This window comes from Perognathus longimembris, chromosome 21 (assembly GCF_023159225.1).
Source record: "Perognathus longimembris pacificus isolate PPM17 chromosome 21, ASM2315922v1, whole genome shotgun sequence".
In the NCBI taxonomy this organism is placed as follows: Eukaryota; Metazoa; Chordata; class Mammalia; order Rodentia; family Heteromyidae; genus Perognathus; species Perognathus longimembris.
Window position 1 is genome coordinate 40214984 of NC_063181.1, and position 71152 is coordinate 40286135.

Below are 71152 nucleotides of genomic sequence, written 5' to 3' on the forward strand. Positions count from 1 at the left end.
TTTGCCAGTCCTGGGGCTTGAACTCAGGGCCTGTGCACTGTCTCTGGCTTCTTTTTGCACAAGGCTAGCACTCTACCACTTGAGCCACAGCACCACTTCCGGCTTTTTTTTTTTTTAATGTGGTGCTGTGGAATGGTACCCAGGGCTTCATGCCTGCTAGGCAAGCACTCTACAGCTAAGCCACATTCCCAGCCCCTTAAACAGCAATATTCTTAACAAACACGATAATACTCAAGAACTTAAAATATTTTATTGACGAATGGTTTCTAGGGTTGCAGTCAGCAGCAAAGCTTCTCTTACATTAGTCATTCTACCAACTCCTGGGAAAAATTGTCTTGGGATCCCCAGAAATTATAGTTATAATTTAAAAGGGAATGTTTTGTGGATATGATCTCTCTCATGTAGTTTGGGGCTTTCTCTCTCCACTCCCTCCCCACCCCTCCCCCCGCCCACCAACTGTAATTTAGAAGTTCAACCGTTTTGTGATTATGGTATGTGGTTCTAAACCCAACTGGAACTGAATTTATCTTCGAGAGTCTGGAAGCAAAACACAAGAGCACAAAGTTTTGTACAAAACAGGTTTCTCTATAGAAACAAACCTCATTCCTAGACATTTTATACTTAAATGGTGAAGAGATACATGACAGCCAGAGAAGAGATAAAGGTCTAGAAATACCTTAAGCTCACAATAATTGCTACATTCAAGTGCTCCCACACAGCACAAAAGCGTTTCCCCCCTACACAACCTTGGGTTACCTGGCAGGGAGCTAAGAAGTCAATTTTCTTTAAAAAGCCTTTTCAGCAGTAAGAATACCCTTCACAAACCACTTCCTTCGATAAGCGGTGGAGACACCTGAACGACACTTGTGGTGACTGTACTGACTACAAAAATATTAAGTAATGGACTCAGTGACTTTGATTTTGGCTTTCTATCCTCTTACTATTCTGTAAATTCACAAAGTAGAAACAAGGAAGCTGAGATAAGAGGACTACAATTTGAAATCAGCCCAGGCAGAAAAGCCTGTGATATTCCTTCTTCAAAAACAAAAACAAGCAGCAAAATGCAGGGTAGGAGGTGTGGCTCCAGTGGTCGAATGCCAGCTGAATAAGCAAGCTGAAGAAGAGAAAGGCCTTGAGTTTAACTACCAGGTCAGATCAGACCAAAAAACCAAAAAAAGGTAAGTGGCGCCAGGACCAAATATTTGAAAGAAAATATACACATTTGTGATCACCTAAAAATGGGGGACGGTTGGATAATGTAAGTTTGACAGTTTTATAGCTATAATCCCAGCAAATGATTCTCCAAGGAGGAACCTCTGGAGGATCTCTAATCCTCTCGGGAGGCAGAGACTGGGAGGATCGAAGTTCAAGGCCAGCCCAGGCTAAAAGTTAATGACAACAAATCAGCCGGGGATGATGAGGTACAGGTTATCCCAATTTCATGGGATGCTATAGGTAGGATTAGTCAGAGGCCAGTGCTGGGCAAAAACACTAAGGCTGTATTTAGTAATTAAATTAAAACCACTACGACCGTATTTAATAACTAAAATTAAAAAGGAAGTGGGTTGTGGCACAAGTGGCTGAGCAGGTGCCAAGACCCCAAGGTTAAATCTCATTACTATCACACACACAAAGGAAGAAACTGCAGTTCTCAGTTACTAAGGAGAAATGAAAGTATTTTAAATGCATGATTAAAAGGCACAATTGTGTGATCCATTTTAATACTTTGGTCAAATGGTTAAAACTAAGTCAATGCTAGTTCTTAATAAGTTAAATAAACAACCTTCAGTCATCTGGAGTGTTTACAACACATTTTCTCTCAGAAAGCCATCTTTGGTTAAGAATCCCCATCTTAGTGGGCAAATGTGCACATATACGAAATAGGAATTTGAATTTCTCACCAACAGTACCTAGTGAGAAACATTCTTGGGTCTAAAACACACGGGCTCTCTGACAGTAAGGGCCCTTATTAAGTTTGATGCACAGTAACGGGCACTCAAGTTTCACTGGAAGTTACCTGACATTCGTGAATCATCACATTCAACATGGAATTTGGATGACTTTGGCAACACTTCCAAACTTTTATCAGGGCAGTCGCCAAGAACCTGATTTAAACTTGTGTGAGATAATGAGGACTGAAGTCAGGACTTTGCTTCAAGCTCTACACTTTGAAACGTACAAAATAGGACAGCACTTCTCCCTGTTCCACATATTTTCACTTTCGTTTTGAGTGTTTGCAAGAAGCATCATGTTCTAAGGACAAATGGTAAATATGCGGTCAAACATGCATCCAAAAAAGGCCTCAAAATTCAAGAGTAGGGCCTTAATTTACATCACCAGCACCTTTCTTTAATGGCAAGAATCACGAGGCTTCATTTGTTAACCTGGTTTCCCTTTTACGTCTTCAAATTTAAACAGGGTAATTAATGCCACACGTGCCTTCTACAACATTATTAAAATAGCTAACGCACTTCAGGAAGTGAAGTGTGAAATGTACTTCCACTCCAAAAACACTCACAAACTAAAATGGATATTTAAAATCTTTATTGTTTCCATCATCAAAAAGTTTTCCTTCTTTCCACAGAAAAATGGCAATGCTGTCAGTGCATATTCGATGGAAATTTCCCCTCTCCAGCTGACTAGCTGAGAAACCCAAGCTACCCCTGGCAAGCTAGCGTGCAAGGTGGAAGGCACGAGGCTGCCAAGGCATTGGTACACAGGAAGAACACACAGCTGTTAGGGGGCTATGGACACGCTAAGAGAACTGTAGCAGGGCACTGACTTCCTACAGGAACAGAAAACGGAGGGCCACAGAATGCACCTTCTGAAAACAACAACAACAAAGAACCCGGCAGATCATAGGCACAGTGTTCCAAGTGCATCACCAGCTGTCTAAACGATGTGCACTCATACTTCCCATTTTACGTTCGGAGCGTTATCATCCAGCAGGCCATTTTCAGCGTGGTGTGGTGTGTAAACGGCATCCTCACATGCGCACATTCTGTACTGCTTCCCACCTTGCAGCTAAAAGGAACAAGAGTGGGGTCAGGCAAAACCAACCCCACCAAAACAAAAACAAACCAATCCTGTGGCTTTAGGCATCGTTAGGAAAAAGATGAACAACTCACAAACTTGTTCCCATTTTCTTAAGAAATAAACCTTATAAAACAACATAAGGATGCTGTCATGGTTACTGTTTTGACTGAAGGCAAAACAATTTTTATGCAAATATACTGAATAAACATATAAATATCCTTAACAAAATACTGTCAGATTAACATGAATGTTTTTATAACCAGTTTCTAAAAAGGTACCAACAATCATGAGATGCAAATGATCACTGTAAGTTGATCCTGCCTGGTTACTGGGGATTTTTGGTCAGGTTTGCATATAAAGCTGCTCTACAGCTGGATTTGGCTACTCTGCATTAATTCATATGATAAATACCTTTTATAAGGAAATAGCAGATATATCATGATAAAACCCAAACCTAAACAATTCAGAGGTATACAGGAAGCTTGTCTTAAATCCTAAATGACACATAACATAACCTTAGAATAAGAACTACCCTTACCATGACCTAAACCTTAAATTATGAATGTGTGAATTATCTGCGAGAATAATAAATGACCAGCTAATCATATTGAGGCCTTGCGAGGGAGTGGCATTCAATGTACGCATAGCAATTATTTGCAGGTGAGTCAAACATTTCTATGCATTATTAAACTATGTCTGATAAGTTCTTTTACTTAATATATACAACAAACAAAATAAGTTAAAAGGAGGAAGCAGAGGAAAATTTCCTGGTATACATGATGCAATATACAAAGCTCCCTCATTTAGTCACTCTATATATATCCATTTCCCTATGGCAAAATGTCAAAGGCTGACAGAAGTTTCAAAGTTCTACTTATAAATACAAACAGCATCCAAACAACGGAATTTCAACATTTCTTCCCACTCTGCAACTCACTCTACTTTTGACTGTAATGAGCATAAATAAAAACTATCTTAAAAATCTGTTTTTACAACCTAGCCTTGAAGTTTAACATATTCTAACCATTAGGAAGAAGAGCACTCTTTTGTAGCAATTCCATGAAATAGCTTTCTATTCAGAAAACACCTGTCTATTAGTAAAACCAGCATCCCTTACGGAGGGTCTGGGCATTAATACTTGGCCCCTTTGAGGTATAATAAACGCAGCTATATTTGCACTGAGTAGATAGTCCACAAAGTATGCCAAAAGTCTGCATGTGTGTATAAAATTGGGAGTGATATCATCCTAACTGATTGAAAACTTATTTTTATATATTTCATAATAATGGAGATTAATTTGGAGAAAATACATACTTTAGCCCAGCTAGGCAGCCAGAAGAATTCTCAATGTCTAAACCAATGCCAATGGTTATAACATTCAGAAAATGTTTAACATTGCATAATTGATTAAAAAAGGAAAGTGAGCAGGAGAAACACATAAATATTTTAAGATTCAGCAGGACACCACAGAAGCATACAATAGCTAAGTGTGAAATCAATCAAGCTTTTCCAAAAGAGAAAATCCTTTTAATCCTTCAGCAAGTCTCTGTGAAAATAGTACGCATACAATAACAGTGAGGAGGGAGTACCTAGAATACCACCCCCCCCCAGGCTTGCGCTACACCGGTGGCACTGCTGCCCCTTCTCATGCCAGCATCGTGGCCAGCTGTGGACAGCAAGTCCACGTGACAATAGTTCAGTGACTCCTTTTGTTCACCACTGCTGCCAGCTGAAGTCATCATTGCTTCCGAAGACCAAGAAAAAGCCTAGTATAGTTGCAAAGATGACTGTGTTTCCTGTGAGAACAAGTGCGCAGGCTCCCCAGGCAATCTGCGGAAATACGGGAAACACAGTCAGCAGACTGATGAAAGACAAAAGGGAGACGAAAAGCAAATCAAGGTTCTATTTACATACTAATAGTAATCTAAAACAAATATGCCTCACCATTATGTTCATGGTAATAAACAGGTATTTTTATATGGCTGTTTTGTTTTTTTTTAAGCCTTTGGTTGCTTAAAGAAAGACAAGTTGTAAGAGGTAAATATTCAAAAAGCTTAACTTCTGGAATAGGATGATACAGTATAGAACTCTACAACTTACTGCTTATAAAGAAATTTCCTCTCTTATTGAACCCAAAGATCTCTCTAGAGAAGAGATAGAATGTAAAACACAGCGATGGAAAGCACTTATGTGCGTTCTTTTCCAAGGGCGGGGGAGCGGGTGCCTTTCCCACACTGGACGGACGGCCTCTGCGTCCCTTCTGCCTCTCCAGAAGTGAAGGTGAGCCTACAAGTTCTCCTCTTTCACACTCTGCAGATCCGCAGAGGCGTGAACACGCCCTGTGCACACACCTCATGTACTTCCTGTTTCACGGGGCAGGCTGATAGCTGCCGGCACAGGGTGCTAATTCTTACAGGTAGGGAGGTGGTTAGCCAGCCAACTGCCATCACAGACTCAAGGTTCTCCTATGGGATTTTTATTACTTACCAAAAAATTTAACACAGTCTAATACAGAAATCATTCACACAAAAACAGACTCACTCACCAAGTGTGCTCTGGCAAGTATGATAGGAAGTCCAAAAGCTGAGACCACAATGCCTGTTGTGAGAAAGATGGCAAGTTCCTTACAAGCATTACTCATCCCATCCGTGTCATCCACCAACCTTCTTGCTATGCAGTAGGGAGTAGGTGAAAGGATGTAAAAGAAGAGAACAAAGAGGGGCCAGTATGTGCTAGAAAAGAAAGGTAAGTTAATGTACTTTTTGCCGTCCATGTTACTTCCCTACACACAAAAATATGCTTCTGTTTTTAAGGAAGAAAAGACGACTGCAAGGCACAAACACACTGTAAAACGCTGTAAAACTAAGAAACATTTAAAGTTATATTATCCCTGCAATCAATTATGATACAGTACTCACTTTTTCTAATAGTAAAAGAATCAAGTTGGAATCGAGGCCTAAAACTAATGTTCCCCCACCCCTATTTTAGGGAGAACGGAAATACTAACATAATAACTCTTACAATCCAGGACTCATGCCTTTGACACTCAGCCTTAGTATAAAGCTGAAGCATCTCCAAGCTTGCCTATGCTACTAGAAACTCCCAAAAGGCTGAAATCAAAATATGAAAACAGAAATGCTGCAAAAATAGATGGCTTTTAGTCTATTAGTGAACTTCTATCGTGTCAATGTCATTTCCTGCTTTTGGTAAGTACAATTACATAAGATGTCATGACTGGGGGAAGCTTCATGAAAGGCACAGGGGCCTCTGCATGACTGACCATCTATTTCCAAAAGAAAAGCTCAAAATGAATAGATGGCCTTCAGAATGACTAATTCTGACACGTCAGAAATCATCACAGTGGAGATTTCTCATATCTAGGAGCTTATGATAAGTTAAAGATCCTAAACATTTAACTACAAAAATGAGAAGTGGAATAGATGCTTAAGAAAACAAACTTCACACATGAAAAAAGTACTTAATGTAAAAACTAAAATCGTCCCTGGTTTTTTTTTTTGCCAGTCCTGGGGCCTTGGACTCAAGAGCCTGAGCACTGTCCCTGGCTTCTTTTCGCTCAAGGCTAGCACTCTACCACTTCAGCCACAGCACCACTTTTAGCCTTTTCTTTATATGGTGCTGAGGAATCAAACCCAGGGCTTCATGTATATGAAGCAAGTGCTCTACCACTACACTCCCGGCTCCTTCCCTGCTTTCTTGTCTCCACCCTCCTAGGGAGCCCCTTAGGCTCCACTCCATAATTCCATACAGAACATAAAAAGGTGTGTCATGAAACTTTTTATCTTGAACATCTTTTATGTAACAGCCTTCATAGCGCTTTCTCACTCCTTACAGCTTCCTAGTATTTCCGCTGATGGATATGCCATAACTTCTTCATTTTTCTTTTAATAGTTATTGAATCAATGATTTTCCTTTTATGCCATTATAAACAAGGCTGCCATGAATAGCTAGATGCTCCCTCAACTACACATATCTTTGTAAACATCTGCAAGTGGACTTGTATTAGAAAATCTAAGAATTGGGATACTACAAGATACAAACTGGTCTCCGAGAAAATCATTTCAAATTCCCACTGCCCTAGGGGCTGGGGATATGGCCTAGTGGCAAAGAGTGCCTGCCTCATATACATGAGGCCCTGGGTTCGATTCTCCAGCACCACATATACAGAAAATGGCCAGAAGTGGCACTGTGGCTCAAGTGGCAGAGTGCTAGCCTTGAGCAAAAAGAAGCCAGGGACAGTGCTCAGGCCCTGAGTCCAAGCCCCAGGACTGCCCCCCCCCCCCAAAAAAAAATTCCCACTGCCCTGCTCCACAATAGCAGGTAGCAACACAGGTCTGTGAGTATCCTGTATCTCTGTCAGTAGATTTCATTAAATGTAGAGCAAAGTTGAGTCTATTTTCATGTGCTTATTTGTAATGTGTAGCACTCTTTGTTTTGGGTCCTGGGGGGCTTGAACTCAGGGCCTGGGGCTGTCCCTGAGCTTTTGTGCTCAATGTCATTTAAACAACAAGCTCCACTTCTGGGTTTTGCAGCAATTAATTGGAGAAGAGTTCATGGACTTTCCTTCCCAGGCTGGTTTGAACTCTGATCCTCAAATCTCAGCCTCCAGAGTTGCTAGGATTACGTGTGAGTCACCACCCCTGGCTTGTTGTCTTTTTCTTATTAATTTATCTAAATATTAATTTTAAACCTGGCAGAGTGGCATATATATGCCCGTAATCCCTCCTATTGAGGTGGGACAACTGCAAGACCCTAGCTCATGTGTATACGCACGCGTGCGCACACGTGCGCGCACACACACGCTCTAGCCTAAGGAGAGTAACTGGCTACATTATTTTCTTTAGTCAATTGTGTTTTGGGTCTGTCATGGTATTTATTTTCTTGTATTGCATTTTACCAATAGGTGTTTTAACACTACAGCAGAGCTGGGCCACCATGTTGCTATTTTTCCATTGACTTGACAGCAGTCAAAAAGCAAATCAAAGCCCCAAATCTTTTTTGTCGGTCGTGGGTCTTGAACTCTGGGCCTGGCTGCTGTCCCTGAGCTCTTCAGCTGAAGGCTAGCACTCTATCACTTGAGCCACAGCACCACTTCTGGTTTTCTGGTGGCTAATTGAAGAGTCTCATGGACGTTCCTGGCGGGGCTGGCTTTGAGTTGCGATCCTCAGACCTGAGCCTCCTGGGTAGCGAGGATGACAGGGGTGAGCCAGGGGCACACAGCCCCAAATCTTTTTGTGTCTAGATTTTCTAATACCTTTACAAATAAATTTAAAGTGATAATAAAAAAGAAAAAGTCTGTTTGGTTAGTGAAGAGTTTTCTGCACTTTACAGTAGAAGACGATATTTTCCAAGTTTTACAAGTAGAAAATTTTACTTTTTTTTTTTTTTTTTTTGGCCAGTCCTAGGCCGTGAACTCAGGGCTGAGCACTGTCCCTGGCTTCTTCTTGCTCAAGGCTAGCACTCTGCCACCTGAGCCACAGCGCCACTTCTGGCCTTTTTCTGTATATGTGGTGCTGGGGAATCAAACCCAGGGCCTCATGTATACGAGGCAAGCACTCTTGTCACTAGGCCATATCCCCAGCCCCAGAAAAATTTACTCTTTAACAATCAAAAAGACAAAAACTTTATGTACCTGTATATTGGTAGGGCACATCCAAGCATCAAAAACATCAGCCCAATTGCTCCTCCAAAGGACAAACTAATCAAAGCTGAAAAGCAAATAAAATCCAATAGATATATCAATTAAGCTATGTTAACATTATTTTGTTAATATTAGATTTGAATATTACGTATAATCCCACAAGTCTCCCCCTAAACCTAAACATATTAAAAGTGAGCTGCCTTTTTAGCACCAGTTATATGGTTTCAGAATAAGTCTTCTTTGGCATCTTTAAGGCAAAAGGAAATGATACGGGCTCTGCCTCATTCCTAATCTGAAAATCAAAATCTACAGCGTCCCCAAATCTGAAACCCTGACAGCAAAGACTTGATGTCAGGAGACCATCCCATGCCATGCAACTGTTTCAGGCACAAAACAGTTTTTTCAAAACACTGTTTAAAATTACCGTGAGGGTATGAGAATGTATTAAGGTGTAGGAGACATCACAGAACTCTGAGTTTAGACTGGGTTCGATCCCTGTCTCGAGACCAGGGAAGTGCTGAGTTAACAGTTTGCTTCCTTCAGATTCAAACAGGTTCTGAGCGGGCCTTTCCCCCCTCCCCTGATGCAGGCCAGACCGCAGGGCCCCCCCCCCCTGCTCCCCACCCTTCAGTCCTCTTGTCTTTCCCAGGCTCCCTATCCACGTGGCCCCTGCACGGACGGGTTTGCTCCTTCTACCTTGGACAGGCTCCCATCCATGCAGGAAATATTGATGGACGCCAAACACTTAGCAGGCCTGGCCGCTCACTCACCCAGCGGTGTCCTTGCCCACCCCGCTCTCCTCCCGCAGAGCTCCCTTCTTCGGTGTGACGTTTCCTGAATCCCCACACGAGACCAAGTCCTCTTTTCTCCTTTTATTTCTCCCTTCCTTCTTCATCACCCCTCCCCCTTCTCAAATGTGTGATACAAGCTGTTCTTGCTACTAGAGACTGTAACAAAATAAACCTCTCCCCTCCCTTTTTTTGATGCTAGTCTTGGGGCTGGAACTCAGTCTGTGTGCTGTCCTTGAGCTTTTGTGCTTAAAGCCAGAGCTCTACTACTCCAGCCATACATTCATTCCCAGCTTTTTAACTGGAGGTAAGAATCTCATCATCTTGGGGCTAGGAACATGGCCTAGTGGCAAGAGTGCTCGCCTTGTATACATGAAGCCCTGGGTTCGATTCCCAAGCACCACATATACAGAAAACGGCCAGAAGTGGCGCTGTGGCTCAAGTGGCAGAGTGCTGGCCTTGCGCAAAAAGAAGCCAGGGACAGTGCTCACACCGTGTCCAAGGCCCCGGGACTGGTAACAACAACAACAAAAAAGAATCTTTACTCCCCAGGCTGACTTTGAACCTGGATCCTCAGATCTGACTCCTGAATGGCTAGGATTAGGTGTGAGCCATGTTACAGCTTTTGTTCTCATGGTATCTAGTAAGGGAATAAAATAATTTAGAAAATTCAGGCGCCAGTGGTTTATGAGTGCAATTCTAACTACTCAGGAGGCTGAAAGCTGCCCCTCCCCCCAAAAAAAAGAGTCCTTGAGACCCCATTTCCAGCTCACAAGCAAAATGCCAGGCTGGAGGTATGGCTCAATTTGTAAAGTCCTAGTTATTAAGGAAAAAGGAAAGTGAGGGTTTATAATCCTGAGTTCAAACCCTGGTACCCAGAAAGAGACAGGAGCGGTAGGGAGCAAGCAAATGAGAAAAAAAAATCAGGCAGGATGAGGGACGGGAAGGCACGTGCACGGTGCCCTGGGAAGGCCTCACTGATGGAGGAGGAGACTGGGCAGAGCTCTGGAGGAAGCGGGTAACTCGTAGGCGAGACGGCCCTCCGGGGCAGCATTCCAAGCAGAAGCCCTCTGTTGCATGTAGCTCCCGACTCAGTTATGGTGATTTCAATTTCATTCTGATTTGGACTTGTCTTTCCTTCTCCAACTGTTTATGAGAGCAGGGAGCAACTTTCTCTATTGTTGATGCTCCACCTCCCAGATCTTAACACTTAGTAACCAACGCTGGGAGAATGAATGTAGCAGAGTAGAAACAGCCGAGAAAGAGGCAGCACCATGTCCTAGTCTCTGCAGCTACTGCAGCCAGTCTATATAATTAATTTCAGGTTCTGGCCTCTATAAAATCAGAGGCAATCTGAAAGCCAAGCAATTCTCTAAACATGTACTATTAAAAGATAGTGAAGGTAACAAATGATCCCTACTTTTGCCAAACAACTAAGCTCACTACTACATAGTAACAACTTGTTTAAAGGACAGGCACAATATGGAGACAAAATAAATGTAGCAAAGCTCACACAGAAAAGCTAGCTTTCTTTATAGACATCTTGCCACATAATTACTGGGTGTAAATTCAGAGTAAGTAAATCTTATTTTAAAGAGAGCTGGACATTTGTAACTTAGCTCAAGGCCATGTGTTAGGCTACAAACAACCACCTGTACTATTTTTATGTATTTCTTCCAACTGGCAGTAATTTCTGGGCCCAGAATAAAACTCCATAAAAATAATTATCTTCCCCCAAAGGAATCACTGTTACCTGTGTGTTGTGACATGAAATTTTGTAACTTTGTGCTTCTCACATTAAAACAAATGAGGAGAAAGTTGCATATAAGCAAGGGCTGCCCTCTGAGAGGAGACTGAGAAAAGATTTTAAGTTACACCGAAAAAAGTCCCCAAAAAGATGTTTGTGGTAAGGCAATTAGCCTTAGAGCTTTGATGCTATCTGAGAAGTAGCTTTATGGTAGAGAATAGCATTTATATTCTTATCAAAAAGGAAAGTCTCAATTTTGGGGGGGCATACTCTTAAAAATTATTGGAAAGCTAGGTGGGGTAGTACACATCAGTGATCACAGTTTTCAGGAGGCTGAGGCAGGAGGATTGCAAATTCAAGATTAGCTTGAATAACAAGACCCTGTCTCAATGAGAGAAAGAAAAAGAAGATGGATTCTTAAATACAGACAAACACAGGGGACTAAAAATAGATAAGGTTCAGGTATCAAAACCCAATTTTAAACATAAGATTATTTTATTACAACTACAGGGAATTTTAATACTGAATGGAAATTATTAATGCATTTATATGTATCTAGGATCCAATTCCCTTTGAATGTAGTTGTATAAAGTAAGGTCCTGGAACTGTTTGGAAAATCAAGATAATACTTCTGGATGATACTTCTATTTATTCCACACTCATATTAAAAAGATGGTCACAATTTAATGTGATAGCTTGTTTCTTAGTCATAACAGATAAGAAAGCCAATGCAATTAAACAAGTCACTTAAAAGGATTCTCAAAACTTGTAAAGTTTCTTAGGTCTTATGAAATCAGCAAGTAAGCTATTATTGTCTTAAATGACACACCAAGGAGGTAAGGATTTATGCTGTAATTAAGTGATGTAATATTTGGAAGACAAAACTTGGGTGAGTCTGATTTCTAATCCCAAAGCTCATAGCCAGGGATGGAACAACCCAATTATCCAGTAAAATTCTCTAGAGACAAAGTACTGGGTTCTGTTGATGATAAGGAAATTGGAGTAGAAGGGGCTATGAAGTCCTCCACCTGGGGATGAGGAGAAAAGAAGAGCGTCTGTGATCAAGTGATGGGCAGTGGCCTGTGATTACAGCAACCCTCCTTCACACACAGCATGCCATGAAAAGCAACCCTCACCTCACTGAAACCCTACCGGGAATCAAGAATGAAAGCGCATCTCCCCCGGAGACGCTTTCCACCCGACTAACGGTTGCTTAGGGTTTGGGGAAATAAATTTAAAACATCGAGTCTCCTGAGTGTGACACTGGGAAAAAGAGAAATAAAAAAGGCTGAGGGCCGGCGGGGGAAAACAGACAGCATCCTCAGAGCAAACACAAACCACGGCAGTCACGACAGGGGTCCCCGAAGCTCCGGGGGCCAGGTTTTGGGGGGGGGGGGGCGACATTGTTTTCAGAGAGTGAAGGTAAACCACGGGGCCGCCGTGACCCTGGGAAGGAGGCCCCGGTGAGGCTGCCGTCGGGGGGGGGGGAGGCCCCGGTGAGGCTGCCGTCGGGGGGGGGGAGGCCCCGGTGAGGCTGCCGTGGGGGGGGGGGGAGGCCCCGGTGAGGCTGCCGTCGGGGGCGGGGGAGGCCCCGGTGAGGCTGCCGTCGGGGGCGGGGAGGCCCCGGCTGAGGCTGCCGTCCGGGGGGGGGGGGGGGGGAGGCCCCGGTGAGGCTGCCGTCGGGGGGCGGGGGAGGCCCCGGTGAGGCTGCCGTCGTGGGGGGGGAGGCCCCGGTGAGGCTGCCGTCGGGGGGGGGGGAGGGCCCCGGTGAGGCTGCCGTCCGGGGGGGGGGGAGGCCCCGGTGAGGCTGCCGTCGGGGGGGGGGGAGGCCCCGGTGAGGCTGCCGTGGGGGGGGGGGGGAGGTCCACCCACCGAGGGCCGTCCCTCACACACGGGCTCGCTTTCCCGGGGTGCGGGCCCGTTCGCTCTCCAGAGCAAAGGGGTCCGGGGAGCCGGGCGGGGTGGCCTTCGCCAGGGAAGCCGGGACCGGCGCGACCCTCCCTCCCTCCCCGCTTTCCGAGGAGAACGGGGGGGGGGAGGGGACGAGCGAGCGACCTGGATCCTCGGTGACGGGGGCGGCCGTGGGGGGCTGCGCCCGGGGGGGGGCACGGAGGCGGCCGTGGGGGGGGGGCACTGCGCCCGGGGGGGTCACGGAGGCGGCCGTGGGGGGGGGCTGCGCCCGGGGGGGGGCACGGAGCGCCCGCGGTCCCGCCCCCAGGCGTGCGGCCCGGCGGCCTCGACCCCGTCCGTCCCCGTCCCCGCCGGCCCGGCCCGGGCGCCCCGCACGCCGCCGCCCCCCCCACCCCGGGGTCGGTCCCGGGGCTTGCGGTGTGTGCGGGGGTGGGGAGGGCGGGCGGTGGGGAGCGGCGGGGTCGGGGGGGCGCGTCGCCCCGCGCGCGGCGGGCCCGGGGAGGCGGCGGCGTGCGCAGCCCGCGGGGTCCCTCCGCCCGCGCCCCCCGCCCCCCGCCCCCCGGCGGCCGGCCCCGCGCCCCGCGCCCACCTTTGATGCCAGCCATGGCGGTGACGTCGCTCCAGCCTCCACGACCCGGGCGGCGGCGGCGGGCGGGGGCGCGGCCCGGAGACTGGAGACGCGCGGCGGCGGCGGCGTCCAGACATCACCCGGAAGTGCGCGACGCAGCGGCACTTCCGGCGGGCGCGGGGGGGGGGCGGGGGCGCGCGGCCTCCTCAGGGCCCCGACGGCGGCCGGCGGGGGCTCCCCGGGCCTCAGCCCCTCCCGGCCTCCGTCCCCCCCCGGCCTCAGCCCCTCCCGGCCTCCGTCCCCCCCCGGGCCTCAGCCCCCACCCGGCCTCCGCCCCCCCCGGGCCTCAGCCCCCACCCGGCCTCCGCCCCCCCCGGCCTCCGCCCCCCCCGGGCCTCCGCCCCCCCCCCGGGCCTCAGCCCCACCCGGCCTCCGTCCCCCCCGGGCCTCAGCCCCCACCCGGCCTCCGTCCCCCCCGGGCCTCAGCCCCCACCCGGCCTCCGCCCCCCCCGGGCCTCCGCCCCCCCCCGGGCCTCCGCCCCCCCGGGCCTCCGCCCCCCGGGCCTCCGCCCCCCCCCCCCCCGGGCCTCAGCCCCACCCGGCCTCCGTCCCCCCCGGCCTCAGCCCCCACCCGGCCTCCGCCCCCCCCCGGGCCTCAGCCCCCACCCGGCCTCCGCCCCCCCCCCCGGGCCTCAGCCCCCACCCGGCCTCCGTCCCCCCCGGGCCTCAGCCCCCACCCGGCCTCCGCCCCCCCGGGCCTCAGCCCCCACCCGGCCTCCGCCCCCCCCCCCGGGCCTCAGCCCCCACCCGGCCTCCGTCCCCCCGGGCCTCAGCCCCCACCCGGCCTCCGCCCCCCTCGGGCCTCCGCCCCCCCCCGGGCCTCCGCCCCCCCCGGGCCTCCGCCCCCCCCCGGGCCTCCGCCCCCCCCGGGCCTCCGCCCCCCCCGGGCCTCCGCCCCCCCGGGCCTCCGCCCCCCCCCCCCGGGCCTCCGCACACCGGGCCTTCGCCCCCCCCCGGGCCTCCGCCCCCCCCCCCCGCCTCCGCCCTCCCCGGCCTCCGCACACCGGGCCTCCGCCCCCCCCCGGGCCCTCCGCCCCCCGCCCCCCCCCCCCCCCCCCCCCCGCCTCCGCACACCGGGCCTCCGCTCTCCCCGGGCCTCTCCCCCCCCTCGGAAGGTAACATCAGCTCGTGCTCTGTGAGGACTCGCGACCACCTTCCCGTGCGCCCCGGGGGGGACGACTGCGGGGGGCCGGCGCGGGAAGCGCCCCGCCGGGAGCGGCAGGAACCGAGCCCAATCCACTGCCACCAGCCACGCTTGAGGGAGGGGTGTGAGTGTGTGTGAGTGTGTGTGGTGTCAGGTCCCCGGGAGGGGTGTGAGTGTGTGTGAGTGTGTGTGTGTGAGTGTGTGTGGTGTCAGGCCCCCGGAGGGGTGTGAGTGTGTGTGTGGTCAGCTCAGGCCCCGGGAGGTGTGTGTGTGGTGTGTGTGGTGTCAGGCCCCCGGGAGGGATGTGAGTGTGTGTGAGTGTGTGTGGTGTCAGGCCCCCGGGAGGGGATGTGAGTGTGTGTGAGTGTGTGTGGTGTCAGGCCCCGGGAGGGATGTGAGTGTGTGTGAGTGTGTGTGGTGTCAGGCCCCCGGGAGGGTGTGAGTGTGAGTGTGTGTGGGTCAGGCCCCCGGGAGGGGTGTGAGTGTGAGTGTGTGTGTGTGGTCAGCTCAGGCCCCCGGGAGGGGTGTGAGTGTGAGTGTGTGTGTGTGGTCAGCTCAGCCCCCCCCCTCTTTCCCTTGAGGCAGCTCTGCACCCCACCTCCACGCTGCTCGCATTTCCTAGCGCGTCCTTCACACCGCGTCTCCCACTGCTTACCGTCTCTGCGAGTCCCCGCCTTCCCTGCCCTTCCCCGCCCGGCCCTTGCACGCCGTGCATCACTCTCAGCGGAACGCATGGATCCTCCCGGGCCTGACTGCTTCCTGGTGCTTTTCCCTCCTGTTCTGAGGGGTTGTATAAGAACGTGGAATAACTGTTTTGTTTTTCCCCCTGTCAAGTTGTCTTTTTTTTGGCCAGTCCTGGGCCTTGGACTCAGGACCTGAGCACTGTCCCTGGCTTCTTCCCGCTCAAGGCTAGCACTCTACAACCTGAGCCACAGCGCCACTTCTGGCCGTTTTCTGTTTATGTGGTGCTGGGGAATCGAACCCAGTGCCTCATGGATACGAGGCAAGCACTCTTGCCACTAGGCCATGTTCCCAGCCCCTCAAGTTGTCTTTTGTCCACTCAGTTGGCAGGACTCGGCTACTGAATCTCAGGCGGCAGAGGAAGCTTTTCTCCTTTCCTATGCTAGGCGAAAACTTGACTTCACAAGTCCAGTGTAGGCCTTTGATTAGGAACAGACAGGGAACCTTGTTCTCTTAAAGGCCAGGCAATGGAAGGATCACTAAGGTATGGCAACTAAGGGAAAATGCCGACGTGAGGATGAGGGGTGTGTGTGTGTGTGTGTGGTGTGCGCGCGTGTGTGTGCATGCACTAGGTGGGGGAACCAGGCCCAGGAGCCTGGTGTGTTGACGAGAGGAGAGGAGGAACCGATTGGATTGCTCCGGGTTGGCCAGGGGCCTGTCCGGGAAGTCCTGTTTCTTTCTCCAAGCTAGGCAGATCTTTTGAAGGGTTTTCAAAGGAGACCGGTGGAGGTAAGGGACATACGACTTGGGTTTTTGAATCTTTTCAGTCATCCTCCTTTGGTAAACTGACATAAATGACTGTGTTGAATAGATGTTGAGAAGTCACATTTCCAACATGCTTTTAACAGGGCTGTTGCAAGCTTAAGGCATTGCCCACTTTGTTTCCTTTCACTATTTGTAAGGTTAACTCAACACGTGCTTAGAAACCATATCACTGTTTTTGAGGCTTAATGCCTCAAATCTAGAGTTTTTTTTTTTAAGTTTATTCGTGTCAGTGCCAAAGGTTCTACCATCACCTTCCTATACCACAAAAGGTATTTCCACTTAAGGCTATGTGAGCAACACCACAGGCACACTGGAATGAGTGCCTGGAATGAGTACGGGGTAGACAGCACCCATGCACTTCCAGGTCCCTGCAGCCGTTCCACGCGCCCTTCTCCTCAGCCAGCTGAACGGAGTGGGAAGGTGCCTTGCTTTGAACTTGCTTCCAAAAGCGTCTTTGGAAATCCCATCCCCAGTGCCACAGTGTGGAGAGGTGGGGCCAATGTTTAGGCCATGAGGGCTCTATCCTCACAAATAGACTAACGACCTTTATGCACAGATTTTTGTTTTTTCTTACTCTTTTCTGATGATCCCTTCAGCATGTTCTGGTGCAGCAAGGTAGGTAGCTCTCACCACAAAGCAGCTCTTGGACTTCTCAGCCTTCAGAAGTGGAAGAAAGAATCTCTTCTTCAGAAATTACTCAGTCCATGGTATCATTATAACATAGAATCCCTGTAAAAGTCAATGATTTCATCCTAAAGGTTGCTGTAATACATTTGCTTATTTTGTTCTGTGGTGTTCCATCCTTTTTTTTTTTTTTTTTTTTTTTTTTTTTTGCCAGTCCTGGGCCTTGGACTCAGGGCCTGAGCACTGTCCCTGGCTTCTTCCCGCTCAAGGCTAGCACTCTGCCGCTTGAGCCACAGCACCGCTTCTGGCCGTTTTCTGTATATGTGGTGCTGGGGAATCGAACCTAGGGCCTCGTGTATCCGAGGCAGGCACTCTTGCCACTAGGCCATATCCCCAGCCCCGGTGTTCCATCCTTAAAGCAAGGGTGAGGGCTGGGAATGTGGCTTAGTGGTAGAGTACTTGCCTAGCACCCTGGGTTTGATTCCTCAGTACTAAACAGAAAAAGCCAGAAATGGTGCTGTGGCTCAAGTGGTACAGTACTATCCTTGAGCAAAAAAAGCTCAGAGACAGCGCCCCGGTCTTGAGTTCAAGCCCTAGGACTGGCAAAAAAAAAAAAAAAAAAAAAAAAAAAAAAAAAGCAGGGATGATTAGGGGACAGTCCAGTGGTAGAAAGTGATAGATTCTCATCTCAAGGCTCATGGCTTGGTTCTCATGAAAGGTCCCATTTTTTGAAGCCTTTTTAACCTTTTGGTGTAATAGATTTTGTCCATCATGAGCCTTGAACTCGGCCTAGGAGCTGTCCCTCAGCTTTCAGCTCAAGACTAGTGCTCTATCACTTAAGTCACAACACTACTTCCATTTTTTCTGGTGGTTAATTGGAGATGAGAGCTTCACAGACTTTCCCGCCTAGGCTGGCTTTGAACTGTGATCCTCAGATCACAGCCTCCTGATTAGCTAGGATTACAGGCATGAGCCACTGGTGCCCAGCAATAATTTTTTTAAAGCCTTTGTAAGGGTGAAAAAGTGCAGCAGTGGAACTCACTGGACATTGATGAAAGTGAACTGTACAACTTGTGGGTGGAGACAGGAGGGAGATACTGAGAGAGAATGGGGGAACAGAAGGCACTGTATGAAAGGAAATGTACTTATTACCTGACTCATGTGATTGTAATCTCTGTATATCATCTCTATAATAACAATTAAGAAATCCTTTCTAGAGGAGGCTTCCACAAGTCTCAGTAGTTAAATGGTAGCCACTAATATCTTTGGAGTGCAATGTGTTAAGCGAGAGAGAGAGAGAGAGAGAGAGAGAGAGAGAGAGAGAGAGAGAGAGCCAGTACTGGTACTGAGGCTTGAACTCGGGGACCCAGGTTTGGCCCGTTAGCTTTTTTGTTCGAGGTTTGAGGCTCTACCACTGAGCCACAGCTCTACTTTTGGATTTTTGTTGGTTAATTGGAGATAAAAGTCTCATGGACTTTCCTGTACAGGCTGGCTTCAAACTTCGATCCTCAGATCTCAGCCTTCTGAGTAGCTAGGATTACAGGGGTGAGCCACCAGCACTTGGCTCCCTAAGCTTTTTTGTTGAAGAATAGTGCTGTATTACTTGAGCTGCAGCTCTACGTCTGCCTTTTTGGTGGTTAATTGGAGATAAGAGTCCCAGACTTTCCTACCTGGGCTGGCTTTGACTGTGATCCTCAAGTCTCAGCTTCCTAAGCAGCTAGGATTATAGGTGTGAGCAACTGGTACCAGGCGTGACATTATTTTCAATTAGCATACATTAGTTGTAAAAGGGGGAGTTTTCTTGTGATATTTCAATATGCACCTAGGATGTATTTGATTCACTATGCACCCTGGGTTGTTGTGGAACTGCATGGCCTCCAACCTCTTTTCCCCACATCCTGGGATTATAGGCATGCAGCACCCCATATAGCACATCTGTTCTCATGGCCTTAAATGCATTTTTATATTAACACTATAACTGCAAATTCACCTTAGCTTTGAACTTTAGGTTTGCATACCCGATGTCTATATGACGTGTCTACCATTCACCTCAAATACCAAGAACAGAATTCTCTACCATCTCTACAGTATTCTAAGTCCCCACTCAAGTGCTCCTCGTGTTTCTTTCACTCATCTCTTAATTTACTTTGTTGCCGTTGTGCTGCTTCCTTTGCCTCTCCCACGTCCCCCGTTTTGTTTTATTCATTGCTATATACAAACCGGATGGGTAGCACAGTGCCGGGGAACACAGAGGGCTAGTTGGTGAATGACTGTTCCTCAACTTGCGAAGTGAGTCTTTTTCGTCCCCGTTCTCTGACCCAAGGCCGGTCTCATTTTCTTCACATTTTTTTGATTGACATCCAGGGGGTTTCACTTTGGTGTCTATGTATGCGTACCATGTTCCTTGATCAGACTCATCCCCCTCAACCACCCCCTCTCACCCCCCCTTCCCACCAATCTCAACAGGTTTCAGACAGGCTTCACCGCCAACATTTTGCTGTTCAAATTTTATTTTCCTCCAAGGACTTCTTGCGCCTCTGTTTCTTGCTTCCTGTGTTACTTCAGTGTAAGCTGCCTGTATACAGGGACACTGTCTGTATCCTCCACACCTAAATCAGTCCCTGGAGTGGAGCTTGGAGAGCTGTTTTCCCTGACTGGTTTTTTATTCAAGTTCTATGGTCTCCCCTAGACCTTTCCTCGTCCGCTTCCCACGACTTCTGAGTATAATAAGGACGCACTTGAAGGGCTCTGACCTCTGAAGGCACACCAAGTATTTCCTGGCTACCTTTCTCCTGAGCCTTCTCTGTTTTCAGTAAACCCTAACAGAACATTCGTCCTTGCCCAGGGGCTAGGCCAGAGGCTGAGCACCAAGCTGAACAAAATAAAATAAAATAAGGGGCGGAAGCCTCCCTTGAGAAAGGTTATTGAGGTTCTGGAAACACAAAACCAGCCCCAAACATCTCGGATCTCCCATCACGGAGGGTCCGGGCCTCTGGGCCTCGGCCACGCCCCCCGCGCTCGCCCCGCCCCCGCGCTCGCCCCGCCTCCCCAGCGCGGCGCCTCGGGGGCGGGGCCGGCGGCGGCCATTCACGTGCCCGCACGTCCCGCGGCGGCGGTGACGTCAGGCGGGCGCCGGGCCGCGGCGCCGCAGTTCCACCGTCCCCTCGGAGCCGCCGGTCCGCCCAGTGGCTGCGCAGCAGCGGCCGCGTCGACCCCCGCAGCCCGTCGCGGGCCCGAGAGCGCCCGGTGCCGCCGCGCGCCGTCCCCACCCAGCGCCATGGCCGCGGTTGGCGGGCGGGGAGGCGCCGAGCGCTGCCCGCCCTCGGTGCCGCTGCTGCTGCTGCTGCTGCTCGCGGGCCCCGCTTGGTGCTGGAACGACCCCGGTGAGTGCCGTCGGGGTCCCCGGGCCCCCGCCAGCCCCGCCCTGCCGTCCCGGGCCGCTCGTCCGCCCCCGGCCTGGCTCCGGGGCACCCCGAGGGGGAAGGTCGGCGCTGGAAGGCCGCCTTGCCCCTGCTCCCCGGACCCCCCCCCCCGACCCCCTCGGGGGCCACCGCCCGGGTCCTCGCGTCCGGGCCCCGCGCGCCCCGGGCCTCGCCCCCGCGTCGTTGGCCGCCGCCGCCCGCCCGCCTGTTGCTAGGGCGCGGTCGTCACGCCACTCGCGGCCTGGGTCTCACGTCACGGAGCCGGGCCGAGAAAGATCGAGGCCCAGCCTCGGTGTCACGGGCGGCCTGCGCGCCCCCCGCCCCTCCCGCGTCCCGGGGAGCGCCGCGTCCGGCTCGGCTCTGGGGGGGCACGCCGCAGGATCCTGCCTCAGAAATGACGGGCGCCGGAAAGCGGGGCTCGCCGGCCCCGTCCTCCCCACCCCTCCCCTCCCCCGCGCTCTCATTCCAGGCAACGACGCGTGAACGGCCTCGCAGGAGGAGGCTCGCCCTCCTCACGACACTTTGGTTTGGAGAGTGAAAACATGTGAAGGTGAAGAAAGGATGTTGTGGTATTTGTGACTCGGTGGTCGAGGCGACAGATTACTTAAAAAAAGTTCCTGGTGGTACTGGGCTTTGAACTCAGCCTCAGGTTCACCACCTGAGCCGTTCCACTCCCTGGCCTGGCACACGCCTCAAGTCTCATTTGTGCTTTTCCCACTCAGCTGGGATGAAAGGAGAAAGCTACTACTACTACCAGCCATTGGTTGAATTGGAATCTCGAGTTTCTTGCTTGATCACCCCCACCCCCCAGCTCCCCTTTCCCCATTTCCACTTTCCAAGTAGCTAGGATTACAGGCTTGAGCCACCACCCACAGCACCAACAAACCTTCTATTTTCTTATTTTTTGTACTATTTTTTAAAATTAGTTTAAATTGGTTATACATAGGGGGATTTCGTTGTCACGTTTCCAATATATTCCAATTAATCTCTCACTCCCTCTTATCAATCTCTAATTCTCTGAGCAACAGGTTTCCCTGTTCAGTTTGTGTAGTTGCAGTCTTTCAACAGGTTTCTGTAAGGTCTTGTAAAGTGCTATTTTCAACCACTAGTGACCTACTTATTTTTGACTAGTTTACATTAGTTGTACAAGGAAGATTTCATTGTTTCATTTTCCCACATATTTAGTGTTATTATTGCCAGAAACATAGCTGCAACTCAGGGCCTCCAGCTTGCTTGGCTTCTCCTCACAGATAGCAGTCTACCTACCACCTGAGCCAAGCCTCCTGCCTATTTGCTAGTTAATGGGAGATAGAATCTCCAATGGCTCTTCTGTCCCAGCTGACTTGGATCCTCAGTCTTCCGGGTCTCAGCCTCCTGAGTGGCTAGGATTACAGGCTTGAGTCTCTGGTGCCTGGCTGAATAACCCAATTATTATGGATGTTTTATTGTCAATGACTGAGAAGCCAAATTGGATCTAAGTGTTTGTTTTCTGTAAATATTTCTAGAAGGTGGTATAAGAATGAAAGGCTACTCAGGAGGCTGAAATCAGAGGATTTGGGGCAGAAAAGTTAGCCTGAGGGTGAAAAACTCTGTGAGACTCTTATCTCTAATCACAGGAAAAGCCTGAAGTAGGGCTATGTCTTAAATGGTAGAGTGCTAGCCTTGAGCAAAAGAAGCTCAGGGACAGTGCCCAGGCCTGGAGTTGAAGCCCCAGTACCACACCCCTCAACCCCCCAAAAAAGTTTGATCAGAAGTATTAAACCTAGAATGAAACAGTTGAACCCTCATTCTTAAAAAAACAACAACAACAAAAAACGGGGTGAGTGGGTTGCCTTTACATATGAAGCATTAGAGGAACTACAGAAACAACCACATTTAAATGAATGGTGAGCCAATTCCTGTGGCTCTCAGTCTACCTATGTTGTGGAACTGTTGTTCTGGAAGAGAAAGCACTAGAATGTTTTGCTGCATCAACTCCGTTTCTACTTGAGGCCAACTTTGAGGAAATGTTTTTTAAAGGTACTCTATTGGGACAACATATCTTGTTTACTTTGTCTTTAACACAGCATATTATTATGCCTTAAAAAATAGTACATTTCTGGGGCTGGGAATGTGGCTTAGTGGTAGAGTGCTTGCCTACATGCATGAAGCCCTGGGTTCCATTCCTCAGCACCACATACACAGAAAAAGCCTGAAATGGCTCTTTGGCTCAAGTGATAAAGTGCTAGTTTTGAGCAAAAATAAGCTCAGGGACATTGCCCAGGCCTTGAGTTCAAGCCCCAGGACTGGCAAAAAAAAAAAAAAAAAATATATATATATATATATATATATATATATATATAGTGCATTCTAAGGAGATTCCCTTAAGAAATTACAGTTTGTTTTATGCTTGTATTGTGGTTTGGACACAGGACCTCTCATTCTTGCTTGGCTTTTTTGCTCAAGGCTGGTGCTTTGCCACTTGAACCCTACCTCAGTGCCAGCTTTTTTTGCTGGTTAATTGGAGATAATTATTTCAGAGATTTGTCTGCCCAGGTTGGCTTCAGACTGAGGTTCTCAGATCTTAGGCACTGGTGCCTGACTCATTAAAAAAAAAAAAAATCAGATGTGGTCTTCTATCATTTAAATCACTCTTCTCCTGTTGGGAATATTCCAGCTATAAAGGAAACTGTCTTGCCTTCAAGGAGTTTCTGAATATTGAGGTGTCTACAATAAGTAAATGTGTAAATAGCATACAGCGTAATGCAAAGTGGTATGGACAATGTTAAAACAGTATGGAGGACAGGGTGTGTCAGCAGAAGTGGGACTTAAATCCACATTGCTCAGAGAAACTACATTTAAGGTAACGTTTCATCAGGAACCTGAAGAAAAAGGAAGGGCAAATGACTTGATGGGACTCCAGTTTGTACAGGCTTGTCTGAGTTTGCTCTTTGGAAAGCATGAAGGAGGTGGGAGGGTGGCCAGTGAAAAGATGGCTTCGAAGGTAAGTCCGAAGGATGAGACCAGGGGAACAAGGAAGTTGGTGGGAGGGGCTGGATTCTCTTGTCACCTGTTTCAGTACCCTGATTGATTCAGTGAGGGTTAAGGGAAGGATAGAAGACAAGGATGTTTCAGATGTGCGCAACTGAAAGTGTGGACTTGCCACTTCCAAAGTTGTTAAGAGAATTTGGGAGAAGTAGGTTTTCTGTGAAGTTGGAGACTGGCAAGTGGATGTCAGCTTAAGCAGGTGTAGTTGAAGGAACTCTGTGTCCCTTGACGGTAGGGGATGGGGATGGGATGAGTGTTCTGTTTTTAGGTCTTCAGGCTGTCTGGAGAAGGAAGGTGCTGTGGGGCAAGGATAATGATACTCATGGGTATACGGTTCTGAGAATACCCTCATACTTGATCATTTACTATTCAAGTACTCTGCCAGGTAATTTTAGCAAATGATATCTAAGCTTCACAACAGATTTCAAGATTAGTATTACCATCTTAGTTTTATAGGTGAGCAAACTACTGCACAGATAAATTTAGTGCTGTGGCCAAAGTCACATAGTAGGTTGATGATGCCAATTTAGTGTTCTTTGTGTTATTGTAATCTTATTACAGTAAGTTCAAGTTGGTATTCGTATTATTTATTAATACAGCCTGACGTAATACCATGCAACAGTTTTGCTTGTTTCAGATAGATATGTATGAGGAAATAGTTTGAATTTAATATAGTATATTTATTTGAATATAGTTCTTAAACTGGTAGGTCTTTAGCCTATGTAAAATTAAGATTATGTTCTCAGACTATAGATGGATTTTCTTATAGTTGTATCGCTAGTTATGTTTGTGTCAGTTATGAAAGGGGACAGTTTTTTTCAGTGAATTAAAAAATCTCATTTTATCTTTTATTTATGTATTTATTTACCTATTTACTTATCTATCTATTTATTTATATATCTGTCCATCCATCTATCCATCCAGTCCTGGGGCTTGAATTCAGTGCCTAGGTGCTGTCCCTGAGCTACTTTTGCTCAAGGCTAGCACTCTACCACTTGAGCCACAGCACCACATCCGGCTTTTTCTGTTTCTGTGGTGTTACGGAATGGAACCCAGGGCTTCATGCATGCTAGGCAAGCACTCTACAACTAAGCCACATACCCAGCCCTCTCATTTTATCTTGTATCCAATTCCACAAATATCTGCATTTATTTTTAGACCTTGTTTTATTTCAGTTCTCTTATCTGTTTCCATCTCAACATCCTATTACCTCAGTGGTAGTATTTTTATAGTAAAAATACATTTTAAAAAAATATTAGGTATCTGGAGATATTAATTTTTTCCAAAGATCCTTTAACATTGTTTCTTTGCAGTTCCAAAAAATTCTTTTTAATCAGGTTTCTGGCTAAAAATCTATCACATTATTTAGTTATATGTTTTTATAGAGATATAATTGGCCCTAAATTTATTTCTAGGTACCTATGAATTTATGAGCATATGAATTTATTGAATTTGTGAAGGTACATTATCTATGAATATATGTATGAATATTTTGTCACTAATTTGATTGAGTAGGATTTTCCACTTTTCTTTCGAAATGGTTATCACAGCTATGGAAAGAGTTGTTGGCCTTGGTAATAGTTAACATCCAGCTGTTTTATCAGATTCTCTTCTTTGCTGTAGTCCGGCTATATTATGGGAAGTTCTCTTGGATCTATAGGCCTAGAAACTAAATATAATTTGTCTTGGCTATTTTGTACCCGGTGTGCCAGGCTGTGTTCTATGTTTACTCAGAGCCATTCTGGCCCGTATCTCCACATAGTATTAGAAACTAAGTGTTTTAGTAGAAACTCTTGAAACTTATCATTCTAGATAGTGACTTCCATCTTGCTTAAAATATTTTACCCATTTATTTAGTTTGATACAAGGGTTCTAGTTTTCTCATTTTAACTGCTGTAGAGTAAAATTCTGCTGGTAAGGATAGGTAGTCAAAATTTATTTATTCTGTTTGTTTATTATTCTGTTGTTAGCCCTTTATATCATTAAGTGTTCTTTAGGAACATGCTGGTGTATGTTTTACTTTTTTACATGGTTTTTTCTCTCAGTGCTGGGGTTTAAGTCAAGACTTGCTGGGCAGGTGTGTCCCCCCCGTCCCCCTAGCCCTGACCGCTGCAGCCCCTTGCCGCGCTGGTTACTTTTGAGGTAGACCCTTGCTTTCTTCCAGGTGCACCTGGGTCATGATCTGCTTTATTTTAGGCTTCCTATCCTAGCTTGGAGCACAGGTGTGCATCAACCATGTGCAGTTTCTTTACATGGAGACTTTACATTGTACATTGTGGCCTTAAGCCACAATGCTCGTGGTCTCAGTTCTCCCAGGTGTTTAGGATTCTAGGTATGCACACCGGTGCCTGGTCTGCTTTTCCATTTTAATTAACCATTACTGTATAATAGTGCAGATTACTGTATAATAGTTTCAGATTACTGCACTTTTGTTCCACTTTATAGCAACAATAGAATTTGTGATAAAAGAACCATCTAGCTTAAGTGAAGAGGGATATATTAAAGGTGTGATCATTTGGATTTTGTGCAAAAGACCTGAGCGTTAAAAGGATGACTTGAGAAACTGATTCATCTTTTTTCTCTCAAAAGGCAATAAAGATACATTTTTGAAACTCTTGTCTATGACAGAAGTTCTGTTGGGATGAATCTTTGTATTTCTGGTTAACAGATATTTACTCTGGGTTCACCTGTGCTCTTTCAGACAGAATGCTGTTGCGGGATGTGAAGGCTCTAACGCTCCACTATGACCGCTACACCACCTCCCGGCGGCTGGATCCAATCCCCCAGCTGAAATGCGTTGGAGGCACTGCTGGCTGTGATTCTTACATCCCTAAAGTCATTCAGTGTCAGAACAAAGGCTGGGATGGCTATGATGTACAGGTAACAGCCTTTACGTTGATAATTGGGTGTGTTTTTTTTTTTTTTTTTGTGCTCTATCATGCCCTCAGTCCCTCCTGACAGTTTAAATGGAAATTTTATTCAAGAAACTGCTTATATTGCCCCGTATACGTGAAGCCCAGGGTTCGATTCCCCAGCACCACATATATAGAAAAGGCCTACGAAGTGTCGCTGTGGCTCAAGTGGTGGGGATTTTCTCTGGTTATCATCATCTTAACATTCCTCAAAGCATGCTAACCTTAAGAAATAAAGATTGACTGATCAGGACTCAAAGATTAAATAGTAAGGATACACATGTCTCTGTTAGGCTTCAAACAATTGATTTTTTTTTTTTTTTTTGCCAGTCCTGGGCCTTGAACTCAGGGTCTGAGCACTGCCACATGTAGGAAAGACTGCTGGCACACTGGTGTTTGGTAATGAGTTCATGTCGATATTCTTTGCTCTAAGGGAGTTACAGCTCTTCTCAGCTGATGTTGCTTAATTTTTGACCTTCCTGTGCCCAGGGGATGATCTTAATTAGGATCTATGAATTTGGGGGCTAGGTAAATAATGCTGGGTTTAGGCTTTTATTCCATTCTCTTCTACAAAATCCAAGGATTTTGGTTTCTAGTATTTTACAATTCTCTTAATTAGACAGTGGTTCCTATTTTAGTGTTTATTACTGAATACTGCATTTATGTATCCCTTTTCCCTGCCATGGGAAGTATCACTACCAAGACCATTCTATCATTCTGCTAGAAAAAACCTCAGAGCTTATTAGCTAGTAGAGAAAGCTCTTTGCTTTCCATCCTCAAGTGTGACACTGACCTTTATGATTCAGCAATGATCTCCAGGTTGAAAAATGCAAGAAATGCCAGATATTCAGATTTACATCTTGATGGCAAAAGGAACCATTCAGGTTCTCATCCAAACCACTGTTTCTTCCAAGTCCATATCCTAAGTCTAACTCAGGCAAAACCAAGCAAAAGTAAAGATCCAGAAGCATTTTCTTCCCCTTCTAAATTCATGATCTACCGGAATTTGCTTTATAACTCCTAGAAATTTGTGTCATGACACTCAATACTAAACAGGAATTGGCAATAGACACACCTCTCCTCAAACTTCACCAGATTAGAGGCGGGTTACAAGAATGTGCCAACCTGTTGCAACCTGTGTAGTAAGAACATGGTAGTTGGAGGATCTCTGGCTTGGTACATGGGAGATCTCTACTGCCAAGAAAAGCACTTGCCACATGAAATTTAGGCTCTAGAACACTCTCTTATGCTATTGTGACCCAAATTCAGCACCTGTGTTTTCTATATATGTGGTGGTGGGGAATAGAACCCAGGGAATCATGTATGCAAGCCAAGCTCTCTTGCCACTAGGTCATATTCCCAGCCCTAGATGCCACTTTTGGAAAATACTAATAAGGAAATGGCAGTTTGTATGAAATGCTAATGTGGACTTAAATTGTTTTATTTACTTAAATCTTCCTTCAAATAGAATGATTCTAGTGCAGTAGCAACAAAAACAACAAATTTTAAAGGAACAATTAAGAAAGTGAAGGCTTAGCCCACAGAATGGGAGGGAGCTTTATAAATCCTATCTGATGAAGAATTGAAGTCATCTCGTTCACCATCCTGAGAAGTGCAAAGGAAACCCACAATAAGAGGACACCTCATACCAGCATGATAATTATAGAAGTCCTTAGGTGGTAGACAAAGTGGAACTCTCTTGTGCTGTAGGGAATGTGAAATGGTGCCGCAGAAGTCAAGCAGGTATTTCCTCAAGAGGTTACGCAGTTACTGTATGAACAATCATCATATACCATCATATCAACAGTGATCATAAACAGTCATTCTATAAATATTTTCAAGAGAATTAAAAACATACTACCTCATGAAAGCTTTACACAGTCAGGGCGCTGGTGGCTCAGCCTGTAGTTCCATCTAGTCAGGAAACTCAGCTCTGAGGATTGTGGTTTGAAGCCAGCCTGGGCAGGAAAGTTCCTGAGACTCTTATTTTCAATTAGAGAAAAAACTGGAAGTAGCACTGTGGCTCAAGTGGTAGAAAGCTAGCTGTGAGTAAAGGAAGCTCATGGACAGCGCCCAGGCCCGGAGTTCAAGCCTTAGGACCAGCAAACACCAAAAAAGCCTCACGCCAATGTTTGTAGCAGCATAATTCAAATAACTAAAGGTAGAAACAAGCCAAGGTCCATTCTGATGAATACCACAAAGTGTGAAATACACAGTGTAATATTTTCCAGTTGTTAAAAAGACCAAAGTACCGGTTTAGGCTGTGACACAGATGAGCCCTGAAACAGGATGCCGTGTGAAAGAAGATAGTTTGAAAGGTCCACATATTGTGTGACTCCAGTTCTATGAATGTCCAGAGTTAGGGAAATGCACTTCCATAGTGGTTGGGTAGTAGTGACGGGAACCCTTGGGGGTTGGGAATTGCTAAGGAGTTTGAGGTTTGTTTTGGGTTGCACAGCTATATATGAACACCCTGCACACCATTTAAATGTGTGAATCATGTGAATTGTATTCTCTCAAACAAAATAGTGTCATCATCAACTTTGAGAGAAGGTAGTGTGTACAAAAACTAACAGAAAGGCAGTAGAACCAGTGAAAATCTACTTGTCTCTCTAAATAATGTTAGAGCAGCTACAAACTGTGAATAGTTAAACTTCAGGTTATTTACTGTATTTTAGGGTGTGGGGGTCACAGCTGGGATGTTGTTCGTGTTCGCACACGCTGTACCACCGAGCCTGTCCCCCAGGGGCCCACGCCTGCTGTACTGTGTGAGCACGCGGGTGGTGGGTTTGAACACCGGGCCTGGGGGCGGCCCCTTAGCTTCCCCAAAGGCTGTTACCCTACCCTTGGAGATAGGAGTCTCATAGACGTTCCTGCTTAGGCAGTCTGTGAATTGCCTTCTGAGGAGCCAGGATTACAGACACGAGCCACCGGCACCCCAATTCCCCTCCTCTGCTTTGGAGGTGAGGGTCCTGCTGTTTCCCTGGGCTAGTCACTATCTCCCTCCGGCTGGTCTTGAACATGTGATTCTCTTGTCTCAGCCTCCTGAGTGCAGACACCAGATCTGGCTTGCCGATTTTTCTTCCTTCATTTTTTTTTTTCCTTGTGTAAGGCAATGCTTTATTAATTGAGCTGCAAGCTCAGCCCTCCTTATTTGTTTTTTAAGGTGGAATTTTGGGGGGCTATTTTTGCATTTGAGGGTTCTTTTTGTACATTTCTTAATGTATTAAACACTATAAAGATTACCCCATAGGTTTAGACTCTGTAGTTAGTCCATGGTTTTCTAAAATTTGTGTAGGAAATTTTGTTTCATAGAAGGTGATATAACATAGCTACCAGATCTTTATGTGTCATGATGATTTTTGAGCCTAAACCTCTTTTTCAAAATTTCGGTTTAAGAATTATGGAATACCGGGCTGGGGATATAGCCTAGCGGCAAGAGTGCCTGCCTCGGATACACGAGGCCCTAGGTTCGATTCCCCAGCACCACATATACAGAAAACGGCCAGAAGCGGCGCTGTGGCTCAAGTGGCAGAGTGCTAGCCTTGAGCGGGAAGAAGCCAGGGACAGTGCTCAGGCCCTGAGTCCAAGGCCCAGGACTGGCAAAAAAAAAAAAAAAAACAAAACAACACAAGAATTATGGAATACCTAATATCTAAAAGAATAACAAGGAGGCTGGGAGCAGCGGCTCCCACGTGTGATCCCCGGTGCCTGGGAGGTAGAGAGAGCAGTAACACACTAGGAGGCCAGCCTGGGCAAAAGTTAAGCAACATTCTGTTTTAAAAGAAGCTGGGCCCATGTGATGACACCTGGAGTCCTAGTTACTCAGGTGGCTGAGGTCTGAGGATCCTGTTAGAAGCCAGTCCAGACAGCCAAGTCTATGAGATTTAACTCCAGTAAATTAGTAAAGAAGCCGACGGTGGAGCTGTGGCTCCCATGGTAGAGCACTAGCAAAAAAGCTCTGGGACAGCATCAAAGCCCTGAGTTCAAGCCCCAGGATGGACGGGGACACACACACACACACACACACACACACACACACACACACACACACAGCTCTGGGACAGCATCAAAGCCCTGAGTTCAAGCCCCAGGATGGATGGACACACACACACACACACACACACACACACACACACACACACACACACCACCCCCCCACCCCCCTGGGACAGCATCACAGCCCTGAGTTCAAGCCCCAGGACGGACAGACAGACAGACAGACAGACACACAGCTCTGGGATAGCATCAAAGCCCTGAGTTCAAGCCCCAGGATGGACAGACGAGGACACACACACAGCTCTGAGACAGCATCACAGCCCTGAGTTCAAGCCCCAGGGTGGACACACACACACACACACACACACACACACCCACACACACCCGGGACAGCATCACAGCCCTGAGTTCAAGCCCCAGGATGGACACACACATACACACACACACACACACCCGGGACAGCATCACAGCCCTGAGTTCAAGCCCCAGGATGGACACACACACACACACACACACACACACACACACACACACAGTTCAAGCCCCAGGATGGACACACACACCCGGGACAGCATCACAGCCCTGAGTTCAAGCCCCAGGATGGATGGACGAACACACACACACACACACACACGGAAAAAGTCGGGCATTGCAGTGGACTTCTGTAATCCCGGTTGTGAGTGTAGATAGAGGTTTGAGGCCAGCCAAGAGGTACAGTATGGTACTGGTACAAGACCAAATCTGGAAAATAAAGCAAAAAGGCTAGAGGTGTGGCTCAAATGGGAGGCCCTGAGTTCAAACCCCAGGAACACCAAAAAAAAAAGAGAGGTGTCACAAACACACGTAAGGAGTAAAGCACAGTGTCCTCCACCCAGCTTATGAGGTGGAATAGTCACGTTGCATTGCCTTTAAAACGTGCAGTTTGCCTCCAACTCAAATACCCATGCTCCTGAAATTTCATGATTGCCTTTGCTGCATTCTGGAGTTTTATGACACGTACAGCTTAAATAATAGGTGTTAAATAAAAAAGTCTTTTCTTCTATATCCTATTTCCGTTGTTTTTCCGCAGTGGGAATGCAAGACTGATTTAGACGTTGCCTACAAATTTGGGAAGACAGTGGTGAGCTGCGAAGGCTACGAGTCGAGTGAGGACCACTACGTCCTCAGAGGCTCCTGCGGCTTGGAGTACAACTTAGATTACACCGACATTGGCCTGAAGAAGCTGAAAGAGTCTGGAAGGCACGCTGGCTCTTCCTTCTCTGATTATTACTACAAGTGGTATTCTGCAGACTCGTGTGGCCTTGGGGGACTGCTCACGATTGGGGTGTTGCTTACCATTGCCTTTGTGGTGTATAAGTTGTTCCTCAGTGACGGGCCGTGCTCTCCGCCGCCGTATTCCGAGTACCCTCCATATAATCACCATTCTCAGGGGTTCACCAACAACGCAGGACCCCCTCCTCCAGGCTTCAAGACCGACTTTACAGGTATATTTCCTTCAGTGGCAGTAAATAGGGTGGACGTGAGGTAGTGAATCTTGTGCTTGTCTGAAGTAGAGAACAATGACACTGGGGAAATAAAGTCGTCTTTTAGTCTTCTCTCACTTTTTTTGGGGGGGGGAGGGGTGTCTGTCTTGATCAACTCATTAAGTGTTATGGACCTTAATGCAAAGGGTAAGACAAGCTATCAGAAGAGAACATGGGAAAATATTGGCCATGAACTTAGGTTAGGCCAAGATTTCTATTTTTATGCCAGTCCTGGGGCTTGATCTTGGGCTCTGCACTGTCTCTAAGCTTCTTTTGTTCAAAACTAGTGCTCTGTCATTAGAGCCACAACTCTATTTTCAGCTTTTTGGTGGTTAATTGTAGATAAGAGGCTCTTGACTTTCCCACCCAGGCTGGTTTTGAGCTTCGATCCTCAGATCTTAGCCTCCTGAGTAGTTAGGATTACAAGTGTGAGCCACTGGTGCCTAGCCAAAGATTTCTCAAGCAAAACACAAAACAGTATTAGTCGTAAAAGGAAACATGGATAAATTACATTTTATTTAAAGTAAGAACATCTGTTTATCAGAAGACACTGTTAAGAGAATGAAAAGGCAGGCCACATTTGGAGAGAACATATTTGTAAAACTTTGTTCCAACAAAAAACTTCTCTTGAATATACAAAGACATCCCATAAATCTCAGAAAAAATATATCACATTGCAAAAATGGACAAGAGATGTATAAAGAGCCACTATATAATAAAATCATATCCAGATGGCCAATAAAAATATCTCCAGGGAAGTACTCTTAACTGTGCTCAAAAGCCATGCACAAGAATGCTCTTATCCTACTGTTGTGCTCACAGTAGTCAAAAATGGGAAATCAAGTAAGTACCCGAATAGGGCAAATGGTAATAGCTATATGAAGTATGGTAAACTTGCTGATAATATACAGCAGTAGAGTTGACTCATAAGCTTATTGCTGTATGTTTATAAAAAGCTCAGAAATGACTGGAATCAGGTGTGGTAAGAGAAGTGCTTATATTGAATAGAGGTGAGTGTCTGTGGGGAATTCCCATAAGCCTTCTAGGTGCTGAAATGGTTAATTGATGTGGGTGGTGGATACATGGATTTGTACATATGTACAGGTTTGCTGTGTCATCATCCATGTAAGATTAGCCTGCTTTCTTGTGTATGTTTGTGTATGTATGTGTGATTTCTCTTGAGCAGAAGATACTTTTTAGTCTGTCCAAGGTTTAACTTCATAGCTGATGGCATACAAATATCTGCTTGCCTTCTTCCACTGGGGACTCGGGTACAAGGGCTCCCCTGTGGCCTCTAAAGATGTTCATTGTGCAGAAAGCAAGTAACCTCCAAAAGTGGGGCCATCTGTTAGCATCTGGTCTTGAGCAGCGGAGATATAATCTTATATATAGAAAGATCTTTGACCCAAATTCCAGGATATAACCCTCTTCCTCTTTTTCTTTTTTTTTTTTTTGCCAGTCCTGGGCCTTGGACTCAGGGCCTGAGCACTGTCCCTGGCTTCTTCCCGCTCAAGGCTAGCACTCTGCCACTTGAGCCACAGCGCCGCTTCTGGCCGTTTTCTGTATATGTGGTGCTGGGGAATCCAACCTAGGGCCTCGTGTATCCGAGGCAGGCACTCTTGCCACTAGGCTATATTCCCAGCCCCTCTTCCTCTTTTTCTGAGGAAAATGTGTTCTTGTTTATAAGCCGAGAGCTGAATGTTATTAATAAGTAGTCCTATACAGATGGGATAATTGAAATGCCATTTTAGGTTTAATAGGTTATGTTTAAGTGGGAATACTTAGTCTAATAGCATTTTTATTTTATTTTAAGGACCACACAATACTGGTCGTGGTGCAGCATCCGGTTTTGGAAGTGCCTTTGCAGGACAACAAGGATATGAAAATTCCGGACCAGGGTTCTGGACTGGCCTGGGAACTGGAGGAATACTGGGATATTTGTTTGGCAGCAATCGGTAAGCTTTGCATTGGCTTCGTTCACCATTTCCTTTGAGGCTTCATTGTTTTGCTCACTTGTTTCCACCGCATTTGATTTTGTAAGGGGCATGGGTCATGGTGACATCATTAGAGCTGATTCTTCATGGACGGGTACGGCACATCAAAACCACACACATGAACTTCCTTCATTGTGTTACTTTGTAGATCAGTTATCCTGATAGACTCATTACTTGACATGAGAAGTCAGAAAAGGACACATTTGGGGAAGGAACAGTAGCAGTCTGGTTTGGTAGGAGTCAGATTGAAGCAAACCTGGACAGAGTGTGGGGTCAGAATTTGGAACATCTTAAATACTGATGGTAGTTTAGATTTTACTTGGAAATTTAGAAGAAGGAACCTTCACTTTTTCCCCACATTGCAATAACTAACTAGAACAGTGGTAGACACAGAAAGCAAATTCATCAAATGATACTTGATAAAATACTTTCTTTTCTGATAGTTTAGAAACAGCAAGGCAGTTAAAAATTATAGGCCCAAGAGAGACACCTAACCCACTTTTGTGTCTTTAAAGAGCAGCAACACCCTTTTCAGACTCATGGTACTACCCATCTTATCCTCCTTCGTACTCCAGCGCGTGGAATAGTCGTGCTTACTCCCCGCTTGGTGGAGGCGCCGGGACCTATTCGGCATGCTCGCATCCAGAGACAAAAACCAGGAGCGCGTCAGGTAAGCGCCGAGAGGCGCACGTGTTCCTGACATGTAGCCACAGAGTCGTTTTGGAACTTAACAAGGGGGTGTGTATTTAGCACTTAGGATTTTGCTTGATATGTACACAGTTAACTGAGATTCAAACACACTTCAGCTTTTTTTCTCCTTCTGTTTCAATCATTGTTTAGAAATCTCCTGGAGGGCGGGAGGTGTGGCTCAGGTGGCAGAGCCCTGCTGAGAAGACTAATAAGTCAGATGGAGGTGATTTAAGCTCAGTCCTGTCACTGAGTTTTTAACTTTAAAATCGTTTAGGTCTCTGGGATTCATTTAGGTTCTGAATTAGATTTTTTTTTTGAACTTTTCAAATTCAGGAAGATTAAAAAATATGTTGAGCTACATGTTAAGTAATTGTCAACAAAAGTGTGATTATAATGTTTACTGCAAAGACTAGACAGGATATTTTGTATAAAAGCAAAGATATAATATAAAAACGATCACTCTTTGGCATTGACCATCTAGCTAACCAGCAGAAAATAACTGGATAAAGAGTCATTTGTAGACTGCTGTGGATTAAGATGTTTTCCTCAGGTGAAGGACACTACAGCAATGAACATTTCCTGAAATCAATAGAAGAATATATTTAAATTACATTTAAAAAGAAATTGTTTGAAACATGTTTAAATTGTTTAAAAATGAATTTTTTTTTATTGCAGTTTACTTCTTTTATTAGGGAAGGAAGAAAGGGAGGAGGGAAGGAACAAAAGAAGGAAGGAAGGAAGGAAGGAAGGAAAGAGCGAGGGAGGGAGGGAGGAAGGGAGGGAAAGAGGAAGGGCTGGAGGGAGGAAAAAATTAAGAAGCTATGTAAATACATATAATGATACAAATCTGGGGAAAATGAACTCACCATGCTTCAAGAGCTCTTAATATAACCGCTAGTGTGCTCTTCTAAAATAACCATGAATGCTTTATATAAATGTATTTTTCTCTTTTGCCCTGAAATTTGACTTGTACTTTTATTATTATTTTATTTATCACTGACTTCTCTTCTGTTAGATTTAAAGTGTTCATAATCATTGTAGACATGCTCTATGTTAGTATTTTCCTCTTTGGCCTGGTAAGTCTGAGATCAACTAGTTTCTTTTTCTTTTTATTTTTTAATTCAGTTTATTCATTAATTGAACACAATTTTTTTTGACAAGGTGTTGTGCAAAAAAGGTACAGTTACATAGTAGGGCAGTGTGTACATTCCTTGTGATATCTTACGCCCTGTTTTTCTTTCCCTTCTCTATGTCAGGTAGACGTATATACAATATATAATGTATCAAGAACATATATAGTAGCCACGTGGCCAGGCCCAAGAAAATTCGCCTAGGGCTTTAAATGTAATGTCGATACTAGACAATATGTCGACAGTAGTCTTATATGAACGTACATACATAGCTTTTGAGCTATTGTATTCCACTGAGAGGTCGATTTTTGACCTTTATATGTTGAGTAGTTGTTTGGTTTTAGTTACATAAAAATGAATAGATTTCTTATAGGCTGCTTTGGGTAAAAATGACAATCATTTTGAAAAGTGTTAGAACCTACGGAAATTGATGGTAAGCATCCCCAGGACCCAGCGACTTTCTTCTCAGATACAGTCATCCCTCCTTATCGTGGGGAATCACTGGTTCTAGGCTCCCCAGGGATGCAAGGTGTGAATGACATAGCCATGTACCAGTGCTGCACCTGTAATCCCAGCTGCTCAGGAGGATTAGACCTGTACGTTTGAAGTCAGCCCAGACAGAAAAGTCTACCAGAACAGCCATTTCCAAAATAACCAGCAAAAAAGCATGGCTAGAGGTGTGGCTCAAGAGGTAGAGTGCCAAGCATGAGGCCCTGAGGTCAAACTCCAGCACCTCCCCCCCAGAAGTACTAGTATTCCCATATAACTTAAGAGCCTTCCATATACTTTAAATCACCTAGATTACTGACAATGTGCACGACAGTTAAGTACTATATAAATAGTTGTTATACTGTACTGCTTAGTAAAGAATGACAAGAGTCTGTGCATGCTTACTACAGATGAGAGTTTTTTCCCTGAATATTTCAAACTGCACTTGGCGGAATCCCTGTTTGCAAAGCCCACAGATACAGAGGGCCAGCAGTGCCTAGCAACAGGAGTGCATAGGCTTGTGCACTGACGGAGAAGCACAGGGATGCACGTGTCATCTGTTGTGTCCGGGTCACACGGACCACCGAAAGCCCTCGCCTTTCCCCTCGTCGCAAGGCCTCATTTCTTTTCCACTAGCCTCCGCCCTATTGGCAGCCCACCATGGAGTGCATCCTCTTGGAGTTCTGACTAAACATGATCCCTGGCTCGTGTGTGTGAGTCTAGGGTGACGAATGGAATGTGCGGCATTGGTCTTCATAGTTCACCTACTGGCTCATCGTCTCCGCCCCTCTCAGCTCCATCCTTTGCTTTGCTTAGAGTAAATGTATTTCTAATTATTCCTCTCTCTCTTTGTGATAGTGAGGTTTAGACTTAGGACCTTTTCTACTTTTATAAGCAGGTTTAGTGTATCTTTAAAACTAATACATATTTTGCTCTTACTCTAGGTTATGGTGGTACTAGAAGACGATAAAGTAGAAAGTTGGAAGTCAAACACTGGATGCAGAATTTCTGATTTGTCATCACTTCCTCTTTAAAAAAAGTGCCACTTGCTAACATCTGGGAAAAGGGGATATCCCCAAGTTCTGTGGCCTTTTGTCCTGTAGAGCTTTTTGTATGCTATTGTCTGTGGCGCAGAGTGATACATGTGACAAAGTGCTTCTGTACTGTGTGGTAGTGCCGCGTGTATGTGTACTGCAGTTGTTGAGGGCAGTGATTACTGTGAAATGCCGGGAACGTAGTTTCCTTCTCTTCTCAGCCCTGTGATGCCCCGGCACGCACTGAGCCCGAAGGTGCTGTGCTGATAGGGACCGAGAATACGCCTAGCTGGTTTACCTCAGAGAAACAATATTCTGTTCAGCATCACCTTATTTGGCATTTGCTGTTCTTTGAGCAGTGAAGCCGGGCTTCGGACTACTAATTATGTTTGCTAATTTGTGGCTTGGGCTCACTTTTGTGACCCTGAGCGTTGAGTCCTAGGGTGGTGAGCTTTTGGCAAGTGAGTATTACCTTTTATAGGAAAAGGTAGGAAAGAAGCATGTGCCGTTGTTCCGAATGATTGTGTGCTGACAAATACGCTTGAAACCCCTAGATTTCAATTCCCAGAGGTAAAATACTAATGCTTTCACAAGGGTCTTTTCATAGTAAAAGCATGCAGTTCTCTGTGGACCCTTAAGTGATGTTGTAACCGTCTGCTCCAATCTTACATTAAAATGACAGAATAAATAAAAACAAGAGGTGTTGGTCTCATTCTTTCTCTTTGCTTTGGCATAAATAGATGTGAAATTTTTTTATCCTTTTGCTCAAAGGAATGGAACTCATAGAGAAATGGGTAGCTACCCCTTAGATACTGTTCATGCACCCCTCACAAGTTTAGTCATGCGTCACTTAATGGCAGGGATATGTCCAAAGAAATGGGGTGTTAGATGGTGTTATTGCATGAACATCATAGAGTGTGCCTGTCCTGTACCTAGACTGTGTGTGGATGCCTGTACTGTGCACACATGCACACATGCACACACGGCATAGCTTCTTGCTCTTGGGACTGTGATGCACAAAATGTGATTAAGGAAAGAGAAAAGGAGACAGTCAAGAGGTAGACAAGATGTATGAAGTTGCTGCTGGAGTAACTTGGCTTTCTATTTAACAGTAAAACACATTGATAAGTAGGTGTATATTTTATAATAGTGATTAAAAGCATCACACATGTAAGGGGCATCAAGGAGCATGTATTGTACATGATGGTGTATGTCACACTTTTATATAACTGGCAGCACAAGTTTAATACCAGAATTACAGACACGAGTAATGCCTTGCATTACGACATTGCAGCAGCTGTGCTGTCACTAGGGAGGAGGGATTTTTTTTTTTTTAGCTCCACTGTATTCTTTGGTATGTGTGGCCCATAGATCTAGATACCTTCCTAGACATCACAAGGCCATCCTGGCATTATGAGTTCATTGACGGCCATGTTCAGCCTATCAAACTGAAGCTTTTCTAACTCCTCAAAGATTGAACTCCTCTGCTTTGGGAGCCCACAATCAATAATTTGACCCAATTCAACTATTTCTCTCTACCCTAAAATCTATTCCCACATATATTCCCATAATCACAAATTTGATATGACTCAACTTTTATTTCTTACAACCTTAAAATCTATACATCCACTCTCTATTATGAGTTGGAAAAATAATGAAGTTCTGGTGTGCAGTGCATACTCGTGGACCAGGTTGTTTCTTACCCGTGGGTGTCTCCTAGAACTCGGATCTTGTTTCAGGTCAGATACACAGCAGGGTGGCAGGGCTGAGTCCCGAGAGAACTGCAGATTCCCCCAGGGAGAGCCTCCGGGGAGATGACTGCAAGTCCTTCAGGCAAAGTGGAGAGAACTTGAAAGGCAGGGCTATTTCTTTTTCTTTCTTTTTCTTTTTTTGGCCAGTTGTGGTGCTTGAACTCAGGGTCTGAGCACTGTCCCTGGCTTCTTTTTGCTCAAGGCTAGCACTCTGCCACTTGAGCCACAGCACCACTTCTGGACGTTTTCTATATATGTGGTGCTGGGGAATTGAACCCAGGGCTTCATGTATATGAGGCAAGCACTTTACCACTAGGCCATATTCCCAGCCAAGGCAGGGCTATTTCTACAGACAAAAAAACAAAAGATTTTTAAAAGCAAAGGCGATAGGCAGATGGGTTGTGTAAGTTACGTAAATCAGGTAAAGGGTACATTTCTTTTTGGACAGTGTCACCCCTTCCCTTGCAAAAGTGTAAAATCCGAGGGCTCAGTTTCCCTGGTTTTGTTGAGACCCTATATGTCCCCTTTCCACTTTCTTCATCTGAGAATTCAATTTAGGTCATAGTGTAGCCACTTGCTTCATGAGACCTTGGGTTTGATTTCCAGAAATCTATTTACTGATGAAGAGAGGACAGTTCCATTCACAAAAGTGTTGGCAAGCTGAGCAACAGTGGCTCACGCCTGTGATCCTAACTGCTCGGGAGACAGATCTGAGGATTGAGGTTTGAAACTAGCTCAGGGAGGGAAAGTCTGTGAGTCTTTTATCTCCAATCAACTGCCAAGAAGCTGGAAATGATCTGTGGCTGAAGGATTAGAGTGTTATACTTGAGATCAAAAGCTTGGACAGTGAGTTCAAGCCCCAGGACCACAATAATAAAAACATAAAAACCTTTGGCAGTGGGGCTGGGAATGTGGCCTAGTGGTAGAGTGCTTGCCTTGTATACATGAAGCCCTGGGTTCAATTCCTCAGCACCACATATATAGAAAAAGCCAGAAGTGGCGCTGTGGCTCAAGTGGTAAGAATGCCAGCCTTGAGCAAAAAGAAGCCTGGGACAGTGCTCGGGCCCTGAGTTAAAGGCCCAGGACTGGCAAAGCAAAAAGCTTTTGGCAGCAACCCACTAGCATTTTCCTGTCTCAGCAAGGGGTTTGTTTTCACTTAGTTCCTAAATATAAAAACGAAGCTCCTAGGTTACAGGGCTTTAATAGTAATCTATGGTGGGCTGGTAGGCTTGGATATTTAAAATAAAAATAAAACAAAAAACCCCAACCAATTTAGCTTCCACACAATTCCGAAATCACCAAAATAGTTTGTGGTCTCTAAATTTCCCAGATGTGAGCAGTTTCACAGATTCCTAGCCCCTCCAATGAGGGAGGCTGGTCCTGTCGCCATGGCAGGTGCCTGAGACAATGTAAAGGAGAAGGGATTTCTCCGGGCTGTTTCCGAGGATTCTGACCGTGCTCCGTCGCTTCCTTCACTCTGGGTCTGAGATGAGGCACCTCATCACCTTGGAGAAGTGATGGAACAGACTCATGGCTTAGCTGCCAGAAAGGCAGGGTCAAGGGAACTGTTTTGTTTTGCTGGTCCTAGGGCTTGAACTTGGCTAGGGCACTGTCCCAGAGCTGCTTCTGCTCAAGGCTAGCACTCTAGCACTTGAGTTACAGCGCCCCTTCTGGCTCTTTGATTGTGTGTTACTGAGGAATGGAACCCGGGCTTCATGCATGCTAGGCGAGCTCTCTACCCCTAAGCCACATTCCCAGCCCAAGGTAATGTCCTTTCTAAGGCAAGCTGTCACTGGCTACTCATTCCAACTAGACCTCATTTCCAGAAGCTTCCACTTCCTCCAGGTAGTTCATTGTTATAAATCCATTGATGAAGTCAAAGCCCTTAGGATCCAGTCACTTCACAAAGCCCCTAACACTGCTGTACTGGGAACCATGACTTCAACACACGAACCTTTTGGTGGCACATGTCATATCCAAACGGTTACAGTCTCCTGTTTTTTTCCAGGGATATATGGCTATTTGCTAGTATAACTCTCCAGTGGGGAAATGGAAATAAGATGTTCTTTGGGATTGCTGGACAGTGAGATGACACTAATTCTAGTAGGCCTGGAACATCACTACAGTTTACAGCCAGTAGACTTGTAGAGGTCAGGTGAGTAAACAGAGTTTTGGTTCAGCTCTGTCTCACAGTAAAATTCCTGAGTGCATCCTGTGATGATTTCCCGAGGTCTGAAATTAATAAGAATAGAGATATAGCTAGAAACTGGCACAAACCCTATAGAGTGATTCTACTTGCCATTTCCAGATGCAGTTACATTGAGTTCATTAACATACATGGTATTCAATAGTGGGTCTAATAAATACCTTTCCTCCAAACTTGTTAGCATGGACCTACTAGGGAAGTTTGTTTCCAGATACAAGGCCAGCAATACACCTCTACTGTCCTGCCTCAGAACAATATCAACTCTGCCCTCTGTCATGATTTACAGTGTCATAATCTGTGATGACCTTTCCTTCCACAAAACATCACACTAGCTTGGTACCAGTGGCTGGCTCATGCCTGTAATCCTAGCTACTCAGGAGGCTGAGACCTGAGGATCGCAATTCAAAGCCAGCCCTGGTAGGAAAGTCCGTGAGACTGTTATTCTCCAATTAAACCACCAGAAAGCCAGAAGTAGCATTGTGGCTCAGGTGGTAGAGTGGTAGCCTTGAGCTGAAGAGCTCAGGGACAGCGCCCAGGCCCAGAGTTCAAGCCCCATGACTGACAAAAAAAAAAAAAATCACAGTAGTTCATTACATTGATAATATTAAGCTGCTTAGACCCCTGAGCAAGATGTAGCAACTGCTCTGGAGCTACAGGTAAGACAGTGTGTGCAGAGGGTAAGAAATAACTGACAAAATTCAAGGGCCTTTCACAGCACTTTGAAATATCCCGCTGTTTCATATATACACTGTTTCACCTGGCTCCTTCCTGGAAAACAATGCTTGGTGGGCCTCTGATTTTGGTAGGCAACATATTCTTATTCCTGTATTGCTACTGTGGCTTACTAACTGACTGGCCCTAATGCTGGAGGTTCTGATGAGCCCAGAACCAGACAAGGCTCAGCTCTACAGCAGGTGCAGGCTATTGGGCAGGCCGAAATCTCCCTTTTTCCAAATAATTCCTATCCCATTCTTTTTAATTTTTTTTTTTGCCAGTCCTGGGCCTTGGACTCAGGGCCTGAGCACTGTCCCTGACTGCTTCTTGCTCAAGGCTAGCACTCTGCCACTTGAGCCACAGCGCCACTTTTCTGTATATGTGGTGCTGGGGAATCCAACCCAGGGCCTCATGTATACAAGGCAAGCACTCTTGCCACTAGGCCGTATCCCCAGCCCACTTTTTAAAATTTTTATTGTTATTATAAAGGTGATATACAGAAGGGTTACAGTTACTTAAGTTAGGTAACGAGTCACCCCTTTCCTCCCTCTGTTTTTCCCTCCCCTCCCCCCTACAAGTTGTGTAGTTCATTTTCAACATAGTGTCCACTGAGTGCCAGTGCTGCATTTGTTCATCCTTTGTCCTTCCAATAGTTTTTCTTGGTTTATGTTGGCCTCCTTCGTTTGATTGTCTCATGAGGGGAGTTGGTTTTTGTTCCTGTTTTGTTCATGGCAACATTGCTGCTATCTGACATGGCCAGTAGGGAGGGCCGAGCAAGACATGGATGACATACTCAGTCAGAAACATTTGGGGACTTAATAAAGGTATTGTTTCCCAAGAGGCAGGCAGATATGGAGAAACACCAAGGGCTGGCATAAGGCATCAGGATGAGCAATAATCGGGCTGGTGCGCCATAGACCTGAAGGAATATTAATCACATAGTCCTGTTTGTTACGATTTAGTTATAGCAACTACATTTTCCCTAACTCATCCTAGTGAGGACAAGTCACTTGGCCAATGGAGGAGTCATTTTCTCTCTCCATTTGTTCAGTGGTGCAACCCACGTGTGTCTGGAGGATAGTGGGAGGGGTCCAGCCTATCACGATCAGTGGTTCCTGATGGAAGCATCTCTCCTTGCACCCCAGAACATCCGAGTCCCCTCGTTAGAGTGTCCTCCGCACCTCCCGCTTCTTTCCTCTGATTGGCCTTGAACTCACACCAGGTCTCCCATCAGTGAGAAGTCTGGAAAAGGCGCACGGAACTGTACATCATAGGAAGATGGCTGTCAGGACCCTCGATGGCGCAGCTTAGAAGCTCGTGGTGGCCTGGCCACTTGTCTGGAAAACTCAAGGTCCCCTTGATCCCGAGGAAGCGCAACCCTTGAATGGGGTCCGTTGTCTCTATGGTCTTGAAGCTATGGGCGTGCAGACAGAGAGGAGGAGGTCAAACCGCACCCGTTTACTGAAGAAAAAGCTCATCAGCGCTGCCTGGGGTGCACTGTGCAGGGGTGAATGGGGTCTCTAGGGGAGAGTCATTGGGCAGCCCACAGGCTCCGTCCTCACACCCAGCCGGGGGGCCCATGCAGCCTGCTTGAGCCCTCACGCATAGGTTCACCCCTCTGGCTGGATTCCTGTGTGGGGGCACACCTTTGGGGGCCGGTGAGTCTCTGTTCACATATAAACCTCCCCGGGGCAATGGCTCAGGGAGCCCCATTCGTGATGGCGCCAGGCCTTGGTGAGGGCGCGCCACTTACAAGGCAGGGGGTCTTCGTCCTGACCGCCTGGGGAGGCTCTCTTTACTGTTCTATGGGTGAGCCTCCATCACTGTGTGCGAATGTGCACGTGCGCGTGCACACGCGCACACACACGCACACACACGCAGGCACACATGCACTTTAGGGAATTTACTGAGGCAATTAATTCAACACAGCGAGAGCATGTCTCCAGGGACTTGGTGTCGTGAAGCTCCCTGAGAAGACGCTGGCGGGGTTGCAGCACGTTGCGCGGCTTTGCATCAGCACGTCGCCTCTCCTCTTCTCCCCGCTGTGCGTCTGGACAGGCCCCTGTCTCAGTGCAGGAGCTGAGGTCTTTACTCACAGTCTGTTTCTCGAGGATTGGTGGGAGGTGGTTGTCAAGTGGAATTCTGGGATTGGATTGTTCACCTACAACAGTGGACTCCAATAGCGCCATTCCCCTAAATCTTTCGGGGTGTAGCTTAGCGGCCCTTTCCCTGCAGCTGACAGATTAGCTTCCCTCCCCTGAAGGTCATGCTCTGTAAATTATCTGTTGTTCTCAAGATTGGCCCTGTCATAACTTTTGCCTCCAGGACAATAACTAGATTGAGCTCTCAGCCTTGACAGGGAAACAGTTCCTGCCCCGGGAGGAGAGAAGTCCATCGACAAAGGAATTATAACACCTAGCGAATAGCATCAGCTCGAGGGGGAAACCAAGGGTGGAAGGTCCTGGGGAATTGTAACCCTGGGGGAGTGAGATGCGGTGGAGAGTGAATTTCAAAATGTCACCTGTGAAATGGGATTGGCTATTCTGCCCCTGAGGACATGAGCCTCTGGTTCTGGTACTCTCTTGGGTGTTTTCTTATAGTAAGAAAGTTGGAGATGCCAGGATTTCTGTGGCATAGGGTAGAGTAATGGACCAGAAGACTCAGGGAGCTGGCAATGTTAGACTCTCCCCTCCCCCCAATTCAGAGGTCAAGGGTTGCTTAAGAGTAAACAAATTGTCTTGGGAACTTCAGTGGCCACCAGAAGGGAATAAGTCATCATCTTTTTCGTCATTGTCATTGTTGTCATCATCATCATCGTTGTTTATGCCAGCACTGGGGCTTAAACTCAAGACCTGAGCACTGTCCCTGAGCTTTTCTCCTCAAGACTGGTGTTCTACCACTTCAGTCACAGCTCCACTTCTGGCTTTTTGGTGGTTAATTGGAGATAAGAGTCTCATAGACTTTCTTGCCCAGGCCACGATCTTTGGCAACCCTTAGTTCTTAGCCTCCCGTGTAGCTAAGATCGTGGACACGAGCTAGCTACGAGCAAGCAACTCCCAAATGCTACTAGTTCTCATTCCCGTAACAACCACAGTACCTTAACAACTTGGTTTCAGGATTCTTACTTTCTTGAAGGAGATGGATAATTTTGAATAACTATGGTAGATTTAGCCTTTTCTGATATAGATTTGCTCATAGTATTTCCCAATGGAAAGGTATTGCGAGCAACTTGTTACAACACAAAAAGAAACACAAATTTACAAGCGAGTGTTTCTCAGTGCAGTCTTTGTCACTTTCTAGCATTCTCTTAATTCATCCTCTCCGTTAGCACTAGAGGGCACCACGGCTCCATTGTATAAAGCAGGATGCCACACTAGACAATGAAATCTTAATAGTTAGCAGGCCGTTTATGCTGCTGGGGAGCTAAGTAGATAAATTTTCCCCAAACTTTACTCTAATAAGAGGAATTTTTTCTGCAGTGCTTTTTCCACATGATTTTTCTATCATAGCACTAGAAGCCCAAGTGTTCTGCTGTAATTGGTCTTACATGGACTCTTTTCTAAATATAACATACAGATTCGGATACCATCTTAGCTCTTCCACTATTTCCACTCAGATTTGAGGCACCATCATCTGTTACTTCAGAAAGGTTTTCTCTGACAACTTGCAGTACTTCGGATAAGTCAGGTTATCCCACTCTGACAAGTAATTCCCCAATCCCTTGAGCTCGCAGTCAGGATAAGTCAGATTATGCTGCACTAACAAGCAATTCCCAGATTTCTTTGGCTTGGCCAATGGGAAGCTCATAGTAGTGTCTGGCCCAGGATAGCATGGGTGTGTGCGGATTGTACAAATGATCTGGCACACAGGGATTCTGCCTGATTACTGCTTCATTTGGGCATGCTCTTCCTCCACAGCTGCTGCAGCAGGAATGGAATGGCCTGTGGGGGTTCAGGTACTTTCTTACAGCTTCTGTTCACACATCTGCTCACCTTCCGTTGGTCAGGGCAAGTTCCATGGCTACACTTAACCTGGGTGTATTGGGAAAGTACAATCTTAGCATGAGCTTGGGAACGGAAAGCAATAGTAATGAAACCAAAAAAGCTTCTTAAGAAACCTAGCTCTCTTTCTGCAGTAGGACTTTGGATCTTCCTTATTCTGTTGTCTTATATTTTCACATAAATCTATCTTCTAATATTGTATCACTTATTATTGTTATTATTATTATTTTGACTTCCTTTCTGGAATTTAAGATCCACAAGGGCCAAAGGGTTTATTTTGGGAAGGGGGCTGTATTGTTTTACTGCACATCACATTGCTCGAACAATGCGTTTCACAGTAAGCACTCAATAAACATGCAGAATGAATGACTAACCTAATTGATCACACATCATTTTCTTCCTATATACTATATGTCTAGGTAGAAAGAGAGGATGTCGTCAGTTAGAGATATTATTTTCTGTACTTATTCAAATGAGTACTTAGGAAATCTTTATAAGTGAAGTATATTACTCAGGTGTAATGGATTTGTGTGGAGGGGGTGCTGGAGTATGAACTCAAGGTTTAATATTTTCTTTTTTAGGCCCGCACTGATTCTCTTTGCTTTAGCTATTTTTCAGGGAGGATCTCATTGTTTTCGCCTGGGCTTGCCTGGACAAAGATTGTCCTCCTTTCATCTGCTGTGTAGCTGATATTTCTTTCCTGTGTGTTTTTGTGGCACTGACGATCGAACCTAGAGCCACGTTCATGCCAGGCAAGTGTTTTGCCATTTGAGCCATACTTCCAGCCCTTTTGTTTGTATTTTGTTTCTGAGATAAGATCTTGATACTTCTGCTTGGGTTGGTCTCAAACTCATGATTCTCCTACCTCTGCCTCCTGATTAGCTGGGATTATAGGCATGAGCTATCACATTTGCTTACTTAACATTTATTGTAAGTAATATTTAATAAAAGAAAAGTAAGTTCTTCAGGTTAATTATCACTAGAAGGATAGACGAGGAAAAAGGATCAAGGACGGAAACAGCACACCAGAAGGGGAGAACTTATTTTTCACCCTGTCAAGAGCATTCGTTCTCTTCTTTAGTTTGTGGAAAAGGTCTGTACACACAGTGGGTCATGTCCAAGGTTTCTTGGTTCCCATAGATCCAGAAACCTAACATTGGGAAAAAAAATCACACACCAGAGAAAAGAGAATGCTGGGTGTATATTATCAACTAATATGAATTCAAACATTCCTAATAACGTAATGCAAAAGCACATCTAGTGCTAGAAGGATGAGATTTTGATAACAGAAACATACGTAGTTTATGGAAATTGAAAAATCCTCGGGTGGGTTGAGGGTAGAGCTCTTATGTAGAGCACGAGGCCCCGGGGTCCAGCCCCACGCGTTGAATTTCCTATTGGCTGGGCAAGAGGGAATTTCTTTCAATCCCCACTGTAATTCAGTTACTCCCGTTTTGACTCATTGATATAAAGTTTCACCGGCAAGTTGTGGAAAAGTTGCACATTTCAGTATCCCCATTTTGGAACTGAGCACTAAGAATGGGAACGGGTCACCTTGTTAGCATGCAGCTTTTTGAGTGCCAAGGAACCTTATTAGCCAGGCCCGTGGCTAGGAGAAAGCATCGAGAGAGGATTTGCATGCTTCCAGATCTGATCTTGTTAACACTGCAGGGCTGATTAATAACTAAGGAGGAAATAAAGGTCCTGCTGGGTGGCCTATGGGGAACAATGCCTAATTAGAGGAAACAGGCTGGCCAAACCTCCAGCTGCTGCTGGAGGGCTGACGAATAACCTTCTGACATTCCAGCTGGAAGGGAGCCCAATCCCTGTCACTTTCTCCTGTAATGTGATGGTGTGATTCACTGATGAGAAAAGTGGTTCTTTGGCGGTGAGCCCTCCCACGCCGGAGCCTCTCAAATACTGTCTGACTCCTCCTGAACTCAACCCCTTCTGGAGAGATCAGCGATTAGGTAACCTCTCCGACTCAGTTTTTTAAAGGTGAATTAGGAAATGAGTGACAATTAAGTTGGTTATGGTGGAGGTTTGAGATGTATGGCTTGTCAAGACATAGCTACTCCATGTAGACGTTGGCTCCCCGGCTCGGGACCAGGCTTCAGTGAGTTCCTGCAGGGTGGCTGGATGCTGACTGAAGCGAAAGCAGGAGGCTCCGAAAGCCCCAAAGAGCATTTGGATGACAATGGATCCTACCGCTTTCAAGTTCTTACTTAAGAATATGACATGAGAAATCCATGATAATCACGTGTATAATAAAGCTAAACAAAAGGGGAAAAGCAGATGGCCCACAATCACTCGAGGAGTTCATGGTAACACTCTGGTGTAGACGAAGGCCTAGCACGGGAGGGAGATTTTGTCTGACAGGAGAACTCTGATGTCATCTGGAGAAGGGATTTCTTCTGTGGCGCTAAAAGGAAAAAGAAGAATGCAGTTGCCCATGTGCGGATGGTGGTTGAACTAGGGGGAGGATGTGGACCTTGATGGGCTCTGTATTCTCCAGGAAATGGGAGGAAGAGTCATCAATTCGGAACAGAAAGGAGGGAAGCAGGATTTGAGCGGAATGAGGAGGGCGTCATGGTGAGGAGAGGAAATGTGGGAAGATCGCGGGTGAGTGAGCGCACAGTTAAGATTGGTCGCCGGAAGCTCATAGGAATCCGTTCTGTCTGGTCGGATGTGTTCCTCCGGCAACCATTGTGTTTCCTGGGCAGGTACCGTGGAGTGCAGGTAGGTGGACATGGGTGCTGCGGAGTTAGAGCATTGCTCAGGAAGGAGAGGGAAAAGCAGTTGAAGGGATTCGTAAGAGAACGAGTATATTGTTAGAATGTGGACCCCAAGGCTGAGAGAGGGCTGTGCTGGGTAAAATCAAGGTAGAAGTGTTATTGTGTCTGGAAAGCTGATGAAGACAGGGGGCTGGGAATGTGGCCTAGAGGTAGAGCGCTCGCCTCGTGTACATGAAGCCCTGGGTTCCATTCCTCAGCACCACTATAGAAAAAGCTGGAAGTGGCGCTGTGGCTCGAGGGGTAGAGTGCTAACCTTGAGCAAAAAAGAAGCCAGGGACAGTGCTCAGGCCCTGAGTCCAAGGCCCAGGACTGGCAAGAAAACCAAAATGAAACAAAGCTGATGAAGTCAAAAGAACTGGGAGAGTGGGAGGAAATTGAGAAAGAAGTGGGAAGGAAGGGGTAACGGCAGGAGAGGGGGATATTTTAGTGAGTGCTTTTGCTTTTTGGCTTTTTCTTTCCTCTGAGCAACTTAGTAGACGAGAAGGTATCATCAAGTGGGAGTGACTGGGAAGTTCGCCTCAAGTGAGATCTGAGTTGCCCTGGCAAAGTGTGTATGAGCAAAGACTCAGAGCCACGGGAGCTGGGATTTGGGTAGACACATGTACAAAGTCCAAGCTCATGCTATGTTCAATTCCTCGCAAAAGCCAGTTTCCACTGGTCACCACAGATGCTGTTTAGAAATGGACTAATCTCTCAGTCAGGCTCTGTGTGTGTGTGTGTGTGTGTGTGTGTGTGTGTGTGTGTGTGTGTAAGAGAGAAGGAGAGATAGATGGAGAGAGGAGAGGCAAGAGAGAAAGAGAGAGAATTAAATATTAGGGTATTTTAATTTACTCACTTTGGGATTTTATCAGTCACGTTGTCCTTAAGAGACTGAGTCATGTCAGGCAAGTCAAAAAGAGAACAATAGATAAATCACAAAACTCCTACTAGTTATGGTTGTTTTTTTTTTTTTTTTTTTGCCAGTCCTGGGGCTTGACCTCTGAGCACTGTCCCTGGCTTCTTTTTGCTCAAGGCTAGCACGGTACCTCTCGAACCATGACACCACTTCTGGCTTTTTCTATATATGTGGTGCTGAGGAATTGAACCCAGGGCTTCCTGTATACAAGGCGAGCACTCTACCACTAGGCCATATCCCCAGCCTGCTAGTTAGGTTCTAAGAAGACAAGAAGGCTCCTGAGAGCTGACTCCATTCTTCCTAGCAGAAGCTTTCTTTCTCACTGGCTCTCTCCCTCCACTCATTTCCACATTGCATCCCTCTTTGGACTGTGCATTTGTTTATGTTTTTCACTCCTTATGGAGAATGCACATCTTTATTTCTTAAAATTCACTTTCTAGACAGACATGTACTGAGAGACAGAGTTTGAAACGCCGGAGCGGCCGGGCGCTGGGGGCTTACTCCTGGACCCTGGCGATTCAGGACGCCGAGGGGTGAGGCTGCTAGGTGGAAGCCAGCCTGGACCGCTAGGCCCGGGAGACTCCTCTCCAACGGATCACCAGAAAGTCAAAAGTCACGCTGTGGCTCACGTGCTAGAGTGCTAGACGTGAGCAAAAGAAGCTCCGGGGCAGTGCCCAGACACTGAGTTCAAGCTCCAGGGCCAGAGCGTGTACGTGTGTGTAAATGTGCATGCACACACACACATGCGCATACACACACACACACACACACGCTGGGAAGGCTCGAGGTCCCAGGCAGCAGCAGGGCCATGGGCCCTGACAGTCCCCTCCTTCCCTGGGACATTACTCCTTCTCTCATGCCACAGTTGCTGTGGACACACCCGCCCTCCCTCTTCCAAATTAGTTTCTGTAGGACGTAGTGCACGACACCCCACAGACCTCTCAAGATGGGCTGTGAGCCATGTGCATCTCAGGACCATTCCTGTCGTAGCTGTGGAGGAAGATGGCGGCAGCCCTCCTCCTGGGGCCTCGAGACACCTCTGCAGGCGTGGTCACTGTATACTTGAGGCACTAGGGACAGTGCTGGTCCTCCCGCGGCCAATGTGACCCACATGACTGGAAATGACATCTGTGGAGAGGGGAGGGGACACAGCCGTGATCTGCTCTTGATCCAGAATGTTCACTGTGATGGAGGAAAAGCCGTCAGGTGGGGTGAGAAATGACTGGATGTCGACAGTGAGACGGAGGACGAAGCACCAGTGAAGCTGGCGTAGGGATGCCATGTCCGATCGTTGATGCGGGCCAGGCACTGTCCGCGGCGGAACACAAGGAACCATAGGCAGAACAGAAGCTCACCACTTCCTCCTCCTCGCCCTCCCCCTGCTCTTCCTGCTTGAACTCAGGGCGGGGGGCCTGTCCCCCAGCTTTTGTGCTCAAGGCTGGTGCTCTACTACTTGAGCCACAGCTCCACCTCCACCTTTTCAGTGGTTGACTGGAGGTAAGAGTCTTTTTGGGGGGGAAGTAAGAGAAAAATGAGGGAGGGGGTAACAGGTTTAACAAGAAATGTACTCACTACCTTACACATGTAACTGTAACCCCTCTGTACATCACCTTGACAATAAAATTAAATTTAAAAAAAGTCCTAAGACTTTCCTGCCCCGGCTGGCTTAGAACCTCAATCCTGAAACCTCAGCCTCCTGTGTAGCTAGGATTGGTGACATGAGCCCCTGGGTGGTGACCTTCCTGGATTTTCTCAGTACACTTTTCTTTTACTGAATAAAGCAGCTAAACCCCAACTATGGGTCCAATTCTGGGGCAAAGGAAGGAGAATTTACTATGCTGTAAGGTCTATTAGCTACTAAATTTCAGTCATTCATTTAGTCTTTCTGATAAGGTGGGCATTAAAATAAACCTCATTTTTTTTTGTCCTCATTCATATAGCTGGTCCAAAGTTTGAGTGATAAGATTGTATGGAACACACACACATGCACACACACACACACACGCACACACACATGCAGTGTCTTCAAAAATGGAGGGAAAGTCATATAAATTCATCATTTTAACCAATTTAAAGTTGAGCAGTTGAGTGGCTTTTAGTTCATTTCCAGTTTGTACAACCATCACCAGGGTCTAATTCTGGAGCATTTTCAACACTTCAAAACCAAACTTCATATGCATTAAACAGCCACTCCCCGTTTATACCTGGTGACCATTAACTGCCTTCTGTCTTTGGAATTCCAATTCTAGACATTTTCTATAAATGCAACCACACAATACATAACCTTTTATGCCCGGCTTCTTTCATATGTCTTTTAGGTTTTATCTAGTTAGAGCATGTATCAGCAGTCCCTTCCTTCCTTCCTTCCTTCCTTCCTTCCTTCCTTCCTTCCTTCCTTCCTTCCTTCTCAGCATTTTAACTTTTTCCTTTTTGGTGGTTCATTGGATTGAACTTACTGTGCTAGGCAAGTGCCCTACCATGCCTCCAGCTCAGTACTCCCTATGTTTCTTTGGACAAATAATTGTTATATGGGTATGCTACTTGTGTTTATCCATTCACTAATTAATGACTATTTGGACTGTTTCCATATTTTGTCAATGATGACAATGTTGCTGTAAACATTTGTATACGCTCTTAAATCTGAACATATGCTTTCAATGCTCTAAGGTGGATATCTAGAGTAGAATTGCCGAGTCCTATGGTAATTCTACATTTAGCTTTTGAAGAACTGCCAAACTGTTTTCCACCATGGCGGTTCCATTGTGTATTCCTACTCACAGTGAATGAGGGTTCCAATTTCTCCTCATTCCCGCCAAAGTTGTAAAGTTTCCTTTGGCAATATTTGTAGGTTTACTTTTCGCTTTGTTGGGTGATTGACAAAAGGTGGTAATATTGATGAGGTCCAGTTTGTCAGGTTTTTACTTTCATTGCTTGTGCTTTGGTGTTCTTTAAGAAACTATTGTTTAAGGTCATAGAGACTTATTTCCTGGTTTTCTTTTTTCTAAGAGTTTTATAGCTTTAGCTCTTCAGTTAGATCTGGATCAATTTTGAACTAACTTCTGTATATGGTATGAGGTAAGGGTTCAGTTTTAAGTTTTTAATGAGAATATCTAGTTTTTCTACACCATTTGTTATTTTTACCCAGTGAATGAGTTTGACTTTATTGAAAAACAAACTGGCTGTAGGTATAAAGGTTTATGTCTGAACTTTTATTTTGGTTCCATCGATGTGTATATTTATCTTTATGCAGTACCATACATTCTTTTGATTATTGTAGGTTTGTGGTACATTGGAAAGTATATATTTTCCTTTTTTGTTTTGTAAGATCCTTTTGGGTATTCTGAAATCTTAACAATGCCATCTGAATTTCAGGATCAGCTTGTCCATTTTTGTATAAAAGACAATTACAGTTGGACAGAGATTTTGTTGAGCCTAATCTGAACATTAATTTAGGGATCATTGCTAATTTAACAGTCTTGCAGTTTCTAGAATGTGATAATGGGATTTCTGTTTTCATGTGGTTAGGTTTTCTTTAATTTTTTTTCAGCAGTTTTATAGTTTTTGAGGTATAAGTGTTTGTCTTTTGTTGCTAAATTTATTCCTAGGTACTTTATTACTTCAGAGGCTATTGTAATTGTTTCTTAATTTCCTTTTCAGATTGTTTATTGCTGGTTATAGGAATATAACTAAATTTGTGTTTTGATCTTATATCCTACAGCTTTATTGAAGTTACTTATTAGTTTTAATAATTGCGTGAGTCATCTTTAGTTTTCCATATATAAAATAATGTTATATGTGAACAGAGACAATGTTATTTCTTCCTTCCCCATTTTGATGTTTCTAAGTGGTTTTCTTACATTAATTGTCCTGGCTAGAACTTCCAGGACTGTTGGGTGAGTCATAATCATAGACATTTGTCTTCTTCCTGATCTCAGAGAAAAAGTCTTCATCCCTGCCTCCTAACTGTGATGATAGATTACAGATACTGTTTATCAGGTTGAGGTAGTTTCCATCTGGTGCTAATTTGCCAAGCGGTTTCTTTCTAATTTCCCATGGAAGTATGTTGAATTTGTCAAATGCTTTTTCTGCACCAAGGGAAATAATCTTGCTTCCCCATTCCCACTCCACCTTTGTTCAACGAGTGTGGCAGATTACATTGAGTTTTCATAGGCTGAATCAGCCTTACATTCCTGGGATAAATCCAACTTGGTCATGGTATATGATCCTTTTAATGCACTGCTAGCTTTGAGTTGGTAGTATTTTGTTGAAGGGTTTTTCAATAATCTTCATGAGACAAATTGTTCTGCAGTTTTCTTGTAGTATTTTTATTTGGTTCTGTGTCAGAGTGCTCCTGGTATCATGTGAAGAGTTAAAATATGCTCTTCCTTTTTTATTTTGTGGAAGAGTTTGAGAACAAATATTGTTTATTCTGATCTGGATATTTGGTAGTATTCCATATTGAAATCATCTGGTCCTAAAATTTTCTTTGTTGCAAATTTTAAAATTGCACAGTCAATCTCTTTACCAGCTATTGCTTTATTCAGATTTTCTGTTTTTTTTTTTTTTCTTGAATCACTTTTGGTAGTTTGTATTGGTAGGCAGTATAATTTGATGATGTATAATTTGTGTTATTCTTATAATTCTTTTATTTCTGTAACATCAACAACACATACTTTTATCCCTGATGTTAGTATTTTGAACCTGCCCTTTTTTTTTTTTTGGTCAGGTTAGCCAAGATTTGTTAATTTTGTTTATGTTTTTGAAAAATTCATTTGACTTCATTCTGCTTATTGTTTTCCTATATTTCATTTGCCTTTGCTTCAATCTTTATTATTAAATTTCATTTGTTTTTCTTCTAGTTTTTGAAAATAGGTTTGATAATGAATTTGAGTACTTTAAAAAAGTGTGGATGTTTACATTTATGTTTTCTCTAATCACTACTCTCTGAAAAGAGTATTCTGAAAGGTTAGTAAGGTTGTTTTTATTCATCTCAGCGTATCTTCAAATTTCCTTGATTTTTCTTATTAAGCCTTTGGTTGTTAACTGTGCTGTTTAATTTCTTGGTTGTTAAGAAGTATGCTGTTTTATTCCCACATTTGTCAATTTTCCAGATCTCCTTCTTTTGTTGATTTCTAATTTTGTCCCATGTGGTCGAATAAGGTATTTTGTATGATATCCATTTTGAAATTTTATTAAACTTTGGTCTATGGCGTAAATATGATGCATCCTGGAGATTTTCATGAACATTTGAGAGGAATTGTAGGTGTAAGTAGGACAGCTGTTCCTGACCAGAATGTTCTGTAGCTCAATGGAGGCTGTCAGGCTTATAGTGTTGCTCAGGTTTTCTATTTTCTTGTTGATCTTTTTTTTTTTTTTTTCAGTTGTTTCATGCACTGCAAAAAGTGGACTATTGAATCCTGTTACTGCTGAGTGGTTTCTCCTTTAATCCTGCGAGTCTTTGCTTTTAGATACACCAATGCTTGTCCTTATTCTGACTTCTTGATTCGTAAAGCACACATTCTTGTCTTTTGTTACAATTTTTATCTTAATAGTTTATTTGTTTGATACCAATGTAGCTACTCCAGTGTTTTGGTTAATGTTCACTTGACTATCTCCTTATATTTTTCCGCACTTTTTTTTTTTCCAATCTGATTTGTGTCTTTGATTCTAAAATTGAGAGCAGAAGAGGAACCTGGCTAGGCAGTCAGGGCAAAGGTCTCCCCTAGGGGTTCCGGGTCACTCACCCTGCAGGCTCCTAAAGGGCGCATCATCACAGCCGGAAGAGTCACACCTGCCTGGCTCCTGGAGGTCATGCCCTGGCCCATTGCCCCTGGAAACCTTGTACATGGGCAGCAGACTGATTGGACCTCAGAGGTATGTGACCCAGTCAGAGGGGCTTTATGACACACAGGGCCCTGGAGCAGGCTGTGTGGAGCCTATGATTGGGTCTGGGGATTGATGTGGCCTGAGGGCTGTCTAATGACCTTCAGAGTCAACAAAGAAGGGTACCCTCCTTTGTAACCCCCCCTGAATAGGGGACCTTCGGTTAGCTTTTCTTTTTATAAATCTTTACTGTTTTGCTTCTTTCTCCTTGTCCATGAACTCATTCTTCAAGATCATAGAGTCAAAGGACCTCATCTACTTGTTGAAGCTTTTCAATGTCAAAATGAATGTTTTGTTGTTGTTGGTCATGGGGCTTGAACTCAGGGCCTGGGCACTGTCCCTGAGCTCTTTTTCTCAAGGCTAGCACTCTACCACGTAGAGCCATAGAGCCACTTCTGGTTTTCTGGTGATGTATTGGAGATAAGAGTCTTATAGACTTTCCTGCCCAGGCTAACTTTGAACTGTTATCCTCAGATCTCAGCTTCCTGAGTAGCTAGCACAGGCATGAGCCCCCACTGTCTGGCAAAATGAATCTTTTATGGATAGTTGGATTTAGTTAGAGCTTAGTTAAAATATTTTAAATCCAGTTGGAGGCCAGTGGTTTATGACTTATAACTCTAGCTACACAGGAGGCTGACATTTGGAGAATTTGGAGCTAGCCTGGAGACCCCGTCTCTAAAAATAACCAACATAAAGCCAGATTGGAGGTATCGCTCAAGTGGTAGAACACCAGCCCAGCAAGCAAGCCAATTAAACAAAAGGCACTGAGTACAAACCCTAATACTGGAAAAGGATTAACTATATTATACAAAACTGCCTTTCAGAGTTTACTCCACTTCAATTTACTACAATCACTGATAAAGACTGTGTCCGTTTGCTGTTGATTTCTTATGTAGCATCTGCTTTATTCCTTGTTTTTTGTATTCTCCTTATTTTGTGGGAGGAGATATTTTCTAGTGCTCCTTTGGTCATACTTATTCCTCTTTGACCCCTCTCTCTCTCTCTCTCTCTCTCTCTGTGTGTGTGTGTGTGTGTGTGTGTGTGTGTGTGTGCCGTTCCTGGGGCTTGAGCTCAGGGCCTGGCCAATGGCCTTGGGATTCTTTTTTCTCAAGCCTAGTGCTCTATCAGTGCCATTCCTGTCTTTTTGCTAGTTAATCTGAGAAAGAGTTTCATGGATGTTTCTGCCAGGGATGGCTTTGGACCGAGATCCTCAGATTTCAGACTCTTGAGTAGCTAGGATTAGAGGTGTTCTATCACCTGAGCCATCTTTTAGCCCTTTCACTTTGAGGTAACTTTTCAGAGAGTGTCTGAAGTGTCCCTTCCCCCTCCAAGGCCAGGTTTTATCGATGACTGTCTCCGGACCTCTACCTCTGCCTCTGGAGTAGCACTACCACAACCAGCTTGTTTGATGAAATGAATTCTCACAAGTTTTTGCTTGAGAAGCCTTAAAATGGAATCCTGATCACCTCTAGAGTAAATGGGAGTCACGGTGCTTCATTTACATTGCTACTGACAGTGTAGAATGGTTCTTTCTCCATAATTTTTTGTTGCTTGATTCCCTGATGATACCCATTCTTCCTGGGGTGTGATTAAATATCGACGTCCTTTAGATTTACATCTCCTTTCTGGATAAAAATGTTGCTCTTTTTCCCCCATACTTACTGGTCATTTGTGGTTCTTGTTCAGTTCATTTGACAGTTTAATGATTGGATTATTCTTTTGGTGATTAGTTTTTTGAGTTATTTATATATTTTGGGCATTAATCCCCCATCAGATGAATAGCTGGAAAAATTTCCCTCTCATTCTTTAGGCTCTTTTCACTCTAGTAATTGTTTCTTTTGCTGTGAAGAAGCTTTATAAATTGATGCAATCCTAGTTGTTAATTCTTGCTATTTATTTTCTGAGCTGTTGGAGTCCAATGCAGAAAATTGTTGCCTATATTTTCAAGTGCTTTCTTCTAGTGGTTGAAGATCCTCAGGTCTTATATTAAAATCTTTGATCTATTTTGCACTGATTTTTGTATAGGATCTGATTTCCATCTCCATTTAGATAACCAATGTTCCCAGACCCATTTGTTGAAGGCTGTCTTATCCACTGTGTGTTTCTGGCACCTCTGTTTAGGTGGCTGTGGTGTGGGTTTATTTCTGGGTCCTCTATTTTACTTCACCGGTCTGTATGTTTGGCTTTGTGTCAGTACCTTGGTGATTTAGTCACTATGGATGTATAGTAGATACAGTTTCCATGGCAGTAGGGATCGAACTCAGGAACCTGTGCTTTCTGGACAAGTGCTTTACCTCTTGACCTATGCTCCAAGCTATATCGTACAATTTGAAATTAGATATATGATATCTATCTATCTATCTTATCTGAGGAATGGAAAATATGGAAATGTTTAAATGTTACAAAACTCTCTGGCTAAGATTTGGCTGTTTTTCTTGATTCATTAGCTTTCTGGGACTGTACAGCAATTAATTCCAGCATTTTAAAGATGTTGATTCTGATAAATTGTGCCAGTTTATGATTACTTTTGTGGAGAAATCTTTGAGTTTTATATTCTGCCACTTTTACTGACATCATCTAGTGATTTAATCCATGTTATGTTGTCTCTGTCATGAAACTAAATGAATACCAGATGTTACCAGATTCTTATGTGGTCTGCAAAGTCAGCGTGATGATTTTGGATGACTTGTGGGATTCTGTCATGAACTGTGATTGTGTGGTCATGTCCTTATTTCATAGATTCCCAGCACAGGAAGGAATCAATATTCTGTATATTTTATCCATTTTATAGATATTTTGTAAACAATCACTCAACCAGTGATAAATGCACATCACTAGGATGTGATGAATACTTCAGCTGTCTTTAGATGGTATCCTTCCTTGGGGCTTAGGAGAAATATATTTTCAGTGAGATGATTGGGGTGCTGTGGTAAAAAACTAAAGTCACCCATCTTTTTCTTTGTATGATGGTGGGATTTGAACTCGGGATTCTACCACTTGAATAATCTGCCAGCTTTTTAAGAAAATATGTTACGTTTTTGTATAGGATCTTAGGTCTGGACCAGTCCACACAAGGATCCCTTCACTGGTATGTCCCTGCATTGAGGGAATGTCAGGTGTACACCTAGCCACTGTGCTTCCCGCATACCATCATACTGGGTACCATCATGCCTAGCATTGGGCTGCAGTCTCGTAAACATTTGGTTTATTTATTTGTGTTGTCCTGGGCTGGCCTTAAACCTTGATCTTCCAATCTCTGCCTTCCAAGATTATAGGCTTAGCCATCACGACTGACTTTAGTGTCACTCATGTTAATGTTTGCTTGTCTTCTGACTATGATGCTTCCAATTCTGTTTTAAAGTTTTTATGCCGGAAATTTTCTAGATAGGGCTTAAGAGCATACAAACACATCTATTGTGATAGGAAAGAAGAATGCATGTAAGATGATTTTTGTTTTTGTGCCAGTCCTGGGCCTTGGACTCAGGGCCTGAGCACTGTCCCTGGCTTCTTTTTGCTCAAGGCTAGTACTCTACCACTTGAGCCACAGCACCACTTCTGGCCTTTTCTGTTTATGTGGTGCTGAGGAATCGAACCCAGGGCTTTGTGCATGCAAGGCGAGCACTCTACCGCTAAGCCACATTCCCAGCCCGTGAGATGAATTTTTCTATGATCAATTACTCTAATTTGGGGGAAGGACTCCCAGTAATGATGATAGCTTAGAGGGTTTCAGTCAAGAGATATACTTGTGTGCCTGAAAGCCGAGGCTTGCGCAGTGGCCGCAGTTGGGGGCAGTGAGAGGCAAGTTATTGATTCATGAGACGCCAACGCCATCAAAGTATGGGCGTGAAATCCAACTTGGTGCACCCTAAAAGCCAAACAGATGTGGATGTTGAGGGCAGTGGGTGACCCTGTAGGAATCATGTTGCAAGGGGAGGGCAAAGACATCTTAGCAACAAACTCATCCTGAGGAAAACGTCATGTCCACTTGCTTCACTTAAAAAACAGCTAAAGTATCAGGAATAAAGGATTTTTTTACAACTATGTAATGGAAACAGACTCCTAAATATGTGGAGCCGTGGAGCTGTAGTTCTTTTGTTTTTCCAGTCCTGGGCCTTGAACTCAGGGCCTGAGCACTGTCCCTGGCTTCTTTTTGCTCAAGGCTAGCACTCTGCCACTTGAGCCACAGCGCCCCTTCTGGCTTTTTCTATATATGCGGTGCTGAAGAATCAAACCTAGGGCTTTGTATATATGAGGCAAGCACTCTTGCCACTAGGCCATATTCCTAGCCCCACAGCTGTAGTTTTATCATGATAACAAACTCATTTTGATGGCCAGCACGCCATCCATATGCCAGTCATCCAAATTTTGTAAACCTTTGTTCCTTTTCTTTCTCATTGTCCTATCTCTCTTCCCCTATTTCTCTTAAGAATGTCCTTACAGCTCCGAGTAAGGTCACCACACTGCCTTTCTTATTTCCCTGAACACAGGAGAGAAACAGTGTCTAGAACAGCAAGGAATACAACTTTGCAGATAGAGACCAGCTCATGAGGAAATAAGCAGACCCAAGGACAACATCCAGCACAAAATCATTCCTAGAAGCCCATGAAGCTAGAAACCTATTGTTCAGAAACCCGTCCTGCCGCTGGACTGGAGAGAGCCATGTGTGCAATCCTCACATTGCCTAGGAAAATGAAGCAATCATGACCTCGCTTTCTCCAAAGCTCAGCCCCTGTTAGTTGTGCGTTGGCATTGAGTCAAAGGGTGGGTGTTCCTCTCTCGATCTGAGGTCGGATTTCTGAGTTGCTCCTTGCTCAGCCCCACGATCTCATAACTGGGGAGGAGAGAGAGATGGCTGTTTCCATAAGGGACCTTGGCAGGTTCAATAGCCAACCTGAGGCTCTTATTCCCCCCCTCATGTGTAAAATGAAGGTGTGCAACCAAACTCTAGGATCCCATGAGTGCACCCAAGGGTTTACCCCCCACCCCTCCCCTTTCCTGGTTTTCTCTGTTCAGTTTCCGGGAGAAATGACCTCGTCCCCATGCCTGCCAACTCCACACACACCTCAGCTGGACAGAGAGGCTCCCGGTCCAGCGGGACAAATAGACACAAGCTGTGCTTTTCATTCTTCTCCTCCGTTTGGTTTTCTCATGAATTATTTTCTCCCTCTGTCGCCATGGCTTTCATCTGATGGGCAGTGCCAATCTGCCAGACCAAGAGTGGACAGGGCTTGAGTGTTGGCCTCACCCTTCATCTCCCCCCTTTTTCTCCAGGACTGTAATTTATTATTTAAAATAGAGGATCTAACAGAGTTGCATTAGGCTATAAATTACAGCAAACATAGCCAGGGGCTTATTTTTCCCAGTATGGGCAACTCTGGAGGTGGCTGGCTTCTTGCAGTGCTGCAGTGGCTTAGTGAGGCAAGACTTGGGGTTGGTATCTGCGGAATTCGCTTTACTAGTCTCTCACAATCACAGCTACAAACCTCAAGACCTTGGCAGAGCTCCCCCAATCATCTCCACCCAAGCCAGAAAACGGAGTTGTTTTTAGGGCCATAGGATCTGCCATGAACTTACATTTGCCCATAAATCCGCCTGTTACTGACTCTCAGGGTGCTGGAGTGGTGGACACTGTAACTCCGGCCCTCAGCCATCAGAGGCGGAAAGATGAGTTCGAGGTCAGCTTAGGCCACGGAGTGACAACCAGACCTCTTTCCTACCGACCACTAGAAAGAATGCTTTTTACTGTTCTGTCTCCTAAGCATCAGAGGAGATGCCCCCCACCCCCTACCCCACCCCAGGGAAAATCAAATTCATAGCCATGTTGGCAGTGGGTCTTCTGGGAAATGTAGTTCCTGGCTGCTTCTATGTGATGATGCCCAAAGATCTTGGATGTAGTGGTGGGATGGGTACACAGAGTCAGTAACAACTATCAAAGCTTGGCATCAACCTTTTTCATTAAAGCAACAACAACAACACCCCAAAACACTTCAGAGCCTTCTCAGAGTTCTAAATATGTATCTATTTAAATATCTTTGGCTGGGCTGGGAACGTGGCTTAGTGGTAGAGTGCTTGCCTTGAATGTACGAAGCCCTGGGTTTGATTCCCCAGCAGCACATACACAGAAAAAGCCGGAAGTGGCGCTGTGGCTCAAGAGGTAGAGTGCTAGCCTTGAGCAAAAAGAAGCCAGGGACAGTGCTCAGGCCTTGAGTCCAAGCCCCAGGACTGGCAAAAAAAAAAAAAAACACACACACACACACAAAAAAACAAAGAATACATGTGTTTTCTAAGCTTTTGTTTTGATAATCCTAGCTTTTGTTTTGATAGTCCTAGGCTGAGATTTTTTTTTTTAATGTCAGTCCTAGGACTTGAACTGGGTGCTGTCCCTGAGCTCCTTTTGCTCAGGGCTAGTGCTCTACCAGTTGAGCCATAGCACCATTTCCAGCTTGAGTATGAGGAATTGAACCCAGAGCTTCATGCATGTTAGGTAAGCACTCTACAACTAAGCTCCATCTCTAGCTTTTAAAATTAGTGTATAGCCAGGCGCTATGTGCTCAGGAGGCTGAGATCTGAGAATTGTGGTTCAAAGCCAGCCTGAGCAGGAAAGTCTGTTTGAGACTCTCGTCTCCAATAAACCAGAAGTAGCACCGTGGTTCAAAGTGATGGAGTGCTAGCCTAGAGCAAAAGAGCTCAAGGATAGTACCAGGCCCTGAGTTCAAGCCCCATGGCTGACCAAATAAAAGTATATATTAGTTATATGAAATCATTTAATTTCTGTATTTCATGTTTTTTATTACATGTTTAAAATGTATTCTGATCATATTCATACCCCCACCGTTATTGCCATCTTAACTTCTGCTTCTAAACTTAACATCCTTACAGGGCCCGTGACCAGTTGACAGTCAGGGAGCTGGCTGTGCTGTGATTCTTCCAGTCTATTGGAAAGTATTTTTTTTCAAGGCTGGCTTCTGCCAGTGATCACAACTGGTGTTGACTGAACCCTGAGGGTCTCTGTGCCCTTTGCAGGGCAAAGTTAGTGACCTCTCTTCTGTGTGAGTCCAGACCTCAATTCTGAAACCAAACAAACAAACCAGGAAAGGGTAGAATCTTAGTAATTATTCAGCAAGGGAACTTCTGCCTTCCTGCATGTCTGGGAAGGTGATCAGAACTTCATATCTTTTGTGACCTGCTTATTAAAGAGGGTGAAATAGAAATGTAGAGCGAATAAATGTTATACTCAGTCAGTTATGAGGAGAGAGGAAGAGAGAGTGAAATCTTCCAGCTCCTGAATTCACTGGCTTGGCTTACAGATCGGTTTCCGCCTCCTTGCTTCCTTTGGCAGAAGGATGTGTAGAGCCATGCCAGCTGGGACAATTCCCATCTTCCTCCTCCACTTCCCCTTGGCATTTCAACACAAATTCATTGTACATACACAACCATCTAGTTCTGGTAGTGACATACTGGCTGTATGTTTGTCCTGGAATTTAGTTTGCAGACCAGATAGGACTGGCATGCATAGAGGATCCAGACTGATTGATTTATCAAACCATTCATTCCTCTAACAGATACCTAACACCTGTCTACAAGCCAAGTATTAACTAGATGGAAGTGTGACAGCAGGCTCTCCAGTATCACCTTAATTTTAAGAGCAATGGAAGGCAGTAGGGGCTTCGGTGTTTGCATGAATTGTCAAGGACACCTCAGAATTTGGACTATCTACGTAGTTATACCTATATCCATAATATTTCCAATCACCAGTTTCTGGTTGGCTTCTTTTCAGCATGTGGCTAGCATGTGAATGGACAATGGCAAACAAATGAAGCACCATTACTATTGGCCAAGAGTTCTTTTTTTTTTTTTTAAATTCATTTCTTTATTGTCAAAGTGAAGTACAGAGGGGTTACAGTTTCATACGTAGGGCAGTGTGTACATTTCTTACTCAACTTGGTACCTCCTCTCTCATTTTTCCTCCACTTTCTCCCCTCCCCACCTCCCTCCCCTGCCATGAGTTCTGCAGTTGGTTTACGCCATATTGTTTTGTAAGTGTTGCTGTTGCCTTGGTTCGTCTTTTTATCCTTTGTCTCTCGATTTTGATATTCCTTTCCCTTCCTTAGTTCCAATGCACATACATACACTATCCTGGGTACCAAAATCAGTTACAGTGACATCAAGGGTTAAACCACAGGAAAGAAAGACAAAAGAAAAAGGGCATAATTTCACATGGTATGTTGAAAATAACAACAGAGTTAAACCACTTGTTTCCATATTTGGAATTCATTTCACTTAGCATCATCTTATGTGTTCATATGGACATAGCTATTGAGCTATTGTGCTAATTATTCCCAATTAGGGAAACCATAGAGTCTATGTTTCTAGTATCTGGTCCACTTCACTTCCTGTGATTTTTTTCCCAAGTCCTTCCATTTCCTTATGAATGGGGCAATGCCATTCTTTCTGATAGAGACGTAGAATTTCATTGTGTGTATGTATGGCATTTTCTTGATCCACTTATCTACAGAGGGGCATCTGGGTTGGTTCCATATTTTAGCAATGACAAATTGTGCTATGATGAATATAGTTGTACTGGTGGCTTTGGTGTGGTCTTACTTGTAATCTTTTGGTTAGATGCCCCAAAATGGGGTTTCTGGGTCATAGGGGAGCTCTATGTTTAGCCTTTTCAGGAATCTCCATACTGCTTTCCAGAGTTGGCCAGGAGTTCTTGGGAAGTAATTTTACATTACCTACTGGGACTCTCTGCTACATAAGACGGCAGAATGTCACCATGGATTTACTGAGTCTGTAACTTGGGCATAGATCACTCTGACCTTATCATTAAAATTTACTTTGTACCTTTCTATATTTAGCAGTACCAAATTTTCCTTTTCATTAACCATAAATTTTGTATTAATAAAAAGTACCAGAGGTATCTGCCTATAATGCTAGCCACTCAGGATGCTGAGATTTAGAAGATCCTAGTTTAAAGCCCACCTTGGCAAAAAAACCCACAAAGAACAAAATAACAAATCTGTGAGGTTCCAGCTCCAAAATAGAATATCAGTTAAGTAAGCAAGTTGAGCAAGAGTAACATCCTGAGATCAAACCTAGTATTTGAAAATAAAAGAAAGGTTTTATAATCTTCTGCTGGCAAGTGTCCACATTGGGAGAAGGTCCTAGAGTGAGACTTTCATGTGAGAAGTGCTTCAACATTGAAGTTCTTTAAAAAAGTGTAGTAGTGATTTATAGAAATGAGTGTTCTCTCCCCCTGTGGATATGAGGGGTGATTGCTCTTCCTGGTAACCTTGTAGTAAGGCAGGGGCCAGCCCTATGATTGGTTCTGATCAGTGGGCTGGGAGTGAAAGCCACAGGTCACCTCTGAGCATTTAACTCTTGAGATGAGGCACTTCATTGCTGAGATCCATGTTTAGTAGCTAACTTGCTAGGTTCAGTCTCAATGTACATCTTCAACTTTATTATGTAGGATCCAAATTTGTTCTCGAAAATGGCAATAATTCATACATTGACCAGTGTGCTATGACAAAAGATCTTTTTTTTACATCATTTCCTAATACATGGCTTAAAAATGTTCAGCCTAATAAAATTGTTAATGGCTTGTTTTGGAGAGAATTATAAATTTGCTCTTCCATGATCCTAATAACGCCGCTGTCTACGTATATTTATTTTGTATTGGTCTTGGGCTTGAGCTTGAACTTGTGGCCTGGGCACTGTCCCTGAGCTCTTTTGCTCAAGATTAGTGCTCTACCACTTGAGACATAGCTCCACTTTTGGCTTTTGAGATAGTTAATTGGAGATAAGAGTTTCCTGGACTTTCCTGCCTGGATTAGCTTTGAACCATCGTTCTCAGAGCTCAGTCTCCCGAGTAGCTAGGATTACAGGCATAAGCCACCAGTGCCCAGCTTGCAAATACCTTTTCTATATCTTGGACACCATCCATATTCAGAATTCTGCTTCCACCAAAACAGTGTCAGGAGACTTGTACCCCTCTGCTCCCTTGCAGCCAGGGTGCACATCGACTCAGATTCTCCCAATCAGCTACGCCCATGGAAAGCTTCATTTGTAAGTGAGCAACAGGAGTTGCACCTGTAGCAAGAGTAATAGTAATCGTAACAGACCAGTCTCACGTCCACAGCACTGAAACACAATGGATGCTTATCAGGGTCTGCTGTGGGAGTTTTTTGCATGGTAGCCTTCCATGATGCCACTTGCGGGCTCGGGCCAATTTTGTGTTTTTCTCCTTAAGACTTGTGTCTGTGCCTTCCTATAGGTCCCCGAAGTCCTCTCTATTCAGAGAGTGCAAGAAGAAATGGCCACTGCTAGGACGTTCTCACAGCTACTGCTGGGAGTGATCCCTTTTTGCTCCGTCTGACTGCCTATTGGTCGGAACTCAGTCACACCTTTCCTGTAGCCAGGAAGGAGGCTAGGCAGTGGGACTGGTCATGGATGTTGGTGAATGTAGGGAAGTTTCTGCTGTATGATAATTTTCTGCTTAGCTGATAACAGAGGACTGGATCCTTGGGGGAAATTATTTTATTTTGTGCCAGTCCTGGGGCTAGAACTCAGGGTCTAGACACTGCTCCTGAGCTTTTTTGCTTAAGGCCAATGCTCTACCGCTTGAGCCACAGCTTTTTGATAGTTAATTGGAGCTGAGACTTTCCTGCCCGGGCTGGCTTTGAGCGATGATTCTCAGATCACGGCCTTCTGAGTAGCTAGGATTACAGGCATGAGCCACTAGCACCCACTTCCTTGGGAAAAATCTTACTGTTTAGTTTTAAGAGACGCAAGGACTGAGCGATGTTAGCAAAGGTGGCTCACTAGAAGCCCTACACTGCAGTTTGTTGTCATTTCTGCCCATGTAGCTGGGACCGCGGCCTTTCTGGCCCTTTCTAGCAATGACGTGAGCTGTGTAGGATCCTTGAGCATGTTCATTTCTTGCTTAGACTGGGATGAGAGAGTTTCATGGATTCTAGCTGAAAATTCTAGGCACTATGTTTCTTTTGTTTTCTTTTAGTTGTTTCTATCTGCCTTTGAGATTGGGCCTCAGGGAGACTCCATTACTGCACCATTATTTGTTTGTTTTGCTTTTAAGAATAAGTCTAATTGGGTGTCATGACATATACCTGTACAGGTAATCCTAGTACTTAGGAAACTAAGGCAGGAGAATTGTGAACTTGTGGGCAGTCTGGACTACATTGTGTGATTCTGTCCTAAAAGGAAAAGAAAAACTACAAACAAACAAAGAACAAACTCACAATCACCTGGACACAAAAGTGTTCAGTGAATCCATTCTGCATATCTCAAGCCAAAGACATCGTTTCCTAACTAAAATCAGAACAAGGTGAGTTGTTGTAATTCTAGCCATAGGACAGTTTCTTCAAGTCTTTGCTGAAGAGAAGTTGGTTTGCCACCATGTTAAGGGATGCAAGCTTGCCTCACCGAGAGGTGAGCCTGTTTAGTTCCACCGCCCCCCCCCCACTCTCCCTTCTGGTTGGGCAACGAGGTGATGACAACTAGTAGGGAATCTGGCTTGTCTTTTGGGCATTTACCATGTAGAAAACTAAGGGTGTGAACTCATGATTGACCCATTGTAGATTTCCTAATTCAGGGAGAGGTGGTAGGCAAATATTTCAGGGTAGAGGACAAATGATCTATTTGAGGCTTTTCAAAAACTGGTTCTCTACGTGGTGGTTCATATTGTTTTTAAATCCTGTATCCGTGTGATTCCATTTAATGACATAATTTTATCCTTTCAGCTTAGGGAAGTCATTTAAACGTGTTGGGTCTAATTTCCATCATATATGTAAAATAAACAGCATCTTCTAGTCACTACTCTGGGATTTGGTTTCTCTAGCAGATTTTTCACTGGTTCTCATTATTCTTGGCTGCTTTCAGTATTCTCCACCAGATGGCTCTCGTCTCTCCGTGTAAACCCCGTCCACAGCATCCTTCTGTGCCAGGCTGGCTTTCATGGTTCCTCCTCTCCACACGCTCAGTTTCCACTCTTCTCCATGTCTTCCAACAAAGCCACTTCATATGTTTGAAAACATCTTCTTTGGCACACTAATCTTGCTTAAACCATAGATCGAGACTTCAAAAGCCCGGTTATCTATTGTATTTTTGGTGATACCAAGCTATTCTCTCCCCTAACCCATCTTACCAGATGGTGGTCAGTCTCGTTCTCAAGGATGTCCCATTGGTGCTGTTAGAAATAGAACACGGAGGGGCTGGGAATGTGGCCTAGTGGCAGAGTGCTCGCCTCATATACAGGAAGCCCTGGGCTCGATTCCTCAGCACCACATATATAGAAAAGGCCAGAAGTGGTGCTGTGGCTCAAGTGGCAGAGTGCTAGCCTTGAGTAAAAAGAAGCCAGAAGCCAGGGACAGTGCTCAGGCCCTGAGTTCAAGCCCCAGGACTGCAGTAAAAAAAAAAAAAAGAAAGAAATAGAACATGGAAAGATGGAAATTTGTGCATAGGAGTTTCCCCAATTCTCTTAAGGGATTCTGTGGAAGGCAACAAACCAAGATCCTGGATTTTTCCTACTTTGTTTGCTGAAGGCATTGAATTCTGAGGTTTCTTAGTAAGGAGTGAGGAAGACAACCAAGAGAAGCATATTTACTCGGATCTTTCTTCTTGTGTGTATTATTTCTACTGCTCATTTAATCACTGGGTAGCAAGTAGAAGTGAAAGCAACCTTCAGCCACATCTGAGTCTTCAGTCTGAAAATTATTGAATGCCGGCCAGCTTTGTAATCTGATCTAGTTCAATTCCTTATTAATATTCTGTCCTTAAACCAGTCTTGACATTATAGATATACCTTATGGACGTGTGTGTTAGAGAAAAGTGAACTTGAATTTTCTTCTGTTGTGGAGTCAGCTTGAAAGGACTTCCATTTTCTATCCCTGAGGTAGGCACTTTGATTAGCTAGATCTATTGTGGGTAGGGTTTATTAGGGAAGGAATGTTTGATAGCATTAAAAAAGGGAGAAGTTGAAGACTCAGAATATTGTTATGCATTTAAGAGATCCTTGTCACCAAGTTGTCCTAGACAATTTCTAGGCATTCTCTCTCTCTCTTTCTATCTATACCTTATTTAATAGGACTGGCAATGATCCCAGTTCTTCTGAATAACAGGGGAATCCAGCAAGGAATCCATAAGGTAATTGTCTCAGTGATCAGCACTATAAGAAAAGCACAGTGGACTGTTAGGTGCAGCCAAGAGGCACCTCACAAGAGGTGAGCTGCGGGCTGAAAGGGGGAGGAGGCAGCCCAAGTCTCCCAGAACCAGCAAGAGGGTTATAAGCTTCATAGGCAGCTGGGAGCTGGTTTGGCTTGATTTCACTGTTGTAGGGATGGGAAGATAGGCAGGTCAGTGTCTGCTGGGCTGCTGCGGTTCTGGTTCTTAAGGCACTCTGCTTCAAGGCTGGCTTTGGCACACAATGGTCTGACACTGAGTATGTGTGGCATATGTGGTAGATAGGAGCAAAGCAGTGCATAACATCTTGGTGCAATGAGCAGGGTCTCCATCTTTAAAAAAATATTATTTTGTAAGCCTCATGGCTCTTGTGTTTATGGGAAGAGGAAAGAAACTCCTAAAATGACAGACACTAGACTTGTCTTTGCCTTTTGAAAAGGTGCATCCCACTCACTGGATTTAATTTGAATAAGAAATGGAGACAGCCTTTCTCAAAGCTCTGTGTCATAGACCATGCATACACACATCACCTCCAAGGTCTGCTTGACTTTTCATTGTAGAACATAGGCTACTGGAGGTCAGACTTGAAGCACAGAAACTTCAGTGATTTAAAATTGAACATTCCGGCTGGTGGCTCACGCTTGTAATCCTAGTAACTCGGGAGACCGAGATCTGAGGATCAGGGCTTGAAGCCAGCCTGGTCAGGAAAGTCTATAAAACTCTTATCCCCGATTTGCCAGAAGAAAAAGCTGAAAGTGGAAGTGTGGCACAAGTGGTAGAGCCTTGAGCAAAAAACCCAAATGGGAATGCAAGGCCCTGAATTCAAGGTGTAGCACCGGCACCAAACCAACCAAGCAACCAACCCGTCAGTCAACCAGACACACAACAAACATTCCCTAGCAATTTCACCATACTTTCACCCTCAAACCCGAAAGACCTGCAGGCATGGGAGGAGCGTTTGGTGGAGAGGGTGGCTGCCACAGACCTGTCCTCGCAGTGACTGGTCGTGGTGGGGGCCAGTGTCAGGAAGGGGGTCTACAGTCCTCTGCTGCCATCGCTCTGCAAGGCCTCTCTCCTCCCGGGTCCCGGTAGATCCCTTTCCTCTGTGGCTCTGTGCCATGGCAGGAGCTGTGGACACAGAGAGAGGTCGGGCCCTAGGCTTCCATGACCTAGAAAACTCCGACCTTGGTCCTTGGGGACCAGTGACAGGTCACAGGCGATTATGTAGAAGGCTGGCTGGAACCCCAGGAAGCCAGTTCCTGGGAGGTGCTGGCTCAGGAAGGCCCTGGAGGTGCCAGGCAACCTGTGAGGTTGGAGAAGGCCCTGCCCTGGCCGCCAGCCCCCGCCTGGCTGCCAGCCTCACCATGCCTGCCACCTGTTCCTCTGCTCCACGGATGGGCGCTCCGGGTGGGGTGGGGGTGGGGGCCCGGGAAGCCAATGCCAGCGTGGGCTTCTTGAGGCGGCGGTGTTGCCAGGGGCCGGGTCACTGGGCAAGCATCCTGGCATGAAGGCAAGGTACTGTGGAAACAGCAGAGTGTGCTGCCAGCTCCTTTCATCACGCGCGGCGGGGTGGGTGCCACTTTGCCGAGTGGGCAGGTGTTGTCATGTGTTGGAGCTAGTTGCTAAGGTTGGAACCCCAACCAGGAAGATGGTGGGAGTGCGGGGAGGGGGGGGGGCAGCGTGGAGAGGGAGAACAGCTGCAGGGGGCGGGAGTGAGTCACCGGAAAGAGCCTCCTCCCTCCCGGCCTGCCCACACCCGCTGGCACTGGAACCCCAGGGCTCCTCCGCCTCCCGGTGCTGCCCTTGGCTGCGCTTGAGGGCCCTGACCCACTGAGCCCCACGGGGCCGCCCAGTGGCCCTCCGCAGGGCACCCCTTTTCCATAGGACTGAGTTATTTTTGGCTCTTCCTATCTGACTCCGAGGACACATGGCGTTACACGATGCCCCTGGGTCTCTGCGTAGGGGGAAGGGGTTAGGAAAGCCCGGCTCTTCCCCGTCGGGTCGCTGGCCTGAGCCTCTGGTAGCAGTCATGGTGCAGGGTGGTCTCCACCCGCCGCGGGGGTCTCCATGCGTAGTTCCAGCTCGAGGATGGAGGGCAGGCTAGAGGCTCAACTAGATGGATCAGAATGACAAGAACCAAAATGCCCTCCACCTCTCGAATCAACTGGAAAATTCCTCCGCCTTCCTGAAACATCTCCTCATTTCTTTCCTTCTCGCCCTTTCCCCACTTTCCCTTTGTGCCATCCAACAGCCACCAGAAGTTCAAATCTTTCTTTCCGTCTACGGATCAGATTCTCCATGTCCATTCTCTGTCCCCCAACTCCTCCTTGATTGATTGATCCCTTTCCAGACGAAAGCCAACCAGTTTGCAGCAGGCACAGACTTACATTATAGCTTCTTCTTTGGAATGTTTTTTCCCTCCTTATCATAATGTTATTTCC

At 45.5% G+C, this 71152-nt stretch overlaps 2 protein-coding genes across 4 annotated transcripts; one reads left to right on the forward strand and one right to left on the reverse strand.

Annotated features, from left to right (window-relative positions):
* Window positions 1-4298: 4298 nt before the first annotated feature.
* Window positions 4299-13880, reverse strand: Leprotl1 (leptin receptor overlapping transcript like 1). The gene is made up of 4 exons (XM_048330674.1): window positions 13731-13880; window positions 8687-8762; window positions 5582-5768; window positions 4299-4866 (listed from the first exon to the last, which is right to left on the reverse strand). The coding sequence occupies exons 1-4, from the start codon at window positions 13744-13746 to the stop codon at window positions 4750-4752; spliced, it is 396 nt and encodes a 131-aa protein (XP_048186631.1). The 5' UTR covers window positions 13747-13880; the 3' UTR covers window positions 4299-4749.
* Window positions 13881-20180: 6300 nt separating this feature from the next.
* On the forward strand, window positions 20181-37957 carry Saraf (store-operated calcium entry associated regulatory factor). Of its 3 annotated transcripts, none has more exons than XM_048330642.1 (6): window positions 20181-20426; window positions 26194-26372; window positions 31473-31887; window positions 33740-33881; window positions 34496-34590; window positions 37174-37957. In XM_048330642.1, the coding sequence occupies exons 1-6, from the start codon at window positions 20321-20323 to the stop codon at window positions 37197-37199; spliced, it is 963 nt and encodes a 320-aa protein (XP_048186599.1). In that variant the 5' UTR covers window positions 20181-20320; the 3' UTR covers window positions 37200-37957. The 3 variants fall into 3 exon arrangements, with proteins under 3 accessions (XP_048186599.1, XP_048186598.1, XP_048186597.1); XM_048330641.1 differs by having other exon boundaries at window positions 26194-26368; window positions 31469-31887; window positions 34436-34590; XM_048330640.1 differs by having other exon boundaries at window positions 20182-20426; window positions 34436-34590.
* Window positions 37958-71152: the final 33195 nt, after the last annotated feature.

Excerpts from the sequence above, each read along its gene's own strand:
- Saraf (XM_048330641.1), top strand. The coding sequence starts at position 20,321 with ATGGCCGCGGTTGGCGGGCGGGGAGGCGCCGAGCGCTGCCCGCCCTCG. Across the intron at positions 26,369-31,468 it reads GGCTGGGATGGCTATGATGT|GCAGTGGGAATGCAAGACTG; the intron begins ACAGGTAACAGC and ends CGTTGTTTTTCC. Across the intron at positions 34,591-37,173 it reads AAAAACCAGGAGCGCGTCAG|GTTATGGTGGTACTAGAAGA; the intron begins GTAAGCGCCGAG and ends CTCTTACTCTAG.
- Leprotl1 (XM_048330674.1), bottom strand. Across the intron at positions 5,769-8,686 it reads TGTGCCCTACCAATATACAG|CACATACTGGCCCCTCTTTG; the intron begins GTACATAAAGTT and ends TTTCTTTTCTAG. Across the intron at positions 4,867-5,581 it reads TACTTGCCAGAGCACACTTG|ATTGCCTGGGGAGCCTGCGC; the intron begins GTGAGTGAGTCT and ends GTATTTCCGCAG.